Below are 72,089 nucleotides of genomic sequence, written 5' to 3'. Positions count from 1 at the left end.
TCTTAAGTTCGACATTGTTTTCTGGGGCTTTTTCTTGGAGGGATGCACTGGACTACTTATGTAAGAGCAAAGTTTTCCTAAGGCTAGTTAATGTTCAATAGTGACCTTGAACACAACCGGTCAAATGAGGATCATCCTCATTGTTAGGCTGTAAAATCAAACTAGTCAATTTCTCTTCCTGAATATAATATTCAACTCAAACTATGTACGTGAAGCTCAAACATGTGATCTTACTTGTGATCATGAACTAGAAAGTACGAAAGAAAGCAACCAATAAATGATCTCACATAGCTTTGTACAACACTTACCTTATGATTTTTATTTTGGTCAAGGCGAAGGGTGCTTGTATACTTGATAGATGCAATCATAAGTCACAATTGTATTTTATGGTGCATGCTTCTGAAGCTATGAGATTGAATAACTCCAAATATGTAGATGAATGTTTGTCAAATGGTTGTAAGGCTTATGCCTTAAACTCTAAGCTCCTATTGAAGAAGCTAAGGCACCAGATGGGGGGCATCCCATCTATGGCCTATTTATAGCTTTTTAGGGAGTCGTTGGTGAGATCGACTTTTTATGATTCTAATAAGTGTCATAATTCTAAAAAAAAAGATAGGTTGACATATATCTTTTCTAGAATGTTGACAAGTTCTAGTACCTAGTGAATTTAGATCTAAATATTGGATTGGAATACATATAAATTGTGATCAAATCTGAGAGAGAGATCTAGATCAATATCCAAATATGATCCTGGATTTGGAAAATCTAAACTAGGATCTGTATTAAGGAATATGGACTGAATGAAGCCATATTATAGATTTGGAGTTTGACTTTAACTTGATGTAAATCAAGTGGGATGTCCCAAGTGGTTTTAGTCTAGGCCAAGTTGTGCCGCTCCCCCAAACGACGCTACACTTCCTGGAATTAGCCGAAAGGCAATTCCCAGATTTAAATGTCATTAGTACTAACTGTACAAAAAAAAATGTCATTAGTACTCATCATACCAAAAAAGGTCAGGATTCATGACAATGAGATGTCATAAATTGGTTAGGTTTTTTAAAAAGGAACTCATCAAATTTATAGAAAGGTCATGCCAGACAAAGAATGAAAAGTACTGACCTCATTAATGAAAAGAAGTACTAATGACATACAATTGCAATTAGTCCTGACCTTTCAAGAAAGTTCTCATCACTCGCAGTTTTCAATGATGCATTAGGGAACTCGCAAAGCGAATCGACAAAGAGGTATGAGACTCGATCTTCTTACTGCGAATTCATAAGCAGTTTTGTTAGCCAAGCTTAGGCTAGGCGCAGGCTGGCTTTAGTCTAAGCCTGATCTCAAATTAGATCAAGCTAGAATGGGTTTGGGTCAATCTGGTCAAGTCTAGGACTGACTAGGTTTAGTTTGCAACTGGACTCAGTTCTAGAGCATGCTCAGGTCCTGCATGAGCCAGCTAGACTCAATTCAGGGTCCGTACAACTGCAATTCAAATTAATACAAGTTAAAACTTAGGTTTATGCAAACACAATGTACATGTCAATTTGGATGATTTTGCTCCTGGTGTATAAATTGAGCTCTACGAGCTTGCATTGGCAAGCTGACCATACCAAGATATGGGCTAGGCTCATCATAAGGGCGTTCCAAGTTTGGTGGGAAAATTTTCCATATTGTCCTTCAAAAAACACAATTTTCAAAATTTACCAAAGCATAATTGAACTTGAAAATCAAAATGTGAGGGGCAGAATTGGAAATGTTTGGGCTTTTCTTAGTAAATTGACTACAATAATAGTCTACTTGAGTGTCCCTGATCTTGCCCTATGCAAAGAAATTGAAAATTGGATCCTTGAATCACTTGAAAACAAGTGATAAAGTCACTAGTAATAGTGTCCACAGACATCCTCAGTGACCTGAAAAAATAAAAATTGTGTTGAATTTGATATAGAATTCTCTTAACTGAATGCAAGAATACTCAGATAATGTGCTGAAGAACACCAGCTTGGTTCGAGGTGACTAGCTCAAATTAGGGGGAAATGGTGACAAGAAATGCAGAAATGATAGAAATGGCTATCCATTTGGTAGAAATGATCACTCCAAGTTGACATTTGGATGCCAAAACTAGAGAGGAGACCTGAAATGCACTGTTGGCATTGATGAAGTAGTAGGAATTTGGAGAAAATGGACCATTTATGGTTGAAATCAGGCTGCGGTCTAAACTAATTGGCCCTAAAGGCTTGAAGGGATGGAATCAATCGAGACTAAACTGATGGTAGACAATCCTAGGGATTTATATAGTCTTTCTACGAGAATTGACTAAAATGGTAGGGGTCATGAGTAAAATTGTAAAAATGGAGCTAGTGTTTTAAGAAACTAAGGGTTTTCTAGGGTTTTGATGGTTCAAATACTTGATTGAGGCTAAAATAGGGTATTCTGGGCATGACCTAGGTTAGCAGGTACTACTAGGTGGGATCATGCCTTGCAGGTGTAAGATGGATAAGGGCAAATTGGTCATTTAAAAAAAATTGGAGCGTTCACACTAGACTAACCCCCCTGACTCTCTAGGCAAATTGCATATGGGTGAGATATGGTTTACTGTGCACTTTTGAAATGACTTGTGCAATGCATGTCTAGGTCTAAGCAATCTCTTAAAAGCAAATATATATGCTTGATGCATAATTTAAATAGAAATGAATTCAAATACTTGAATTTAAAGAGAAGGGTTGGAGAGGCACACCTAGCATAATGCCAACCCTAGAGACAAGAATGTAAACTAAGACATGCCTAAAGCAAATAAGATAAACTAATGCATACTAAAGAAAATAAAACACACTAGGTGCTAAAACAAATATAACCTAACCTAAGCAAACAAAAAGCAAAATTAAAACCTAAGCATGCTCATAAGAAAAAGTGAAAGAAAAAAAAAACTAAACTTCAAATAAGAACATAAAATAGAAAGAAGAAATTAAACTGAACTGCCATAGACCTAGGATGAGCATGTTCCCATGATTTCAACTGACTCAATTGAGCCTACTTTGGTTTCTTGGTTGAATGCTACTGCAGCTCGAAGCCAATACCTCACGCAGACTCCTAAGAGCCTTTCAAATTTAAATTTTTCTAAGCTTAAGTACTTGTCAAAAACTAAGTATTTGTAAAGCTCTCGATTTTGTGTAGAGAGAAGGGGGATGCCCCCCTTTTATAGCGCTTGGAAGGAGGTCGACCCCTTGAGATTATTGACCTAGCACTAAACTTCTTGGAAGGATCATGCACAATTTTAATCAAAATTAAGTTATACGAAAAACTATGTGTTCAAGGAGTGCTAATCAATTCATGAAAAATCGTGTTAGTTGACATGTGGCAAAGAGGATGAACGCTAAGTCGACATGATGGAAAAAAAATACACATCAAACCATATATTATCGTTGGTGTTCAGCAGAAAAATATTCATTCCGGCTCCATATGAACACTGATTTAGATTTTGTTTGGACCAAGTTGCTCAACATAGAATTCTGCATGGTTCATGTCTTTATGTATAGACTAACATCTAGCGTACAATGAGAAATTAGTAATGCATTACATGATTATAATGCACATGAATGCTCAAATGTGGAACATGGATCCAAATTTGATAATGGGATCTAGATAAGGAATTGGATTTGAAGAGTATTTAGATCTGGATATGGTATAAAATTTGGGATCATGATCTAATTTGGGGTTGATCTAGGTCTAGATATAATTGGATGTAGGTCAGACTGGGCTCAGATCAGGTGGGTTTAGTTATGGTTCAGCCAGGTTTAGCTTTGACATGGTTCATTTTTAAGTAGGCTCTGTCCTTGTGTGAGCAAACTAGGTTTAGCATTGAAGTATGAAAAGTATAACTTAGGTCTATGCGGCTCCTAACTTAGGTCTATAAATAAATATGCATGTATTGGTGAAAGACCAAAATACCCTTGGCATAGAAACTAAGCTTCGTAGGCTGGATGGGCAGGCTGATCACACAGGAAGGTGTGGGAGTCTGAAAAGGAGGTGACCTCTTGAATGTAAAATATCTTCATTTACCCTTCAAAAATTCAACTTTTCCAAAATCACAAGTATTAACACAAACCATTTAAGAGTGATGTCCAAGGATAAAATGAGAAAACATGATCTAAGGCATGTGAACTTAGAAATGCTTTGCTGATGAATGTTTGATCACAATAGTATGAGGACATTGGAGAACTGCATCCCGGTTGATTAGAATGCAACTCCAAAGATTGAGCTGCACTAAATTGAAGTGTGGAAATGGGCAACCCTAAGTGAATTTGTAGATTTGTAAATGAACTCAAATATGAACAGTTGAACTGAAACTGAAGTTAGGGATACTTAGGTTTAGTACTGAAAAATATAATCCTAGCTCGGAGCGAGCTGCCATGTTCAGGATTGAGAGAATTTTGGCTTTGACCTGCAGAAATGAATGAAAGAGTGACACTCTGATTTCAGGACAATTGCCTTATAAGTCAAATCTAGATCCTGAAACTGAAAGTAACTGAAGAAATACTATATGGACACTGAGGAGGCCCTATGTGGAGCTTGGTCAGGCCTAATAGGGTTTTGGTAATTCAGAAATGGTAGATGGCTGATCTCAGTGAGCTTATCAGCCTATTGTTGACTCTAACAACTTCCTCGGACTTATATAGAGAGAGTTATCCTAACTGCACCACTGTTAGGCAGTTTTTAGAATTCTCGAAGAAATTCCAGTTTTGGGGGTAAAAATGGAAGGTAGCGGTGGCAAAATGGTCATTTTTTGGATGACGGCAACTCAGGTGATCTGGGTTTGGCCTTCCGGTTAGTGAATGAAGTTTTTAGAGTTTTTTTTTTTTTTGATAAATGACCCTTACTGTTGAACCCGCTTTGAATCAGTTCAAAATCACCTCATGAAGGGCAAAATTGTTTGGCCAATGATGAATTTGTGGGTTCTATAGTATAAGTTGGCTCACACTTCACTTAGTCTCATTCAGGTCACGGACCTTAGATGAGAGGCTAGTTTTTCCAAACTAGACTGGCTAGATGGTTTTTACTTGGACTGGTGCTTGGATGAGCTTGGATGTTACTTAGGTTAGGCAAGTTAGGCAAGATCAGGCCAAGCAAGTTAAGGTTCATCTGGGCAGCAAACTAGTTTAGGGTTAAACACAATTTAAAGGTTAGACACAATTTAAATTGTTGCGGTTTCAAAATTAATTTATTAAAGCATGTAGTTTTAGAAAATTCCTTTTGAAAGTATGAGTGCAGTTAAGCTTAGCCATGTTCCATACCCAAGTTTTAAACTTCAAGTATAGCAGCAAGTATTGCTTAATTGGGTTCTAATTATGAATGCATAGTGTGTGCTAGGTGTGCTTAACCATGCCCCGAGATGATTAATCCTTTGCCAATTTTGGTTAATCACCACAGATTTTGGGCTTAATGGCTCTATCTAATCATGATTAAATTAGTGCAAGGGTATTTAAAAACATAAATGCATGATTTAATCTAAATTCTGTGTAGAGGAAGTAATCAAAAGTCTAACAAAAGGATATTTATGATAGAGGGGCATATCTAACCCCGATTGATCCTAGCGGCAATCCAATTAATTCTAAACCTAGTCAAAGCATCATTAAACATGATTAAGCATGAATGATCGTATACTAAGCATGAAAATAAAGAAATAAAGGGAAAGGATGCATACTTAACCCCCACAATTATAATACGCAGTTAAAAACAAGTATAGCCTAAATCGAAAATTAAAGCATGGCCTAAGCATGATACTAACCTAAGTTATCATGGCCTAAAATACGATCTCATTAGCCCATGTAGGGGCTGGCCAATGAGAAAAAGAGATGGCAGACTTTGCTCAATGAGAAATGGAGGTTCAGGTGAGGCCCAATGAGATTTTAACCTTTTATTTTCATTTTATGTAAAGAGTTTTAATAGGGTGACACACAATCTAGGGTAATGACACTATTTAAGGGGCTATGTGGTTCAGTAGAATTGTGCTACCTCTATAGCGCTGCAGAGGGACTTCCCAGGCTTTGATGCAGGCGATGACATCACCTAGCTTGGGGAGCAAGTAAGGTGAAAAATAAATAATAAAAAAGAAAATAGGCACCCACTTTGGTGGATCCCACCCAAAGTAAAAAAAAGGTTGGGTGCCTACCAAGGCCCACAATTTGGATTCGAATCTGGTCCACAACGATCCAATGTCCATCTCCAAGCCAACAAAAACTGGATCCAGGTCCTGTTAACCAAGCCTTTAAGGGGCAGCAGCCAAAATGGCAGTCATGTGACATGGATATTAAGCAAAGGAAAATGATATCTAGTGTGCATACACAAAAACTACTTAATATGTCCCAAGAAACACATACAATTCCATTATTTTTTTCAAAGAAGGTAGAAGATAGTACCATTAGTTGCAATGAGAAATTCGTTTCACATGCAACAAACCATATTGTGTCTTGTTTTTCTCAATGGAAAGAAAATTCTATCCTCTACTGCCACAATTATGTTATTTTTAACCAACCATGTATCCATGATAAGGAAAGTACTCATTTGATGGAGAATGACTCCACAAGGACAAAACAAGATCCACCCTAACAAAATCAGAAGTCGTCTTTACTTTTGTTCATAAGGAAGCATAAAATGGATTTGCCTACGTAGTTTCTCATTCATTTTTCATCGAATTGTGAAAAGGTAAATAAAACATAGGTTCTTTCTCCACGAAGGGCTGCAAATTACAATTCTCATCACTAGTCAAAGGACTTCGGTTATGATTCATTTAAAAATTTTCTGAAGCACGAATTTTTTATTCTATCTATTAGGATCATATATTAAAATGGTCTTATATAATAGATTTCCAAACTGCTTCAATAAGAAATATCTAGTTGAGGGCAGATAAATGAGTCAAATTTTAGTTCAAACCTGCAAATCTAACATCTACCTACCAACAACAGCCATTAGAGGAGCAATTCAGAAATTAACAAGCTACATGTAATGCTTTATAAGCTATTCAACAGAATTAACATGAATCTACTTTCTGCAGGCTTCAAGCTTACTATATGAAACATCACAGTATGTAAACTCTAGAAGATAAAAAAAATGTGAGATCACAAGAGTCCCTTGTTCAATCATTCATATATTTTGTTCAAGGAGATTTAGTGAATGTTATCACATAGAAGTCCACATGAACAACCTAACTAGATTATATAGAAATCAAACATAGTTTTCTGGTGACAGTCCATCAATATCTAACCTAGAAATCTGAAACCTATTTTCTCCAAATCAGAAACTGAAAAGACTTATAAAAAGAAAACTTCTATTCCTAAGATCAATTACTAACAAGCTCTAACCACATCAACAGGGGTAAAAATTAAATGGCAAAAGGATGTATATGCAATGATGGCTCGTAGAGACATGGAGAAAAATCTGAGCGTAACTTACATATTTCAAAAGTTACTCTTAGAGACATATATAAGTGAACCCCCAAAAAAAAAAGATCTTATACATGTTTTCTAGCAGCAATTTCTTATGGCATAATGTTTCATACACACTATGTACAAAATGAAGGTGATGCAATTTAAAAACCATGCACAATAAACATACTTGGAGTTAGATGTTGAACATAGAACCTTCAATAGTCTCTCTCTCTCTCTCTCTCTCTCTCTCTTCTATGTCATTTCCAAGTACAATGTCAACTTTCTAAATGATTGTGATCCTTATGTACATTCATATAACAACCACTCATGTAAATCCAACAAAGGTTACTACAAGGCTCCACCACTTTAGCAGTTCATGTGGCCATGTTCATGTGGCCATATCGCATCATGCCCCCTTCAGCTTGAGATTATTTGTGAAATAGATGTTCATGAGACTTGTCTTTATGTAATCGCTACAAATCAGCTTTACACCGACCCTGTACTTTAGAACAGTGACCCAAAGGAATGACTACACTAGCCCTGAGCTCACTCTCTTATTCATTTTGCAGTATTCCACTAGCGCCTCATAAAAAATGAGAATTATCATTCTCAAACCTTTTCTATTAAATCTTAAGTAGATGTTTGACAGACAAAAGATTGCCATTTTTCTGGCTTTAATCTCCTCAATTGCATTGAATTCTATAGTGCTCATGACTAGGTTCTGGCTTTAATCTCCTCAATTGCATTGAATTCTATAGTGCTCATGACTAGGTCCTTTCCACAAGTGTACTCTAGACAGCTGATAGCATAGTTTTAAAATTTGCCCTATTTCCTTAGCAAAAACTAAAGGATGAAAACAAAAAGTATCATATTGAAATGATGAACAAATCTCAAAACCTTAAGTCAGAAGCATTAGCATGAATCGTCATAATCCATGGGAACCATGCACAGTCTTGCAGCATAAAAAGTTGGTTCAATAAAATTGGTTGGCTCATAGTGAAAGGTTGGATTCTCATAAAAAATGAAAACTAGATTTTCATAAAAGTTGATCTCTCATAAAAGCTGAAAGTTGGATTTTCATAAGTTAGATTTTGTAAAAGATCGTTTGAAAGTCAGATTTCCATAAACATAGATTCTCATAAAACTAGATTTTCATAAATGTTGGATTCTCATAGAAAGTTGGAAGTTGGATTTTTATAAACACGAATTCTCATAAAAGCTAGATTTGCATAAAAGTAAAAGTTGGATTTTTGTAAACACAACTTCTCATAAAACTTGATTTTCATAAAAGTTGGATTTCATAAATATAAATTCTCATAAAAACTAGATTTTCATAAAAATGGAATTTCATGAAAGTTGAAAGTTGGATTTTTGTAAACACAAATTCTCATAAAAACTGGATTTTCATAAAAGTTTGTTTCTCATAAAATATTGAAACATGGATTCTCCTGAAACTGGTTTTTCCTAAAAGTTGGATTTTCATGGATTCTCGTAAAAATGATAGTTGGATTGTCATAAAGACATGAACTTTTTTCTTTCGAAAAATAAGGGTCTTGGACAAGGCTGAAATTTGAACTATCAGGAAAGTAACCAAAAGTGAGTCCTTGGGACCAGAGTATGTAGAGAGGAATGAACGAAGATAATGTTTGAATATTTAAAGTAAATCATTTAGTTGATTATGGCTCTTTGGGACCCATCACCTGTACAAAATGACTAGTATAAGATGTAGACTAGAGGCATGACAAACAACTTAAAGGACTGTATTGACTAGACAAATGCAATCTCCTTGATAGCATCTTCTTTTGAATCCAAAATGCATAGTCTTGCTACCTATGCTTAGGAGTCCTCACTGGTGTTCTACTATGTATATATGACATGTTAACTTTTTTTACTCTTATTTTATGTGTCATTGTAGATGCTTCTTTTATTTAATTACTTGATTGTTTGTTATTTACATCTTTTTTTATTATGCATGTACTTTTTAAACTTGTTTTACTCTACATCTGTCTAATAACAATGGAGAAGAAAAAGAGACACACAAATGGAGGAAACACTAATAAGATACAATGGAGCCAATTTATAGATGATACACTCATTAATGCATCATTACTTCAACAAATAATGTGCAATAGATTGAATGTAATTTTACTACAACTGTATATAATAATGTTGTGGCAGAATTGAATAATAAGTTAGGCAAAATGCTCACTAAAGATTACATAAAAAATTGAATGAAAACATTGAAGTTTATCTTCAATAGCCGCTATGACATCTTTAAAATTGTTTGAGTGGATTTAACATTCGTTCAAGGATAAATATGTGGATAGCTAAATCAGTTTGGAAGTCATTGATAGAGCCATAGAGGTAATTAATTTTATTTTTAACAATTTAATTATTTATTGGTTTGATAATTAATTTTTTATGTTAAATACGAATTTCTTTATCATTGTTATCTTCTTTGTATTTCTTTGTATTAGCAAATCCAATAAAAAAAAAAAAATTTCACAACACCTATTCTGAACTATAACAAATTAATAAACTTATTTGGTAATGATAGAGCAACTGGGGTAGGATCAATGACAACTAAAGAAAAGCACAACCGAATGACTTTAGTGGATGAGAGCACTAGTGATACTATATAGCTTATCGATGAACTGGTTTCTCAAAATCAAGTAGCATTAGAAGTGTTTGTCAATCTTGGAGACAAGTATGATGTCCAAGCTAAGCCCAATAGAGGTTCATTGCCAAAACATAAGAGGAGGAGAAACACAAATGAAAATTATTTAAAAGAGTTTGAGATAATCGGCGATGCTTTTGAAAGAGTTGCTAATGCAATTGAGAAAAATAATGTTTTACTCGAGCCAAGACCTTTAAATAAATACTCCAAAGACAACATATATCTAGCATTTGAAGTTATTGATATTGAAAAAAAGTTACAAACCGAAGCATATCTTCAACTTACAAAGATGAAAAAAACATTTTTTGCTTGTCCTTTTTCTAAGCAAATGAATGTCTTAATTAGAAGAATGCTTAGCAGAGCTAGAGTTATATAAGTCATGAATGTCATCTTTTATTTCATCTTTTATTTTTGTTGATCAGAATTTTTTGTCATTATACAAGTAGTATATATAGTGACATTTTGTTTGAATGCTCTAAGTTTTTATCAAATTTACTTCTATATATTAAAATGTAGAGTGAGTGTGGTTCATCTTCTATTTACAAGAATGTGAAAAAATTAAGTATCGAAAAGAACCCATGTCATGAATTTTAAACCTAGGAACCAACCCCATCAGGCCGACCCGGGTCGGTTTTTCCCGGGCCCAAGTCTAGACCCGATCGGGTTTGGCACCGGGTATCCAGGCCCCATCGGGCTAGGTACCGGGTATCTGGGCCCGTTACCCAGAGTCCCCTCTAGGGGTGGGTGGCCGGGACATCCAGAAACCAGACCACAGGAAGAGTTGGAAAGTAAAATGGGGAAAAGTTTTTCCCTTGTTCCAATTTAGGTAGTCTTTTTATTGCTTTGGGAAACGGCATTCTGTAGCATTGACTGTTGTGGACTACCATAGAAGCGGTCATTTGTGAGTTCATTGTAAATCAAGTGGCTGTTTGTAGTTTTCTTTTTAATGTCGGGTGGTACTTCATAAATCGCTCAAGCGTTGAGCGCTAATTTGTTCTTTGTATTTTTACCAATTTACGCTTTCATTGATTAATTTTGATAAATGAACGGAAAGTTTTTTTTTTTTTTTCTACAACTTTAACACCAATTCAGATGGAAAATCGATCATAACACATTTCCTACTTCTGCAAGATAAAAATCAACAGAGAACAGCTATGAAACCCAACGAAACTTGAAATAAACTTTCAGGAAAACTGCCAGATTTTAGATGTGTTTCTATGTTTCCTACTGTCATTGGTGCAACTAGAGAGTTGCCAGCTACTTTGACGCCTTTCTGATCAACTTTCTGCTACTTAATGCCTTGGCCACGACCTAAACAATTCAACTAATCCTTTGGAAACCAGAAAAATCCTTTGGAAACCAGAAAACCCCTTGAAACCAGCAGCAGATGCAAAGTACGTATATATAAAAGGGAAAAACAACGCTGGAATTCCTATCCCATCCTAGAAATTAAAGTCTTATCGATGAAGAGAAATTAGCAAAAAATCTACCAAAGGCTACCTAAAATTAAAAATTTAGTCGACAGACCTACACCACGTGAAGAACAGATTAAAAAAACGTTCAAATGTGCTAACAAAACAGAAAAACACAACCACTATTAAAAAAATAATAATAATAAATAAAACCAAGACAAGTTAATCAATCGGCTTCTAGAATACCTTAACTATACACAAGCACATAGTCGTGCAGTAACATGAATTAAACAGCAGAAACGAACCAGAAAACCTCACCATAAATCACATCTGAAATTCCATTTCTAACAGAAAATTAAACAAGGACTTATTTTTATGGAGAATGTGGCTAGGAAGTAGCCTGATCTTGAACAAGTTGCCGAGTTAATCAGATGCCAATCTAATCAGTCGTGGAAATTGATCACTTATTAACATGCTACAGTATCCTATAATGTGAATGCTATAAAAGCAAATCAAAGGAAATGGAAGAAACGAAAGCAATTGAACTCCAACTTTCTAACAATATGCAATAGAACGAGAAACCTTAAATCTTTATGCATGCGTCCATAAACTTCTAAGCATAAAACCAGACGAACGATGCACATACCGTTTACATGCAGAATTTTTTAACTTTACATATACACCAAGGAGAGAAAAAATATTACATGCACTCTACTCCACCATCTCATGCAGGAATCCACAAGAGATAAGTCCCGATTTGTCGCTATGAAGTTTAACCAGTCTTGGTGTCTTTGCCCGAGGTAATTATATAAAAAACTAGACTTTATGGTCTAATTAGTTTTAAGAATTTATTGCTGTCTTTATCCTTTACCCAAATTTTGAAAAGGAAGCAAATTTTAAGTGGACCATCAGAATGGGAGTTCGTGAACTGGGTGGAGCTTGATAAATGAGTCTTGGTTCATATCTCGGATCATTAGTCCATGTAGAAACGAGCCTAAGCTATTACGATGCATGTAACTAAACAATGCACAATCAAGATCTGGTCACTAACGCTGAGGATTGGGACGTGGACCTAAAGGTCAAAATTCATATCCAAATTCATGATCCACGTTCCAATGTTTGATCCAATTTGAGTTCAAGTTTAGATTTAGCCCCAATTCATGTTCACAATTGAAAGATTTATTTGATCCAACTAAGATACAGGTTACACTCTAACTTGGGATTTAATATCATGATCACATACCAGGGTCAAGGTCTAGGTATCACCTAGGGTTTAGATCCAAATTCAATGTTCAATGACATCATGACACGGCGTTATCCAGTTCTACAGCTAAGGTCCAATACTTCAATTCATAATCCACTGCAAGATTGATAATAAGATCCACTGTTCGGATTTGAGATCCAATATTATTAAATCCAGATCTGAAATTCAATTTTCAAGTTCCAAATTTGAGAATTACAGTTAAGCCTATAATCTAAATTCAATCATCTTAGATCCAACATCCGATCAATCTAATGTCTAAGGTTGAGACCCAATAACATCCAATCTTTGATCCAATGTTGAGATCCAATAACATCCAATCTTTGATCCAACATCCAAGATCCAATAAGATCCAATCTTTGATCCAAGATCCAAGGTTGAATCCAATAACATCCAATCGTTGATCCAAGATCTAAGATCCAAACATGGTTTAAATATTTTTGGCTAGGTTCATGGGTTTAGACCTAGCTACAAGTTTAGATTTGGGTTCAACGCCTGGTCTTAGTTAAACATCGAAAGAAAGTTTATATGGGTCGCCCAGTGACCTAGCTCTAAGTTTTGCAACCATGTAAAGGGTTCTTAGGCCAGTCTGGATTAGGCTTTAGAAGATGCAAGTGGGTTTAACCTAGGTTTAAATCCTGATCATGCATGCGTTTCAGGTTTTAGAAAAGATTTTTACTTTCGAAATCCATTTTATAACCTATGGCTAAGCAAGTAGGCTCGTGTAGAGACTAGGGTGAGATCGAGCGTTCACATGCTAGGGCTGATGCCTCAATGCATGGTACTGACCCTATTCAACCCAGCTTCTATACAAGCTGTTAATATTGTGCAATGCGTGCCTAATTCTAAGATATTATATACAAAATAAATCTATACGTTCAATGCAATATCGAAGTTAAATATAGAAAGCGAAATTCAAAACTGAAATAGAACGGGGAGCAGAGGAAGAATGAATGCCTGGCCTCTACGCTTACCCTAAAGACAGGAAACTAAAAGAAACTATCTAGGAAAGTAGGAAATATACTAAACCGCAGCATGCTTTAAGAAAAACTAAAACTAGCCTTGGTGCAGAATAAAGCTACCATAGAACAAGAAAGGAAACTAACTTAAGCATGCTAAAGGCAGAAAATAAAATATAAGGCATGCTGCTAAGGAAAATAGAAAACTAAACAGAAAATGAAGAAGAAATAAGAAAGGAAAAGAAAATTTACCCGACTCGCAGAACCGAGCCTCAACTTGACCACGACCTCTCCTGACTTTGTTGAGCCTGGTTGGAGATCTTGACTGAGTGCTACTACAACTCGAATTCAAGACCTAACAAGACATCGAAAACTATGCCATTCATGGAACACGATTACAAGCACGAAACATTATGACATATCACGTATAAATCAGACATTAAACAATATTTTGTTTATTTCATGCATGATTTTGAATGAAAATCAGTTCCAACAGAAGCACATTGTTCCTTGCAGAGTTCTAAAGAGCTCTGGAAAATTGATTTTTCCTGATTGATTCAGAACAGAATGCAAATAAGGGAGCTGTGTAATATATATGACATATGAGGGACATGTATTTTGCACCGATTTGAATGCGTCCAGGTTCAACGTATCGAGACCCTGGATGAACATCTGATTCTAAGATTTAGAGTAACACATGAATCTAGAGAAAGTTTTAATAATGGATCTTGGATACAATACCTGATTTGGATTTGACATCTGAGTTCAAAGAACTAGAAATGATATCAGAATTTAAGCAGATCCAGATCATAAAGCTGGAAACTGAAAACAGATTCTACATTAGAGATCTGGACTAGGCATGCCCTAACCAGGCTTACTCTAAGCTAGCTAGTATCAGACCCATCACAAGTTTGGGGTGACCAGGGCTAGATCTAGTTCTAGGTTCAGTCCAGACTAGGCTAGACGCAGATTAATTGAACTCATCAGGCTGGCTCAATTCATGTTCAGTTTATGCAGAAATAACGTATTCATGCAAAAAGGATAATTTTGCCCCTATCATAGAAACTAAGTTGTAAGGGTTGTATGGGCAAGCTGACTATACCATATCGTGGATCAAGTCAAGTTATCGGTGCAAGCCAAATTTCATATCAAAATTACCTCATTTACCCCTTAAAAAATGCAATTGTCTAAAATCACAAGTATCAAATTGACTCATTTTAGAATGATGATGAAGGGCAAGTTGAGAAAACATGATTTAGGGAAAGTCAACCCCAAACTAAACTTAGAATACTCTGGTGAAGTGTATTTGATTGTAAATCCAGTGAAACACTGACTCCTTGATTTATGATAAATGAGTTCGAAAGTTAAATTGCACAGTGAGTAACATGTCTGGAACTAGACAAATCTTATTGGATTTATAGAAATGCAATTGACCTCAATCCAAGAAGAAAGAACTCAAATGCACTTAAAGATACTTAGATCCAACATTAAAGAATATGATTCCGACTCATTATGTGTTAACTAGTCATAGTTGAGCTGAAGCTCTTATCCTACCAAATGGGAGAGAGTGTGACAGTGAAATCAGACATCTCGGTCTAGAACTAAATTCTGCATTTTAGACTTGAAAGTAACTCAGGTTTTACTCAAGTTGCACTGAGATGATCGTCAGTTGAGCTTGCTAGGTCGGATGGAGTTCTTGTGATCTATAATTCGCAGTTGATTTGATTCAATGAACTGCTTAGGTTTAGAGTAAGCTTGTTCGATCTAAGGTAAAGCTGATAGGCTTACTCTCATGGCTCCTAATAAAGGTGATGACTATCCCAATTTGGTTGTTTTCAGACAATTCTCATAGTTTCTAGCGATCATCAAAATTTCGGCAAGAAAATACAGAGGAGGGGGTTTCGCAGTGGCAACGGTCTTGTTAAGGGTGCCGGGTTTTTTTTTTTTTTTTGAGAAAATTTGTGCTCCCCCAGCCTTTTTTTTATAGGAAAATTAACTCTCGTTGTCCATTTTGTTCACTATTGCCTTCGTAGGAAGCTTGTTTTCACTGTTTTTGCTATATTTCGCTCATTGTGACTCCATTTTATCCTTAAGACCTATTTGGAGGCATGCATGCAGCATGGGAGTTTAAACTTTAAACTCTAAAAAATAGGGAAAATGCATTACAAAAAAGGTACAATAAAATAGTGCATCTGTTGCATCTACTACGCCCAAACTAATCATTGCTTCTATCAGAACTTTGGATACTAAAACTTTCATACTTTTTTCCTTCTAGCTTGAGACCTTGACTTTGTTAAGTTGTTTCAGTTTATTTCTTAAATGATAGTTGTTTAAGGTTAATTAGTATGTAATGATGCTTAAGTGTTTCAAAGGTATGAATGTTTGAGATGTGCTATGTTCTCAAAGAAAATTGCCTAAAAAATTTTGGGTTCGTTGCATGAGGAATGAAGATTTCTGTTTAATTTTGCCGTACTACAAATCAAGTAGATAACCCAGTTATGCTACTGTACAAACCTGTGAACTCTATGATGTTTCATTTCCAGGAAACAATCCATGATGTTGAGGGCACAGCACAATGTAGACCTACATAAACATTTGTAACCATTTCTATCCATCGGTGAAGTCGATTTTTACCAACGTCCAGGAGGTGGAGTCGGTGAAGATTTAACTTTTACTAACGTCCACTTTCAGCGGTTGATGAACATCAGTCTTCACCAACGCGTGCAGAATACATGTCGAATTCTCTTTTTATTGATAGCCGGGAAATGGAAGTCGGTGAAAATATATTTTTCACTGACATGTATTAAACCTTGCGTTAATGTAAGTATTTTCTAGCAACACATTACCGACGTCCGGTTTGTACATCAATATAAGTTTCCCTTTCATCCACGCGTTATTCCAGGACATGGCGATAATAGTTCTGCCGACATTCATCTGTGTCAGTGAAAGTTATCATAATACTTTCACCAACATTTTTAAGTAATGCCTTTACTGACGTTTCAGACGCACCAGTAAAGGCTTTGTCGACCTTTTATGTTCGATTGAGTTCTTCTTTTACTTTCTTCTTCTTCTTCTCTCTTTTCCTTTCTCCTCTCCTTCCCACCGGTTGTTACTGCAGTTTTCCGGTGATTTCAGGTGTTTTTCATCATATTTTGACGTCTGAACGACAAATGGATAGGTTCCTCCATCTTTATGTTAACTCTTCCATTTGTGAATGATTTTAGATTATGAGACTGTTTGTAAAAGTTTTCTTGACGGTCGCTAGCTGGTTTAGTACATGCAGTTACTTTATTTTATTGTTCGGCATAAAGAGATTTTTTGGCTTGGTTGTAAGCTGCACGAGGCCATTGAACAGATTACAAAAGGACATTTATCTATGCAATTGCTCAATGATGGACAAAATGAGCTGATGCTGTATGTTCCAAGAGATTGACAAGGGCATGTTCCTTGTGCAACGCGAGCAGTATTGGTTGTAGAATAGGAGAAAATGGAGCAGACTGACTTGTCTGTTCACGGAGAGAAACTAATCAGCAGTTTGGATTCAAACAAGTACTCGCAACTGCTGTCTGCCACTCTTCGGACTCTTTAATTAGCAATCATAGAGTTAGGCAGCTGATACTGTGTTCTTTAAAATTTTAATGACGATCTCAAAGGTAGTAAACTTTTGCAAAATAGGTAAGTTGAAGACCAAACCACCAGTCCGAACTTTGAACAATCAAAGTGGCTAGAAATAGTTTTGACCCTCTATCCACTTAAAATTCCAGCATAAATCCATGCATGAATGTGGCATTTAAGAGACTATAAAGGAGTGAGAAATTTGCTCCGGTAAAAATTGAACTCAAGCTTTGGAGATCCTCACCCTTCTCACTCAAATTCAGGCAAAAAACTTTTTTGTCACTCTAGTGCTGTAAAATTAGGTTTTTGGGCCGAATCTGTGTCAACGGTGAATTGATTTGAAGTGGCAAAAGTATTAAAAATTGTTTTCTGGTACAAAAATAATTAAAATTATCTAAGATATTTTTAAAAATAATGTGAAGGCTGAAAGTTGACAAATATGCACCTTGAATCAGCCACGGATTGAGCCAGTTTGCTACCAATTTAGCAGAATAACGGAAGTTTGAGAATTACAGAAGGGCGGGGTATCTAACTGGGTCGAGCAGATGAACGGAAGGACGGGAAGAAAGATTAGCATTTAGGGCAAGAAGGGCTGTTGGCCAATCCATCATTCTTGCCGGCAGATATCAACCAAGCGAGAGAGAGAGAGAGAGAGAGAGAGAGAGGCAAACACATAGAAAGTCACATTATAGTCACCACGTCCACCAGAGGTCAACCGATGGCTGCCGTAGTGTTCGCCGGAGAAAGAGAAGAGGAGCAGAGAGATAGGTCGTCGGTGCGTTAATGTGGTCACCCGAGGGGACCCCTCTGAGACGACAGTTTTTTTGAGTGAAAACTCAGATTGTGGAAAAAGGGTTTCGATTAAAAACCTTTTTCTTTGTCTGGGGCCGCCACCGAACAAAATTTATTTGACGATGCAATTTTCATTTCATCAAAAATGAGAATTTTAATTATAGAATTCCACAATTCTCGCATCATCAAACACCTTCTAAATGTTAAAATGGAACTAGCATGACAAGTAAAATAAAAAAAATATATATATATATAAATATATACATTTGAAAGGAAACAAAAAAAATGCCCAATGCATACAAAAGTGTTTTTGAAAGAGAAAAAAAATGTCTGATGCGCATAAAGCCAGTGTGGTCCTCACTGCTTATTTTTTGTTGCATTAATGGGTCCGGTGCAGCGCAAGCATTTAACAACAATAGAATTAACTACTTGAGGATTCACTGCACTCTTATTTGCCACTAAAATAACAAGGTTTAAGTTGTAATGGAATTGATAATTTGTGTGTGACAGGTATGGCGGACTAACCGCAAAAAATCAATGATTTTACTGGATGTCATAGAATTCCAAAATCTCATAGCCCGCCCGTTCGAGTAGAAGGACGGATATAAAATATTGAACTTGGAAAAGGTCACGAGTTCACTAATTGTGGCAGATATTCTTTTCATGTAACCTGGTAGGAAAGAACCCAATTGAAAAATAAATACACAGATTTTTATATCGAAAGATATGAAATCATTGTCACATATTTCATTCTCAGGTTTCTACCAATGAGGTTCTTATCAGGCACTAATTGAAATGTTTGTCTTTTTATAAGAAAATACACCACCTAAGTTTTGCGCCAACAACAAACAGCCACCAACTTTTCGAGGTGCACAAATAGCCCCTCAAGTTTCAATGTAAATTCTCAGGAAACCACCTCTCTAGAAAAAAATATTCAAATAAATCATAAAGATGACAAAAGAAAACCCCATATCATATGTATAAAAAAGCCTCCCCGTGTGTCATAGAAGGGAAGGCTCTCTTCACGCCTGTCAATAGCAGGCAAGTCGCCTTCTCGTTTGATATAAGGGGGCATAAGAAAATTTTTAACATGGATCTATTACATTTTCCAAAATTTTGACAGCGACCAACTGAAAATTTTTGAAAATTTTAGCTAGTAAAAGTTGTCTATGACTCCTCAGTGTGGGTCTTTCTATTTTTTATTGCTATTTTCTTAATAATTTATCTACATAGTTTTGGTTATCAATTTAATGTCTTTCCTAGAGAGGCGGTTTTCTGAGAATTTACACGAGCTTGAGCGACGACTTATGCATTTCTCAAAGTTTGGTGCGTGTTTGTTGTTGAACCAAAGATTATGCGGTTGTTTTATATTTTTTTCAAGCAATTATGAAAATCAGCTCCTTCCACTGATTTTCTTACAGAAACATCAATAAAAATTTAAAATAATTATTATAATGGAAAAGGAAACAAACCTCCCTTCGGCGACATCCAGTGGACATATCCAGAATAATAATAACATGGTAATTGGTACCACAACCACGGGGCTCAAGCACATATCCAGCCCTGAGCAAGAATGATTTGGGAGTCAATATGTTGAAAACTAGACATATTTTAGCATTTGATTCACCAGTGTCTTGTGGCTTTGTCCTTGATTCCGATCATCCGCACATCATCTCAGGGATAGAATGAAATATTTTGACAATGCATGATGCTTAGCACATCAACCAAGTAAATTACATATACAAGGTTAAATTTCACTACACAAATTTATAACGTTTTGGAAATACATAATTTTATCGCACCTCAACGATACTGTGATGGAGAGCATTCAATCTCCTCTCTCTCATCCTCGTGAATGTGGCAAAAGCGCATTCAAAGAATTTGGTTTACTTCATAACAAACCTCTTACAGCTTGAGCAAGGCAGAGAAACATTACTAGAAGAGCAGCGACCCTATGCAATAATTTTCACTTGATATACCTTGATACAACATACTCTGCAATTGCCATGCAAGATGTTAGACCAGGGGACTCGATCCCAAACAAATTCACCAACCCCGGCACGCCATGGCTCTCCTCTCCCTGCACTCATGCACAGAAATGCATGGAGAAAAACCCATAAATACATGAATCGGCTTCATAAGCTTTAAAAAATAACTAAATAGTACCAAAGGGAGTTACCGAAAACGGTAGCAGAAAGTGATAAGAGGAAGTGAAAATTGTGAACCAAAACTTTAATATGTATACTTAAGGAAGGTACCCTTTCAAGAAATGACTTTTAATTCGAGTTCAGAATGCAACCTCTACAAGACAAAGCATGGAATGGAATAAAAGAGACAAATATTAAAATTTATAAGTAATATAAAGCTTCATTAGTCAAAATAGAAATGTTAGTTAAAGAATCAAACATAAAGAGAATGGTTCAGATTTCTAACTCCAAAACCTCCATGATCCAAGTAGTAGGCTATTGGTGTTACATAGTAAAAAAAATAAAATGGCTAATGCTAAAACATCTGAAATGTGCAGATTGCTTTTCTTAAAATCTCCATCTTTGATACCCACATTGTTTTTTGGAAATTGTGACTTTAATTTAGTAAAATGTAAAATCAACTTTTAATCACAAGGGAAGTGATCTTCTCAATTTGAAATCTTGATCCCATAAATGGGAGGTGTGCCTCCTAAGATAGGAAGATCACTTGCTATTTAATTGGAACCAATATTTTTCTTTTCTTTTTTTCAAAAAGTTCCCTTCCTGGCATGCTTCAGAAGCATTTCCTTTGCACACTTCCTAGGCATTTTTAGTGTGTCCAGTGACCCTGGTTTCAAATATATAACTTCTTTTCATATCTTTTGTTGCAAACTCTTCCGTCAAGCATTATGTTTTGTAAAGAGGTGGAAAACATCACCAGCCAATAATACTAGCAAAACCACCAACGGTTCCTCATGAGCAAGTACCCAGTTTTAGATTTACAGCAAGAGATGCATTAGTTCACCACACATCTTTCTTGCCTAATAGTTGACACTGTTAAATGATTGACAAAATTTAGGTACCTTTAACAACCTAGCTTTTGAATCTGTCTTGCTCTTCATTAATTAAAAGACTCATTGAGGAGAAAAATGACCAAGAGATCAGGATTGCCTACATATAGTTCATGGAATATAAGCACTACAAATATGAGCACTTAAGTTCATTTATCTCAAGCATCTGATTTATAGATCAAATGGTCATAAAGAGTGTCAATTAATAAAATAGTCAGCTAAAACATGTAACAAGTAACAAGAATCTAATTTTTTTGAATATTACTTTACACATCGTCATTTGTGAATAAGAAGTGCCTACATTTGTGAGAGCAAGTTTGATTGCCTGGATAAAATCTCGTTCAGCATGGATGATCCAAGATTTTGGGTTGTTGAAGAAAACAACAGCCAAAGGAAAGCATAATCCTCAATCAAACAAAGGAGAGCATATTTCACTTTGTTTCCTCTATTGTCAATCTGGCTGCTTTTTTCACTCATTGAATGCACCAAAGTGGAACACAAGAATAAACCTGGTTCTCATCTCTCTCTCTCTCTCTCTCTCTCTCTCTCTTTCTCTGAATTTTCTTCTGTGGACGAACACAGCAACCTCTCTCACTCTCTCTCTCTCTCTCTCTCTCTTCCTGAAGTTCTGAAACACACCCTCTACCTCCCTCTAGCTCACCATAATCATTCCCTAGAACAAGCCATGACTGAGGAACTTGAGGTCTTCATTGGCAAGAGTGTGCTGTTTGAATTTGAATTGCTTAACAAAGTTGTGAGAGATTATTTAGAAGACTGCATGTTGTTACATGAGGATTACTTACATTGAGTTTATAAACAAGTTTTCTTGATCATTTTCATCAAGCAGTAAATTTTGCAGAAACACAATCGTGCAAATAGACCCAACGAGTTTAGTTAGAAAAGAATACTACTTGCTTATGTTGATTCTATACTTAGTCTTGTAACAAGTTAACAGTATCCTTATAGTACAACAACAACTCTGCAACAATACCTATACTAGACTATAATTCATGATGACAAAGCTTACACAATTGGGAGAAACATATATGGTCTAGGAATACAACTGTGATAAAGAAAGTATAATACTAGACAACCTAGCCCATCTTTGAAGTAAAGTGAAGAAGCGTGTAAATTTCATCCTCCTTGATGTAATTATATCCCTATCAGTATATTTATGTATATTTTGATATAAGAATATGTACAGAAATATGTACAATGGTAAAATAAGGACCTTGTTGTCTATGTGAGCATCATAACCAGTATGGTACTATGTCATGGAATGTAGCTATGTGGAAGCTGCCATGTGAAGAAGCTTGCATAAGTGTTTATGGAATGGGAAAGACCTGTATTATGGTCCACTACTATATATATATGGATGGATATATGTATTGGCATATGTACATTCACTATATAAGACTGAATTTATATTAAAAGTAGAGAGGTGGGAAATAGATTTTGTATTCCGATTTAAGGAAAATACAAATGCATACATCCCGTATGGGTTGGGAGTGTACATGGTAAGTACAAATCTTGTGCATCAGAATGTTGATAGAAGACTTATATACTAGTGACTTCTAATGTGTATTTTATGTTTGCACCTTAGTCTCTCTTGGGTTTGGTGGCCCAGTAATTGGTTTATTTTTGGGAATTGTGCCCAAACTTAGACTTCATGGGAATCACTAGAATATGTTTTGTAGTTCTAAATCCTAGGTTTAGATGCATAAAAGAAAAGAAACACCAACCATGTCTCAATTAACAACACATGTGAGTACGAGCTGAGTCAAGTGGATAGTATTGTCCCAAGAGATAGTGGTGTGGCATGAGCTCACTGCAGTTGTACACTCCTCCGCTTGAATTGGACTACCCACAAGGCACAAGGGCCCAAGATTCTGGTTGTGTTGGTTATGTTTTTGTTTGGAGCATAGCCACAAACATCGTGGTATTAACAAAAAAAATGAAGAAAACGAAAAAAAGGAAAATAACACGATATTTTGAAAAAATTTTAAAAATCAATTTATCATGATTTTGACGAGAATTTATCGTGTTTTTTTGCGTATTTTTCATTTATTTTATTTCATTTTCTGTTTTTATTTTTTCAACTTTTGTTTCATTGTTTTATTTCCTCGTGTTTTAGGTATTTAATGTGACCTCCTAGATGCAATATACTACTTACTAATGTATCAATTTTATCATTTTAACTAGAGGTTTTTTATGCATTCTTATTAATTTTTCATTTTTTTACCAAACATATAGGTTTTTTATTTTTTTAAAAAATTCTGAGATTTTCTTGAGATTTTCCCCCAAAAAAAAAACTAGAAAAACTTCACCAATAAAAATTAAAAACTCGAGAACAATATTTGTGGCTATGGTTTGGAGAATGAGGCATCTCTTGGTCCCTCAGCCCAGGTGCCTATAGGGGCTAGTCTACCACTTTGGAAGATGTCGGTGGTGTGACCCTACTGCTGCAGCGATGATCTATGATATCTCAGGAGGTTTCACTATAGGTTACCTTCGGTCTATGTGGATCACTTGGTGAAGGTTTGTTCTATTTTACCTGCATATTGTGCCCACAAAGTTTTCCATTGATGCTCGTCACTATAATCATGGTTAGTAGTCAATGGATTGTCAGTGCGACTTTGTAACTCATGAGGCTCTAAAATACTTCAATTGTGATGGTATGTTATACCTTAATAATGTGGCATGAAACATACGACTAATGGGTGGTAGTCATGAATGTATATGGATTTTGTTTTGACCTAGATTTATATGATTATATCTAGTTTGCTGAACCACATTCCACCTATAGTTGGATATTGGCATACTCACTGCAATCTGATTTTTTCCCTTCTATCTTCACAGATAGCTCTTGATTGATTGATGGGCTCTTGGACGGACTCCTTCAGCTTTGCAATGGATTGGCATTGGCGATCTAGGCATTGAGTCGACTCTTGGGTTTTCGTAAATGTCTTGTTGTTTGAGTCTATGTTTGACTTTGTCTGGCTCTACATAAGTCGTTTTTTTGAAACTATGGTTAATTTTGATCTGTCATGCATTGTCATTACTCAAGTTAAGAATTTATTCAAATGTTAAATGTTTATTCCTGTTATGTTGAAAAACGAATTGGGTCAAAACTCGGGTCGCGACATTTTCTATCTTCTTAGAAAGAGAAACATTTTCAGTTAACCAATATTTCATTTTTAGTATATGAGTTTATGATTTTGTGAATGTTCATTCTCCTAATTTCATGCCAGAAACTGTGATGCAGGCAAATGACTGTGTTATCCACTTAAAGTGGTTGTACTCCTTTGGTGACTGCTGAAAGCTAATTGAACCCACAATAACAAAAGAAGTTGGGAGAAACTTAGGCACCAAAAGACCACATTACAAGGAATACTGCTACTTGTGGTCAAGACAAAAGAAAGGAACAAGGTGTTGATTAATCTCTTGTATGTGGAATATACATGAGGCAGATGAATCGAGAACCATCGACTCCTATTGGTTCATCTTCTCAACAGCAGCAACAGATGGTTGCAATGCAAGATACTTACACACAGAGCAGCGCAAAAGCTCTGCAGAACATTGAATCAACCATTCATGAGTTCAGTAGCATCTTCACCCGACTAGCTATCATGGAGCTTTGTTAGTAACCAGTTATGCGATTCGGAATGGTTCCCATTTAAGGCTATAAATAGGTCGAGCATTGATTGGGGGGATCATCCAATAATTGAAGTTCATTACCTTTGGGAGGAAGAACCGTAATCGGGGATTAGGGTCTCCGTGGGTAAGTTTAGGGACTTTAGCAGTGTGTCTTTGCTCTTGTAACCAGCCTTGTTAGCTGGTGGCTAACAAGCTTGCTATCAGGTGAGCGTCCACACGAGAGAGGAAGACATAATTCAAGTGTAGTTCATGCAGCTCTCACATGTACTGTATTAACGTTTTTTTTTTTTTGGGAGTTCTTGTGACTAAAATTTATCCAGGAAGTTTTTCATCATTGTACAAACATTTGAAAAATTACCAGATTTATGTTCTGTGCCCATCAAACACAACCCAAAATTGGAATGGTCAGAAAAAAAATTCTCTTCCAACCAATTCCAGCAACTTTTTCTTGGATTTAAATTCCAAGGATTTTTTCTTTTGATATCAAACACCTCCCTTTAGTGTTGGAGCCTCAAAATTTTTCTCCATAAAAAATTGAAATACCTACTTGTCGTAACGAAGTTAACTTGTTGAAATCAGAAGTTGGAGACAAGACAATCAAGACCCTAACAAGACTTGTCAGGATAGTCAGAATTAATTGATTTGAACGGATCCAGGTCAGTCAACTAAATAAAATCAAAAGACAAATTATAAAGACACAACCATATATAAAAGGTATATCAACAGATACATAAAACACGTGTACGTAGATGTAGATACGAAGACACATCAAATAAACAGACACATCTATGGTTGTGTGTGTGCTTGAATGTGTGTATGTGTATATAAAAGGAAGAGAATTATCTCACTAACGAAGAGAAGAAAGAAAGTAACTAAATGTAGAACTGACCCAAAAACCAACTCGTAGTCACTTACTAATTAGCAGTCCGTGGCCTAAGGTCCTAGCGATCCATGGCTATGAAGGCTGGGTACAGAGCAGGGCTACAGTCGAGCAAACAAAAAAAAAAAAATTGAGAAATCTATGAATGACTCAACTTGCCAAGGAGAAAGCGACACGAAGTGAAACAACTAACTCTCATCTATCTCCCGAGAAAATAATTTTTGACTTGGTGGTAGACTATAAGTCATCTGATGCATGAATATATCCGATAATTAGATATGCGACTGAACTCTTCCGAAAGAATCAGATGTGGAAAAAATTTAATATATAATTAAGAAATCAAATCAGATTCAAATTTAGGAAATGACATCCAATCAGATTCAAATTCCAATATGAATGTAAAAAATTAGCTTCCCATCATATTCGGATTGTGAAATCAGATATAGTTTTTCTTTGTTCAAATGTGAATGAATCTGAATATATGAATATCCAAAAAAATGGATATGGTTAAAGAGTATATCCAATTCAAATTTCATCCATTGAAATCCGTATAAAATTGGTTACATGGGTCTAAGGTTCTGATATTGCTTAGTGTTGATAAAATGGTCGGAGTGCAATATCCATCCACGTGGCTGAAAAGTCTAGTGAAAGAGAGCCCTCAGGTGGGATGCTGCCTAAGCTTCAGGTCGAAGACAGAAAGCCTCGCTTGGTGCCGGGCTCTGACCGTCAGCACAAGCGAGCTCCTTCGTCCGGAACGAACGGACCCAACCAGGAGGCGCAAGCGCAAGCTTCCTGACGACGGGCAAACCCAAATGGATCGTTGTGATCCGACCCGACCCACAATTTAACGCCCTTTAGTTTCCCCCCTCCACTTTTAATTTAACGCGTTCTCTTACCCACCTTCCCCTTGACGTGAAAAACCCACCCTCCCCTTCGTAACGCCATCGACAAACTTATCGCGTTTTGTTAGTACTCAGTCAGCCGATATCATTTGGAATTTCAAAATTTCTTAGCCCCAAGTTTTGAAAAACCATCCAAATCACACGACTCTTCAAATCTAAAACCTCAAAAATTGAAGAAAACAAAAATCTCCGGAACCCAATTTAACCTTATCCCATATTCAAAACCTAATCAAACGAGAAAAAAAGAAAAAGAGGAAACACATTAAAAAGGGAGGAGAAAATGAAAAAACAGAACCAGGCGCTAGGTTTTTCTCCCGAAGCTGAACCACAGTCGCTGGAGGGGTAAGACGAAGAAGAAGAAAGATGCCCAGAGAGAAGGATCCGCTGTGGGAGTACGGAACAGAGGAGGAAGGAAAGATCAAATGCAGCTTCTGCGAGAAGGGCATCTCCGGCGGCATCACTCGATTCAAGTACCATCTCGCCCAGGTTGCCCAGAACAACGTCGAGGTCTGCGCCCGGGCGTCCCCCGCTGCCCGCGACGCCGCCCTCGCCGCGATCGCCGATCTCCAGAGCCGGCCCCGGAAGCCCCGGAAAAAGAAGTCCCGGACCCTCCGTCCGCAGAGTGGTGTCTCCGGATGCGGCTCCTCTGCCACCTGCACCGAGCCCCCTCTCGCCCTCGCCGCCCCGTCGCCCACCGGTGCTGGGGCCGTTGTGGTAGCCAACCACCAGCCCCGCAAACCCAAGGCCAAGGACAAGGAGCGGATCGACCTCCTTCTCGTGAAGTTCGTCGTCGTCAACAATCTCCCCTTCCGGTCGCTCCGGTCGCCAGACTTCCAGGAGGCTATCCTGGCTATCGCCAACTACGGCCCCGGATACGTCCCCCCAACCTACGAGACGTTCAGAACGAAGCTCCTGGAAGACCTTAAGGGCCAGGCCGCAGAGTACGTCGAGGAGGTCCGCCGGACGTGGGCATCCACGGGCTGTACGCTCATGTCCGGGGCCTGGAAGGACGCCCGCGGCCGCGCCCACGTCAACTTGCTCGCCTCCTCGCCGAGGGGCACCGTGTTCCTTAAATCCCAGTGCTTCGTCGGCATCCCGGAGGACGTTCCGATTGTTGCCGATTTCTTGTGCGGCGCCATTGATGAGATCGGACCGGAGAATGTCGTTCAAGTTGTGACCGTCAATGAGCCGGATTTCGTTGCGGCCGGCTCAGTCATTGAACAGAAGTATCCAAACATCTTCAGGAGCTCATGTGCTGCCTACTGCATCGAGTTGATGCTGGAGGAAGTCGGCAAGCTTCCATACATGCAGTCCATGATGCTCAATATCAAGAAGATAGTAAAATTTTTGTATAAGAGTCAGGATGTTCTTGGTTTGATGAAGGAACACACAAAAGGCAAAGAGTTGCAGAGGCCCATCGGATCGAAGTTCCTTACTCAAGTCTGTTGCTTGCAATCCATTATCAAGTCAGAAGAAGTTTTGAGGAAGATGGTGATCTCGCCAGAATGGCAGAGCTCGCCAAATTGCGCCTCTGATGAGGGAAAATTGATCACTGAGGTGTTGCAGGGAGACGAGTTCTGGCAAACCGGGAAGGAGATTGTTGGTTCGGTCGAGCCACTGGTTAAGGTGCTAAGAATGGTCGATGGTGATGGTTCGACAATGGGGTACGTGTATGAGGCTCTGCACAGGGCGAAAGAGGCGATCAAATCCTTCCACGAGAACAACGTTGAGAAGTACATGCCTCTCTGCGAAATCATAGATGCTTGCTGGCATAATGAGTTGCAGAGCCCGTTGATTGCTGCGGCCGCATATCTTAACCCGCATTTATTCTACGATAATTTGGTGACGATGAATGCTGAGATTCGAGTTGGGCTGGAAAAGGTGATTCAGAAGATGGCGCCGCAGTCAGACAGCGCCCAGGTAGCTCAAGAGCTTACTAGATATCACGCTCGAGATCGCAAAATCTTCAGCGGAATTGGAGGGGATCTACTGCGTACTGCACATCCGCGTATGCACCTCTACTCTTCTAAATGCAGATATTTTCTTTCAATTTGTACTGCCTAAGAACTGGGGATCATTTGGATCTCATGGTTTTTTTTTCTCCTGTTTCAGGTATTTGGTGGGAACTGTGTGGCTCGGAGATCCCAATTTTGCAGACATTGGCCATAAAAATTCTAAGCCAGCCTTGTAGTGCTTCTGCTTGCGAGCGAAACAAGAGTGCTCTCAAAACATCCCATGTTAAGAAAAGGAACAATTTGGAGCCTAAAGCATTGAACAACTTAGTACATATGCGGATGAACTTGCAATTGAAGAAGACTTCTGTGGAGAAGAGGAAGAAGGATATTGCGCCAATATTTCTCGACAACATTGAAGCATTCAAGGACAGTGAACCGATATCTGGAAGCAAGCGTGGGGGAGTTCCACTGTTTCAGGATGTTGATGATGAGAGCAGCAGCAGTGAGGGAGAGGATGAAGATGACAGTGGCCATGCTGACACTCATGGGATGGGTTATGAATTTTTAATGTCATAAGGTTTTGAAATCTTCTTTTCTCTTTTCTGTCTTTTCAAATGTTGTACTTATAAGAAAGGTCAACTTAAGACACAACATTTGCAGATAGGCTTATCTACAATACAATCTTATGGATAATGAAAACTCGAATTGCGAATATATTCAGGTGCAGGCTTTCAACTGATCACAGACTTCCAGTTGCAGTAAAGAGGTGTAGTGCTTCGTTCATTTTGCTAATGGTTGGGATTAAGTTCTTGTTACACAAATGCGTTTTCGGAGGGAACAAATTGGGAGCGTTTTTATTTCATATGCACAAACCTTTCCTGTTTTTCACAAGCCTCTGGTCTTAAAATTTAGTCCTGTGGAACAAACAATTTGGTTTGCCACGCCCTCTACGTTTGTTTCAAATGAGGTCAAAGGAAAATGTGAATCTGCTTGCTGAGTATGGAAAAATCCCCTTGGCCGAATGCGTCCTCGACCCCAGGTAATCCACCTATAGCTTTCACGCCAAGGAAATCCAAACATGGACTGCCTACGTGACGGTCAGAGCTCACCCCGTCCACGCCAGGCCTTTGGGTCACGACTTATGCTTCTAACCTTTCAAAGAGATCCTTTCATAAGCAACAGTCTAGATATAGCAGAATATGAACCATCAGGTACTGTGATTCAGATTCCTAAAAACCATCAGATTTGTTATGGAAAAATAGAGCTGCTCAAGTACTACAAGTTGCTTGATAAGTTGTCCTAATGACATCTAGGCTTCCGCAAGCTAGTTGACTCAATCACACGCATTTTCTCATCCACTTGTGAGGAAAAAGGATGTGACGGCCATTGAAATTGCACTTTCCCTCGTGAGTACTGTCACGTTGAGTCGATACTGCATAGAATGGATAAGATGCTAGTTAAAAGCAAGGAATGATGCGTGGGTAATTGCCGGCGTGAGTCAGATTGCTTCTTTAGCTACCAGAAGTGCAATTTGGTATTCATTGGTGGCTTGATGGATAAGATGAAAAGTAGTACGAGTAAGTAGCCAAATCTACAATGAAGCTTCTCTTCCTTATCACTATCTCTGACGTAGTTGCCACTCATTGTCCAAATGGATTGTGAAGAGTAGAATAACAAGAATGAACCCGGCATCCCTTGTACAAATTCTTGCTGCAATAGATAGTGCAAACTCGTCGCAGTAAACACGCCTTAAGGACATCAAGACAAGAATGCATCAAGGCCTATAAGTAGACTCATGCCAAAATTGGTTCATTTTTGCAAACGATTCATGCTCTCAAACTGCATAGCTAGTATCGTAGTGGTTATTTGCAGATTGTGTTCAAACTCCAGTGCAGTATTTTTATTTCATGTGTGACTGTGTGAGGATGCTGTTAAATCTACTGCAGATATCAGAAGTAGCGGTTGGTGTGGCACGTATTCTGTCCAAGTATGAGAGCAAATGACATCACCAAGGCCTTCTCATATCTGCAGTAGATTTATGTTCGACACAGTTATGTGAACGCTTTATCATGTGCTAAGATAGAAGAAATGATCCTATCACAACATTTACCTTAGTACTCTGTCCATAAATGATTGACCGACTTTCACAGAAAAACGACAATAAATGTGATCTAGCGAACAAGACTCAACAGGATTTGCTCCACAAAGAATTGGGATAAAAACTGCATTCTGGCCTTTAGGCACCTTGTTTTTAGTCTTAAATACTTAAAAACTTTCAAAATAAGTCTTCCATGCCCAACTAAGCTGTTCTGCTAAGCCTTTTCAGAATTAAAGAGGAAAAGACACAGGTTTGCCTACAATGTCATCATGTTAAATATCTAACATGGATCCATCACGCCTTGTGTACATCTCTAAGTAGCTATAGCAAGCAAGTCATGCTTTGAGCCATAAGCATCACTCATCGGCACAAGCTAAAGTCCTAGTTGGTCACCGTAAGTTGAGAAGGTACATCGACGGATTTAACTGCTGTTCCTGGGTTTCCATTTGAAGATTAAACTTGTCTTGGAAAAAAAATTACCAGAAAGGGCAAGAAACTACCTGTACAAGAAAATCCACGAATGGCTGCTTTGGTCCAGAAAGCTTTGGTCTGATACCAGCATAATCTGGCTCCAATGAGTCATCCTCTAAACTAGGGTAATATTTTCTTATTTCAGGATAGAACCTTTTTGCTCGGCACACATCTACAGAATAGTCAAACCTGTAGAAATATTAAATAAATAATGAGCAATAACTACCTAGATAGATGAATATGGATCAGAAGTGTAATAATATAAACTGAGAAGTGTAATAATATGAACTGAGAAGTGTTGATAAACAAGAATTCATTATGGCAAAGAAACAGCAGTTTTCACGTCCTTACTACAGTGACACATTGAAAGAAACTGAAAGGAGCTCTATAACAGATAAAGAAACGAACAATATAACAGTAAAAGGCAAATTCATTGGTGTGATTTGCAATCATTAAAAATAAGTGGCACATGCTCTCTCTCTCTCTCTCTCTCTCTCATCTGATCCTCCTTACAAATAAAATGTACCGTTCAGAGTCATCATTTGAAGACAACAGTCAAAGCACCTTTCAACCTTATACAATGTTATCTAATACTCCACCAGCTTAACTTTTCATTTAATAAACGTTGCTAGCAAGATTGAATTCCAAAGCTGGAGGGGGCAAGCATGTTTTCCAATGTCTTAAGTTATAATTTGCTTAACGCTATACTTTGCTAAAAATACGGTCTATATCCCAAGGACAGAAAAAATGTTCCCTAGTCCCTACTGTCTAGAACATGCAACCTTTTATAGACAATGCACCAATACAAATTTATCCTCTCCATGAAGCTTCACAATTTGAGGTTCTTGGCCATAAGTTATTGCCAATGAATATTTACGGAAACAATAATGCACTTTGTATTCATTTAAAGAATAAATGTATATAGTGAGTTCTCTATAAGCTGACTAAGTTGCATGTATAGTTTTTCTTTTTTCTCATGGTATGCATGCTTTGATTGATTTTCTAGAATCTACAGCACATTAAGTCGTTCAAATAAGTTTATTTCCAACATGCCTTAACATGAAGTGAACAAAAGAATGACTGTATTATAGAAAAACAGGCATTAATTTCTATGAGAAAATGGTTTTTAACTTTTTACAAATTTCTGGTTATGGTATGTCTAGAAAGAAATTGAGCTCAAAATCCACAAATATGTTGGAGAAGGATCAAGTGATAAGATCAACCAAAATGAGAAAATTTTTACTTGTTCAAGAAACTTGACGTCTCATCAACATTAAGCCATTCGACATCCGGCCCAAATTTCACTTGGCCACTTAAGTCCAATGTAACATGCACCCCAAGGCCACCATCCTCTGGAATTGGATAAATCAAATGTTTGAAAGGTGACTTCATAGATTTAGATAGTCTAAAGTAGCACCCACGAGCATAAGAAGAATCCAAGTTCGCGCCATGGGATAGTCCTTCAAACCTCTTTGCAACGGACAATGCACTTAAACCAGCAGAGTTGACAACAAAATCTGGGACCAACACAAGTTGGGGCTGCAAGTGGTGGTTCATGAAACCTTCAATATCCTTACTTTCAACCACATAAAGATGAAAGTTTTTGTTTCCAGCATGGCCACCAACAACAGCAGTATTATATGAAAATGTTGTACCATGATGCTCAGCCTCTCCCTGAATCCATATTGATGCGAAAATTAGAAAAGCTTGACAGAACTAGGATTATATTGAAACCGACCGTTTAACCAAAAGAGATAAATCTAAAAAAGTGACAATTTGTGAAGTTATTACATCCATCACAAGATGAATCAAAAAATAAACTTCTTATTGAAGGCAAGGGGACAGGTTCTGGTTAACTCCATACTTAGCTCTTTAGGAAGAGAAAAAAGTAAGTTGTTCCCCATCTTGATTTTAAAGTAGCAATTATGCTGATTCCACTTGATATTGAATTCGTTCACTTTCTTTCCACAAAGTATGCACTTCTTAGACTGTTAGTGCATTTCCTATTTCTGTTTTATGGTATTCCTTAAGCTAACATTGGTTTCCAATAACTTTTGTTAAGCAAAAACAATATCCTCCTGCAGACCTGTTGAAAATGATATTTTTTTTTACCATTCACACAAATAATGTGAAGCAACAAATCACACAATAACTTTCATTAGAAATTCAAGGTGTAAGGAACATACCACAAAAGAAAGCATCAGAGAGTGGCTGTCAACTATGCCAGAGCAAGGAGACCACAAAGCTTTCACACAATGTAGTTCAGATTCCATCAGTGTGGCCTCCGAACCCTCCATCATTCTTAACCCCGTAACACCATTTGCAACTCCACAATTCAAAAGAGCTGTCAATTTTGGGATCTCTGATGATCTTGTAGCTACAATTAGTTTTCCAATATTGGCATGTGGAATCCCATGATGTGAGCAATATTTGTATAGCATCTCCCTCCCTCTGACGCAAAAAGTTGCCTAGACAGATATGCCTTTAGTCAGATGCCAAAAACGGTAAAGTGATGAAAGAAAGGAAGAAAAAATGTAGATGTGCATTCATCCCCTTCATGAAAAAGCTAAAGTTAAATCTGATTTTCGGGTATCAACCAGAAGAAAGCAAGAAAATGATTTGGAATCTGTATCAGTTTACACTGTAACAGTGACATACCAACCATTAATGAGGAAATTTTTGGCTTGAGATTTTTGAACTCATACACAAAAAGGCCCATAAAAAACGAAATACATTGATTGAGGGATTTTGTATCAGTCTTGGACATCCTTCAACGTTATTAATATGGAATGCACAATCAACAAAAGTTTGTCTTTTTCTCAGCATCTATAAGGGCAGCATACAAAGTGAAAACTGTGGTTTGTAGAAACTTCTACCTACATTTGGAAGCCACATTTTGAACAGAGAAACTAGGCATTTTACCTAATAACGGGAAGCAAGGTTTTACAGGCATTAATTTTAAGAACTGAATTTTAAGAAAAAATTATGCAAATTGGATTTTGTGCAACAATTTTTCTTGTCATGCGGCGACCTTCTAGCCTGGTGTCAACAGGGTTGCCTCAAGCCCTCGGTCAGCCTATATTCATCTTCACAAATAGAAGTTTTGTTCTTGGATTAGACAAGAAGTTCTCCCCAAGCATTCCAGAAAATCATCATTCAAATTCTTCCCTCATCAACCATCAAAATGAGTAATGGGTGTGGCACTTTCTTGGCTTGGCTAAGGACTAATGCCTTTGAACTCATTCCGGCTATCCACATTCCAAGTGCAAACCATCTGGCCTTACTTAACAATAGTTGGTCCCACAAGCATGCCGAGCAATCCCTAGCCTAACTGAATGAATTTCCCCTATCATTTGCCTAGTTGAGGGCCTCAGGCAGACAAAGTCAGTCTACAGACTAACTATTATAGTGATCAGTTTTAGCTATTAAAAAAGAAACTTCAAATAACATTACATTTTGCATGATTCATAAATGTGTACAAATTTATAAGGAACTTATCCATATCTTAAATGATCCACATTCTTTTTTATCCTATCTCAGCCACTGCCCATTTCCTTCTTCCATTTCGTGCATAAGTTCCATTGGTTTCCCTCTTTGGCAGCCTTCTTATGAATAAAGCCAGCCTAAACTAGCACAAGCATGTCCTTCAGACTCATAGGAAAAACGGACCCTTACACATTTTAAAAGCCTATTGTTTACATATTTTAATTAGATATCTGGTCGTTTCTTTTTGCAATATTTAATTTCAAGAAACTGATTGGATAGACTGAATCAATCACTTGGAAGATAATAGGAAACAAAGTAATCCTGCAACATTTCTGTTTTAGAAAGATAAAATTGCTCAATGTCTTTCTGACAAAAACAAACCAACCATCCACTAGAACCCAGCATTGACCTCATGCCAAACTTGGAAAAATCAAGAATGAACATCATAAGATGGTACCACACACCAAAGACTTCAAACTGGTAAGTTGATTATGAGCTATTAAAAGATCCACATTGTTGATTGTTTATTTCCATGTACTTGGTTTAGGTCATATGTACAGCAAAATGTAGCAAGGAAAAAAAATTAACCAGCATGAACACAAACATAAATCTAAATCAACATCTAGTCCTAAAATCCAGACCAAAGATCAAAAACCTAATGTCATGCAATATTCTTAAGCCATGCTATTAAATTATTATTGGCCCTGAAACTGCAACTGAATTGACATTTGAAAAAATGAAAAAGCAGCCAGCTTGAAGCTGGTTTACTGCCCCTGGTTTCTCAGCATCAGAAGATTAACCATGGCATTTCATGAGCAATACAACAGCGATCACATAAATCAGCTATGTTCTCAAAAATCAAGTCAGCTTTAATAAACCATAGTCACAAATAACGTCTTGGAGTTTTAAACGACGAGGTTTTCATCGGGTATAATACGGCGAGCTTGAAAAAAAAAAGGAGAAAAATGGGAAAAATACGGTAAATTTTTAAAAATTTTAAAAAACTAAAAATGGGGAAAAATAAAATAAGTGAGAAACTTATAACACAAACATCATAAGATAAGTAGATTTGCAACAAATAAACAATAGAAAACGAAAAAGAACTGTTTGGCATTAAAAAAACTGAAAAAAAGTTTCGTTTTTAACGCTTTTTTTTTTAAAAAAAGTGTCTTTTTAAGTTTTAAATGGCCATTTAATTTATCGCGTTTTTTTTTCAGAAAAAACGCGTTTTTTGTGACTATGTAATAAACAATGAAGGAAAACCTTGGGGCATCCCCACTTGCATAACAATGTAAAAAGTCACTAAACCAACCATACCCTTGTAAGGATTTGCAGCAAGCAGGTGTAAAGCAGCCCAAGAACAAGAGTATTCAATACTCAAGATTAAAAACACACAAAGCCAACAATGGCTCTTCAGCTAGTGCATCAAAGCACACTAAAACTCATAAAGGTAATGAATATATTTCACTTAATCTGCTGAGAAAAGCATAGAACTGAATGAGGGAGTCTACTTATACACAAGAGAAGAGCAGGCCATTGGCTAAGCTCCAACAACTCCATTTAGAGCTAAAATGTTTAGGTTTCAACAACTTTCTCGTCTATTATTCAAGACCTGGCAACAATATCTAAACCAGACTTTGTGATAAAACATACCCTCATGTAGAATAACTAACTTCAATTCCTAAAAAATAGATTCTAAAAACTAAATCAGCAATTTTAAATGTATTCTTCGAAAAGGATTTAACTTAATTAGTTGTTTTCCTGCTGCTGATGATGATCAGCATGTCATCAATATAAAGTAGCAAAACTACAATACATGTATAGGTATCATTAAATATTGTAAGTGAAACATCTAAAACCACATTTTCTTATTATATCATTAAATCGGTCAAACTGAACTTTGGGGGGTTGCTTGAGGCCACATAGCAGTTTTCTTAATTTAAGGATTTTGTCATTTGGAATGCTCATAGTAGATTCCATACTCTTGACTACCTTTAGCTACTGATCTTGCTTTGTATCTTTCCAAAGTTTCCTCATTTTTTGTTTGAACAACATAACCCTTATATCTTTTTGTACTTGGGAATATCCAATAAAGGCACACGAAATAGCTTTAGAATATGGTTTATCTCCTTTACCATTTAAAAATGAAAATACAACATTTGCATCCAAAGATCCTAAGTTTATTGTAGCCAGGTTTATATCTAAATAGTTTTCAAGGAGTTGTCTTTGAAAAAGGATTTTTGAAGCCATTTTATTTATAAGATATGTTGATGTTTATGCTTTCTTTCCACTAAACCACTAAACTATTTTACTCAGTATTTCTGGAGTCAGGGCATTGATGAACAATCTCATAGTTCTCGAATGATAGTTGATCCAAATTAGTTCTTAATCATGCTCTAAAAAATCTTAAATGTTGCAAATGCATTAGATTTTAAATTTAAGATCCAACAGTATCTTGTGTGATCATCAACAAAAATAACAACATAGAAAACTCTTCCTTTAAATAAGATAGGAGCAGGATCCCAAATATCTGAATGAACCAATTGAAAAAGTGTCTTAAATAAGTCCTTTGGCCAAATGGTAAAGCTTTCATTTTCCCAATAATTCATTACATTCAAATCCATTTTTGTGAAATTCTCATTAAAAGGCAAAATAGACAAGTTGTTTACATTCTTGGATGCCAAGCATGTGATTCCTAACATCAATATCTTTTGGTTGCACAACACTACAAAAAAGGAATTTAGGTAGATTCATGTTATCCATGAAATAGAGATCTCTTTTCCAAAAGTATTTCTCAATAGTTTCCTAGACCAATGATTGTGCAACTAATATTTATTTGATGTAAATACAACGTTACCACCATTGTGCAGGATTGCAAGATGGAGAATAAATTCACATTTAGTTTTGGCACTAAACTAATTCTTGAAACATAAATTTTTTTTATTTGCTTCGAAAGATTTTTCCAGAATCTCTATTTTTTCAATTTGAAAGATGTTCCATCAGTGGAGAAAAAAAATGATACACCTCTGATTGACTGATAATCAGACAGCATAAAGTCATTTGGAATCATATGAAATGATGCATTAGAATCTAAAAGCCAAAAAGACATACTATGGGTGGAAGTAGTTGAAAACTTGAAATAGCTTATGTATGAGATGGGAGCCAAAATAGCTCCTCCGAGAAGAGTTTAAAACTTTAAAATGCCTCTACTGATGAATTGATCCACTAACTCTGCTTTCTTCATGCTGAGTTGATGAACCCATGGTCTTCTTATCATGCTTGAAGTCCTTAAATTAAGGTTGAGACCTCATATGACCAGGTTCATAACAAAAGTGAAATACCACCTTATATCGCCCTTTTTTTATGCTTGCATGGGTGTTTTAATGTGGTGGTCTACATGGTCTCTAGACTCTAAACCATTATTACCTTTTGTCTTGATATCTGCACCTCTTTTTTACCCACTCTAATTTGATGCTATAGTCAGTGTCCTTTTCTTTACCCGAACGGCCATATTCAGTTCTTCAAATATTTTTCTTTTACTTTTTTTTAACCGATTCAACAACTTTGAATTGGCCGATCCAAGCCCAATTCTGGTAATTCCGTCCAAAGTCATCTAATTTTACAAAGTCTCAAAAACAGCATCTACATGAAATCGAAAGGGATTTGATTTGAGTCAACCAATTCAGGCCGATTCATGCTGATTTTAGTAACATTGGCATTTACTTTATAGTTACAAGTTATTTTATTGGATATATCAATGTTGTAAAAAGCGTATCGTAAGGCGTATCGGTCGGGCTTTAAGATACGCCGTATCGTAACGTATCGTAACGTATCGTAACCGTATCGTAAATTTTTAAAAAATAATAATAATAAATCAGAAAAAATTAAAAAAAAAATCAGAAAAAATTAAAAATAATAAATTCTTCATAGAAAACATGGTTTAGTCTTTTAGATAATGATAGACTTATTATTTTGCTAAATGCTATAAACTTACACGTTCACGGTTCATCATTCATACTTCATAGACATCAAAATTCATAACAATATCATTCTTTTTCATCTATATCTTCATGGTTTAAAAAAAAAACCATTTCCTCTCAATGGGAATCAGCCACCCATGCACAAATCCATGCTTTAATAGATGATTTCACGGTGACAATCGATGATTTCACAATGGAAATCGATGATTTCACAATGGAAATCAATGATTTCCCTCTAAAACGGTACAATCTATAGATTAGAAATGAGGAAGGGGTGGGTTTTTATAAAAAAACTCGAAAAAATGGGTTTCAAGTCTCCTTTTTAGAAATCAGCCCGTATCGCACCGTATCGTACGATACGGGGGCCCGTATCGCACGTATCGTACGATACAAGTACGATACACCCCCATTTGCGATACAGGGGTGTATCGTATCGTATTTTGCAAACGATACGATACGTATCGTACGATACGGCCCCGTATCGTACGATACGTACAACACTGGGATATATTAAATGTTGCCATCATTTATAGTAAAAGTACACTATAATATAAACATTTATTACCTGAACCTGACCCAGATGACTCGTTGACCCATGAGTCATGACCCAGTCACCAGCCGATGCTAGTCTAATTCACAGGTTTGCAAACTATCATTTCATGACTGTGGCTTGAAAAGAACTCTGACAAGGGAGCTTTTTTATCTCTTCTTCTTCATTATGATTAATGCTTAACATTGATATGGAATGCGCACGAGCCTAAATAACATACGCTCTACAAAGGGAATGTGTTTTCTTATATGATTTGTTTAATATCATAGAAGGACGAAAAACAAATGAAGGTCTTTCTATTCATCTATAGAGACAAAGTGCGAGTGATGGCTATTACAACAATGGAGAGCATGTAGCTCAAACAGCATTCGATAAACATGGGAGCTTGTTTGGGCAAACCTACCAAACATGTCATTATAGTAAAAGTTTTATCTACATAGCTCGAAACCACATGTTTTATGAACAAACCAAGGATAAAGTTCTATCATCAAGGGCAATTGGATGATGTATCTACTTATTAAATAGCAAAGAAATGGAAAACTGCCAATAGATGTCTATGGAAATGTGAACTTTAAAAGTATTGATGAAAGGAAAACGGGTGTAGGTTAAGAATCAAACCGAAGTATGCATATCATACGTCTTCTGTTGTGATGCGCATTTTTTTTCTGTTTATAGTGGGGATCACATATTCAATCAATTGCAATCACCCAAAATGTCAAAGGCAAATAAGGAATGACCAAGTTTGGGTCAAGTTCAGTACTCAAGCTGGTGCAACAGAAACACCGGATATAACAACCTGACCACCAACTTGCAGTCTAACCTCAAGAATCCCAATTGAGAAACACTAACAGTCGCAAAAAGAAACACCAAGACCATGTTGGAGTCTAAGTCAAAACAAACCGCACAAGCAAGAGCGAGGACTTCCACTCTCATCGTCCATAAAGCATCATAAACCAATAATCCAAATAAGAAACAGCAACAATTCATTGGAGACCCACATTCATCATCCATGAAGCATCAGACGGAGAACCCAAGAGTAATAACTCAGCAACAGAAACATCAAAGACCAAAATTCATTCTAACTCACCAAACCACACAAGAAGGCCAAGAAATCACTACACTCATTCATAATCATCATAGATCCAAATGAGAGACAGCAAAAACCTCCAAAGTATCAAAAGCAATACAACTCAAAAGAACCCAACAAGAAACATCAAACACTCTTTCACACCCATCATTCAGGAAGCATCTGAGAGAGAGAGAGAGAGAAAGAGAGAGAGAGAGAGAGAAAGAGAGAGAGAGAGGGAGAAAGAGAGCTAACCTTCAGTGAATTAATAGGGTAGTAAATCCCCGCGTGAATCACCTCGCTATTGCGGGAACTAGAGCCAGTACCGAAAGTGGAGGCGGATTCAACCACCAGGACGTCTCTCCCTGCCATAGACAGAGCTCTAGCGACAGCCAACCCCACAACTCCGGCGCCGATAACCACACAATCTGTTCTTTCTCTCGGGATTCCGTCATTGCTTGCCGCAAACCGACGGCAAGACTTACCGATCTCGATCGACTTCTTCGCCACTGAATCCCGCAACTTGCAGAAAACCGACTTGAGCATATTCTTTCCTCTTGCTTCGGCCTTTGCCGACCCTCTCTCCGTTCTGGTACATCGAGCAAACTGTTCGAGATGGCGGCGAATCGGAATCCGACGGGTCGGAGGCGTTGTCGCCGATATGATTCATGGGAAGATCTCGGGCGCGCCAAAATCCCACGACAATTTTAAAAACTTTTTGGGTTTTCCTGAAGAAATATATGGCAACCATAGGCCCACGACGTGGTGACAAATGGGTCGGATTCGATTTTCACCCGATCTATATCCTGTACTTAACACTCCCGGATCCAACCCGGTTGTGAAGACGTGCAAACCGCAAAGAGAATAATAGCAAACCTATTGTGCGCTTTACATCACTTCGTGTAACGGAATAATTTAAAGAGTGAGGAGCACTGACATGTCCACATATAGCTCTCCACCGTGCCATTAGAAAAAATGTTGGCCATAAATAAGTGCATATTGCTTCGCAGAAATTTGGAACTTATGAATATTGTATTGGTGTGATGATTTATATGGCTGGTTTGGTACTAGAAATAGTATTTCATGAATATGCCTTAAAATAGGAATAAATTTGTGGAACACTTTTCAAAAGTTTGATGAATCTACCACAATTTTGAAACAGAATCATGAAACACTCATATAACATTTCTAATACCAAAATGGTCCCATAGAGTTTTTGAACGATGAAAGTAAACTTTAGCTTGTAGGGTTGTATTTATTTTTGAAGATTCATGAATACTTGTCAATGTTTGATTAATTTTGACCTCTTTCTTTTTAGATATTCATAAGACAGTAACAGTGATTTGCTGTGGTAAGTGACCATCACAGACAAGAAAAAGGTCTGCGTTTTCTGACATTATAAGAAAAACGTAACAGAAGATGTCAAATAAAGGTATAAAACTTCCCATGATGAAATCACTTGAAGGTCAGCAAATGCATATTAAACTTCGTTCTTCATTGAGGATGGGCGACAGACGTCAGTAAATGGTACAACCAAAGATGAACTAGGACGACTACACCTGAAGTAAGAAAGCTAAAAGAACGATACACCCGAAACTAAACTGGAGATGAACAAGGAAAAGCAAAATTTTTACGCTGTCACGGCACTTATAAAAAAAAAGAAAAAGGAAAACCAAAGAAAACTGGTCGCAAGACGAGAACAAATAAGCCAAGGATTCGTTTTGGGGACAACTAGAAAGAGCAGGATGAAATTGAAAATTTCTGAGAAAGAAGGGACCCACCGCTCGCTCGACGGTGGCCGGCGATGGAGAAACTCCACCTGAATCCTCTTGACATGGAAAAACAAAAATGTCGTTCTTTCTCAATCAGACGCCACTGAACACGATTTAACCACATTCTAAATCGAACCTCTGGCAAATCAACGGCTCTCCGGTTTCCTTTTCTGCTCCCTAACAAAAAATCCGTTAACTGGGCATGTTTCAAGCTGAAAATCCTTTAAAAATAGCATCGAATTTAGCTGGCCAACATGAAGAACATTAGAACGTCACTCCGCCGGCGAGTTTTGTGTTTTTCGGCCAACAATACTGACCCAATCCGGCGAAATAGCTGCCAAATTCGTCTCTCTAGAGACTTTATATCAATGACGTCATCAAAACCAGAGTTTTAATCGAATCGGAAAGCTCCGCGATTCGGCGCATCGGTGAATCATGTGAATCGGATCGATTAGAGATGTATTTTGTAATTTAAACATAAACTGGAAATTGAAAAACGTAAAATTAAGGGGGGTGGGGGGGAAAAAAGGCAAAACTGTGAGACGGCGTTTGGGTGGACCCCTTCAAAAAAATGGCTTTGTTCTTCTTTCATAAAAACCATTTTTTAATGAATTTTGGAAGAAAATATAGTCAGTGTTTGGTTAACACGACAAAAAGCACCCTTCACTTTTTAAAACTTGTTCAAAAAATGGGTTCTAGAGGCCGTGGCAGAAGTAGAAATTTTTTTTAACGAGGGAACCTGAATTAAAGTTTTTAAATTTTGACTACAATTCAATTATCATTTTTTTTAAATTTTTATATAAAATAAATAATTTTTTTTAAAAATTTATATGTACTTTTTTTTTTTAATTTTAAAGTGGGAGGAAGGCCCATACCTTAGCTCCACTCCAACTAAAGTGTCTTTAGAAACTAATCTTAAGCAAATAAATAGCGACGAGCGAATGCAAAAACCAGTATCCAATGGCAATTAGCAATGTCGACTACTGACCAAGCCTCAACAATATCCCACTGCCAAACAACGAAGACCACCGTAATCCAAAACCCACGGACCAGCAAAACTCTCCTAGTGAAAACGAATAGAGGTGCCCACAAAATGAACGGCTCCACCTATGACTGGTTGATCGATCTATCACCCGAGTGGGCAATTGGGATTCTCCATTTACTGGGCCTTGCATTACTAAATGCTAAAGTTTGTTGTCTCTTGTTTACCAAATATACATAAATGCTCATATTAGGTGTTATTTAGTTTTAGTTAATGAAAAAATAAAAACTGAAATCCCCTGAAACTTACTTACAATCATTTTTTTTTTATTTATAGAAAAATGCACTACAAAAATTAATTTATCACTTAGCACAACTAAGTTACCTACTAATCTTCAGCCAATCCGAGTCTGAGTCACATAGGAGTAAACTAAGAAGAAAACAATGAAACCTACCAAAAAGAAGGAAAGAAAGAATGACAACACAAGAGTGGATTGAGATGGAGGGAATGGCAGATGGCTGCTGGCTCTACATGAGTTTAGATAGCTCAGTAAAACTCCGATCGGGAGCAAGGGACATTGGTGACTAATTCTAGAAAGGCAAGGCCAGTAGGTCAGTGGCATGAATGTAATTTTTAGTGGAGACCTAGGGCAATATAGTAATTTCATTCCATTGTGTGGAAATGGAGAAGATGATGCACCCTCTTCCATTTGTCCGTCCATATATACGAGGTCGAACTATTCATCATCTATCATGATCCTGTGCCTTAGGTTTGAAAATGCTCAATTTTGGAAAATCTATGCAAACCATCAGAATTGGAGATTTCATAATAAATTACAAAACTTGAGAAAGCGATGGTTCATGCCCCTCTCCAGACAAGCTGAATCTTGGGCTCATATGATGCATGCAAACTAGATCACATGTAATCAAGATCCAGTCTCTGTAGGGTTTGGACTCATGGGGACGTGGATCTGAAGTTATAATTTGAATTTCGTGATTATCTTATGACTTGTAAAATTCAGAAATAATTATCCAAAATCCAATGTATAAGTCTGATATCCAAATTAAACATCCATCCATTAGGATCTCTTTCTAGATCTAGTACCCAGATTCATTATTCAAGATCAAGATCTAATATCATGTTTTAGACTCAAAATGAAGATCCGATAGTATCAAGGCTCGACTTCTAAATCCAACATGGAGACCCTAAAAATATCAAGACTTGGTCCTAGGCCTGAGATCTGTTATCTAGATAAGAGATCCAATCTGAATATAATGGGTTCATGTCTTCATGATTGATCCTATCTAGGGTCTCCGGATCGGCTAAGTCGTAGTCTTTAATATCTCACATGAGTCGGTCAAGGGACCTAGTTCTAAGACTTCTAAGGGTCAGGTTGAGGATTCTAAGACTGGTCTGAGTTTGGCCTTATAAGGCTGACTCAGGGTCCACCTAGGGTTGGATCTTGATCACAAGTGATATAGCCTTATGGGGAACACGCTTTAGAAAAGGCTTTGATTTTAGAAAACATGTTTGGAAAGCTATGTTTCCGAAAGTGTGTTCATGTAGAACTTAGACTGATGCACTATTTTCATGTCAGAATTAGTGTTACATGCCATGGTTTTGATCATGTCAAGCTGGGCTCTACATGAGTTGTGCTAGTACTTGTTTAAAATCATATGTAGATGCATGATCCTATATTATCACTTAATAAAAGGGAAACTCTATGCTCAAATGCACTAAAGCAACGGCATAAACTAGAAAAATTAAATACTGAAATGAAAGAAAGAGAATGGAAGGAGACATACATGACCTCCACGCCCCTAACCAAAATTAAATTCTATCTAGGAAAATAAGATAGAAAGAAGTGGAAAGAGGAAATTACCTGATCCACAAACCTAGATAGGCTGCTTCTGGTCCATGACTCCAATAGACCCGATTCAGCCTTCGCTACTTGGCCAGGCTTATCACTATTGTTGCTCCTGCCTAAGCCTTCAGGCAGAACCTTAAAGTCTTTGGAAGAAAATTTAACACCCCAAATTTTTTTTTAAAAAGGGCGTATTTCATTTTCACTCAAATCTCAATTATTTCATCTGGATTTAATTCTTGGGCCTTAAGCCCAATACTAAACCCAAAATAAATTCGCGACTAGTCACTCCAAAATGAACTTCTAAGCCCTTGTCCGATCCCAAACACAAAATTCAAATACAAACCCAATTTTAAACATAAGATTCAAATCTAAAATCCAACTCTTGGATCTGAATTAGATCCAAAACCCAAGTTTAGATCCAAATCAAGAATTTCAAACTCAAAATCTAAAACCGATATCAAAACGACAAAATTTGATGCTATCAAGTGTTGCACGTGGGCAATGGCACGTGCTTGCGCTCGCGTGTGCTCGTGCACAAGCAACTGTCTGCACATTTGCCACGCATGGCAATGGCACACTCAGCGTTGTGTGTGTCAAGCGATGTCGGCGCCTGATGGGCTGTCGCGCGACAGCGCTGCACGCACGACCAATCTCAGCCAAACCGGTGCAAGCTCCCTATTTTTGTGTTAAACCGCCCCTTGGGGGCAGTTTTGACCATCTTCTACCCATGCCCAAATGGGTGCTTGTAGGGCTAATAACAATCTCACTTAGTCAAAGCTTATTTTAAAAAAAAATTAAAATCATCCAAAAGTACTTGAAATTCGTATGAAAATCTTGTCAAATTAAAAAAAAAATCAACTTTTCAACTTTGGCTCTAAAACTCTCAATAAATACCCCTACAATCTTTTCTATTGGACATGAACTAACCCTTTGGAGAACTTTTATTGCTTTTTCATTTGAAGTTTTACAGGTTTTCCTTAGCTTTTTCTCTCTTCTTCTTCTTCTTCTTCTTCACCAATCTTCAGAGCAAGCTTCTCTAAGCTCAAACTTTTCACAAGGGAGCACGAAGAGAGCTCTTTCGGGGATATCCTCATCATCTTGGAGTTTCATCTTAGGCAACCCTAGGATTTAAAGGAAGAGACTCAATTTTAATATCATTCATATTCAAGGTATGTAGTCCTCTTGTTTTTATTTTTCCCATTTCCTCTTGCCACCTCTTCATGATCATGGCTGTGCAAGAAAGCTCAAATAATTTCTTATCTGAAATTAAGAGCTATATCTTCAGTGCACGGGAGTATGAGCAACACAAAATAAATTTCATTTCTTCATTTATTTTAAAAGATATGCTTGTTATATTGTTTTACTCATCATTTATACTTGAAATGATGTTCATGCATAATGTAGTAATTTTCCCTAATTAATGAGCAAATGCACTGCAAGATTGAGTGTTGGGGGTAGAGATTTTTTTATTTTTATGTTGATTTTGAGGTTGGGATTTGTCCAACCCAAGAAAGCATTCACGAATTTGTATATGTTAAAGTGCATTTTCATGTCATTCTCACACTTAGTTTCTTTCTTAATCATCCGATTAGAAACTCCAACGAGCGCTTTACTATGTTACTCTCTATTTCATGTGTACTTGATTTTTTTCCACATCCAATGGTGGAAGAAATATATTTTTCTATAATAGAAAATCATGATTTTATGTTAATATACAAAATATTTGGAATCATGTTTTCCAAAAGATTTTCAAAAGCAAATACCCTCTCTAATGAGACTTTGGAGACTTAGCCTAGGCTTTTGCATGAGTCCAAGTTCATGTCCGGCCTATATAAAAATTGAAGTAGAATATTTTCAAGTCATTTTTTTTATTTCAACTCTCATCAAAGCATACACACATGTACATGTTATATATGTGCACATGACTGTCTCTCTTTCTCTTTATGATTTAATATACCATTTTACAATGTAGGTATATATATCTTTCTTTCTAGAGTCTCATTTTCTCAGAAAATCTCATTTTCTCTAAAATCTCTCTTTCTCTCTTTTTCTAAAATCTTCTTCTCCCCTTCCATTCAATTTGATACTCGCTTTTCATAAGCTTATATATATATATATATATATATATATATATATATATATATATATATATATATACACACACACATATCTATCTCTCTTTTAAATCCCTTGCTTTTGTGATTTTCAAAATTTCTTTCTCTCTTTTTTTTCCTATTACTCTTATATTAAAGTCTTTCATCTTTTTCATTTTTTTAAATATTTTTCTCCCATAGTTTAATGTTTTAATTTCTCATTTGTCGACTTCACTAAGACCAAAACTCAAGTAATGAACCAATACTAGAATCATGTTTGATGGTCTACAACCCCATTCTATTTTTAAAAATTTTTCTTTCTTCGTAAAAATATTTATGACAATTATAAAATGAGAAACTTAGATGTATGTGGTGGTAGGAATGCTCTTAGATGAATGTCATAGTAGCAATGAATGATTTTCTTCCAACTATGTAGGACCAATGCATCTATACATTCACATTCACTTAACATCACAAATGATCACAAGCACATATCTAAAATAAGTTAAGAAATATGAGAGTGACCTCTAACTAAGTAGTGACCAAATTAAAGTATAATCTTAAACCTACTTAAAGTTTTAAGAGAACACTAAAGAGATTTCAAAAGTGATCTCTAAAAGTATCCAAGTGATATTTGTAAAGATTTTTCTATTCAAAATCTCTTAAATCAAAATGTTTTTCACTCTTAAATAATTCTTCAAAATTTTCTTAAAATCTTAAAACATCAAAACTTCAATATTTTCTCGAACAACACACAACATTTGAAACGAAAGATGTTTAAGTCAAAAGAAAATGCATCAAGAATAAACATAGCACTTGGATTGGTTACCCTAATAAGGGCGCCGAGAATAGCCAATCCTCGTACTGACAAACGAGTCTCATTCTTTCTCATTTAAAATAAAACCTCATTTTTTCTAAAGCACTTCAAAAACCCAAAAAATTTTTGGGGATGCGAACAAGTATTCATTTGGGTTTTCCCCAAATTTACTGTACTCAATAAGTAGCTTAAGAATTTGTCTAAAAGAGGGGGAACATGGAGGAGAAAATTCTTCCAAGGTTTTTGATACATGACTACATATCTTGGGAATTGTGCCCTCTCACAAAACCATAGGTTAAGCTATGAAAACTTTATATTAGATCATGTATTCTTTCAAACATGAAACAATTTCTTATTCATCCGGGAGTAAATTCAATATGGAATTTGATCTTGTCTAAAGCAAATTGATCTCCAGAGAATTCTGCATAGTTAATGAACAAGTGTTTCTATTGACATGTAGCATATAATATGAAATTGGAAGCAATATTTTTTATGCATACTTTATATTATACATGTGTCCAAGTTCAATGAATCTAGATCTTGGATATCGATATAGTTTTGAGATCCCTATCAAGATCTGGATCTAGATAAAGTTCTAGAAAAGAAAACTGGATATGATATTCTAATTTAGATTAGAAATCTGATATAGAAATCTAAATATGAGATCTGATACAGATTACAGACTCTAGAAATTGTTACAGAGATCTGGATTGGGTGTGCTTTGGCCTAACTCACTCTAGGTGAGTGAGTTCAGACTTAATCAATGCATGTGTGACATGGACTAGGTTCAGTTCTGAACTTGGCCTGGACCTAGGCTAGGTGTAGTTTTAGTTGGGCCAACTAAGCTGGCTCAACTTAGTTCATGCTCAAGACAATGTCACATTCGGTAACACATGAAGACAATGGTTGTTTGTACTATCATTGGCAGATTTTTTTTATGTTTATTTTTTTTATATTTGCATGTGAATTGTAATTACAAATATTTATTATTCTTTTATGTTTTCTTTTCAACTATGTTTCTATCATGAAGCAACTAGAGTGCAGGTCATACTTTCAGTAATAAACCTCCCTAATGTAGTAAAAAACTAACTTGCTTTTGGTGTACTCATTTGCATTGCATTAAAAAAGGACCAACTTTTTTATTCACCTTGTCTCATATTAAATGACATAAGACATGGCAACGAAAGAGGTTGTTTTAGACATGACAACAAAGGAGGTTGTTTTAGGACATGAATGAGAAAAGGGCAACCATTTTTTGTTATGTTTTTTATGTTATATTTTTTATCATTTCAAATGTTGATGACAATGTCCACAACAACTTGTGCATCAATTAATTGGACTATCTTACAAAGAAAGACAAAAGATTTCTTTCCACCCCTTATTTCTGGATGATCTAATAGTTTTGGAAGATTGATGATGTTTTCAGAGAACATATATTCCAGTGCTCACTCAAAGTTTGCTCCAACATGTTGAATTCCCTATCTTTCGTCTACTTGGTGTGTTCCTGTCTTTGGGCTAGACTATTGGATGATGTAGGTTTATCATTATTATTGGTGGTAGGTGAAAGTAATGCATGAACATGGGTTTTCTTTGGATCCACTGTTTGCTTAAAATCTACTAGATCATCAAAATAACCTTTTTTAAAACCTGCTTCACCATTCCACCATACTAGTCAATTTGGCCAAAGCTTCATAGGAGAATTGGGCGACATGCTTCTTCAATGGCTGCCTAAAATCATCGATGATCTTTAGGAGGACGTGCTCATCAGGAATAGGAGTCTTCATCTTGTTGTTGGTCTCTCTTCACCTTTGGATGAAGTCTCTATTTTTCTCTCCTAACTTTTATTATAAGGTACTCATGTAGTTCTAGGTCGTGCAGTTTCTTAAAAATGACATCAATATAAACATATTTATAACCCTACCAATTTCTTTGATTTCTACAAGATTAATGTTCTACCAAGTGGCAGCATCACCCTCATGAATTTTTGGGAAACAATGGAAGAGAGCCTGATTGTCGTGTTTATGTACTTAGAGCAATCAGTGAAAAGGTTACTAATTGTAAACGTACCCTAAAATTTTCACAATGACTAAAGTGACCATTTCACCCCTTTTGATTTTCTAAAGGTATCTCAAATGTATGGGCCATTAGCAAGAACCTGAGCTAAACATTTCATTTAGGAGTCTAACACCTAGACTAGGATCACTTAGGTTGTTTCCACCCTACAAAATGATCATTTAACTCAGAGAATTGCCTGAAGCTAGTTTAATTAGGAAGGTTCTCACCCTTACAAATCTTCAAGAGCCGTTAGACTCAACTTGGAAGCCTCTACTTAGCATAGAACCAACTCACTAACTCGAGCAATTCATTGAACCATGTCACCTGCCATTGACATATCACCAAGTCCCTATCTGTAACGCGCAGCGTTTGGGCGGAGCGGGTCGGGTCAGGGTCCAGCCCCGGACCCTAGCCCCACGCGAGAGGAGCCCGACGCTGTCCCTCCTCCCTTGCTTTCTCTTCTCCCTCGTTTTCCTCTTACTGTCTCTTCCTTACCCACGACCGGAGCTCAGGGAAGAAGGCGACGGTGACGGTGACGACGGCGACGACGGCGGCATTGAGGTGAACCCTGTCGTCCCCTGCCTCTTCCTCTCTTCTCTTTTCTTCTCCTTCCCGTTTTCTTTTCCCTCCTCCCTCTCCCACTGTCTCTCGTCTCCCCTCTCCACCGAACGACTCCCCTCACTCTCCACCGTCTCTCTCTTCTCTCCCGTCCTCTCCCCTCACTGCCTTCTTTTCCCCTTTTGACCGAACCCTCTCCCCTATCAGTCCCCCTCCGTTTTTTCCTCTTTCTCCCTCTATTCGACCTCCCTCTCTGTCCACGCTTCACGCTCTCTCCCCATTTTTTGCTCGTTTTCTAGTTTCTCCAATCAAGCACTTTCTCTCACTGATTTTCACTATGCTATCACTGTTGGATCCGTTTTCAGCTTGGGGATTTGTCCTCCCCCTCGTAACAGCAATTAGAGAAGGCCTTGGTAGTGGCGGCATTGGAGGATTTTAGCCGTTTGGGGACCACTTGGACGCGTGAGGTGGCTGCCGGGAGGATTACAGCAGTTTAGACCTTCAATCGGGGTGAGCAAGGCGAAATTGAACCTATTTTATGATATATTTCTCTTTGGAACGCGTATAATTATTGTTTGAGCATGCTAGAGCTTAGAATTGATTATTTGGAACACATGTTAGTGATTTCGTTTTTGGGGGAAAGCTTGCGATTATGTTGGGAAGCGAAGATTCATATATTGGATGATCATTTAAGCATGATAGATTAGTTTTCGAAGCATTAGGGGAAACATGGTAGAGTTTGTGAGGTTGTGGGGAAGATTTAGGACCGTTTTAGTGAGCTTGTAGCACGCGTTTTTGTGAACGGGTGCATCTTGGAGTTAAATAGGGATAACGTACATAAGTTGGATGTATCTTTGGGGTAGACGCCTTGATTTAAGAAAAAAGGAGTTTTGAGAAAGGCGCTAGTGATAGACGAATTGATGGCTTTGAGTTTTGGCATCTATTGGCACGACTAGAAGTGAGAAGTGACCCTTTTGAGAACTTGTGGGTCGACACTACCCGTCGACACCCTCTTGAGGCGATGACACGTGCCTCAATGACTTTGTTTTGTTTTTGTTTGAATTGTTGAGGTATGAAGTAGGAATCTTATCTTGTGTTTGTGTCTGTAGGTACACCGGGTACGTCCCGTCGACCTTGAGCTACCGGATTCGAAGCTCGAGGCATTTTGAAGATTCTTGTGAACGCGCCACAGGTATGGCGACATTTCAGGCAAATCCCTGCCTGGGCAAGTGAATGAATGTGTGTTCCTAGGATCATGGGATCCTAGGATTTGTGATGTGAATTGATTGAGTGTTCCGTGGATGAATGTGGGTATGCATGTACATAAATTGATATATAATATGAATTGTTTTGAAAGGGTTATAGTAATTGTTTTGATAATGTTACACATTTGCATGTGCATGCTAGAATTGATAACAGTTTAGGACAGATGAGGCGGGGTATCAAGTCGAGTGTCTCCTCGACCCCAATTGTGCATTAGAAAGCATCCTAGAATGATAACTGCATAGGACAACTACGAGCCCACCACAGATTGAGACTACTTTATGTGGTTTGGCTAAGTTTTCAAAGATGTGATTGTTATGATGATGAATTTGAATGTTATGTTTATTGAATACCCATTGCCGCGGGCAATGATGCAAATGTTTGCACAGTGGGTAGTTGTACCCATATTGTTATGACGGCTAGCCAAAACTGTTGTGGTTACGTGTAACCCTCGTGTGTAGACAATTGGAGGTGTGGGTTCACTCGTGAAGTGAACCAACCTCAGGAGCTAGCCAGTTAAATGTGTTTGTGCAAGTATAAGTATAAGAATGAAAGAATAAGAGATGAGAGCCCAGTGGGATGTGACTATGTGTATGGGAGTTGTCCCGCTTTCGCCACTGGTCTCGCCTGTTCGGAGCACAGGCGGTGCAAGGCCCCAGGATACTGTTGTGTGATGTGCTTGGAGCGTAGGCTCCCGCCTTCCCAACCTGGGTGTCCTAGGGAAGGCTAAGTATCTCTCCTTGGAATTCACACATCCATGGATGAGTGCTCTACCGCTGCAGTGGATAGATGGATCCATACTGTTCTGGGCCACCACGGGGGTTGTCTCTCGGCTGTGGGCCGCCCGCGGTGTGCACGTGCCTGTGTTTGCACCTACAGGAACTGTAAATTCACTGATAGTAATGAAACTGAAATGTATGTGATTGAAATGTATAGGATTGTTGTACATGTGACTGTTGTGCTTATGAATGCAAGTGACATGTTGATAATGCCTTGCATGTGATTGAAATTATGTTATTGTAGCCATTGAGTGGCCTCTGCATGTCGTGTCCTGACACGACATAATGATAGATCGTTCTGATGTTTGCTTGTATATTTGAGCCTTACTTGAGAGGGTTTGGCATTTTCCTGGCTTGTTGCCATACTGCGAAGGCTGAGCCTTCAGTTGTTTTCCTTTTTAGGTTTTGGCGGACCCAGGGCAACAGGTTGAGCAGATGGCTTCACTCACGTCCTACTGGGGTGGTTTTAGGATTGTCGTTTGTAGTGCCGGCACGTCATGTTTTGGTTTTATGTTTTGGTTTTATTGATGTCTTCTTTTTGTTAGGCATCAATGTTAGTGATTTTGGGGCATTTTGGTTATGCACATAGATGTGAATTTGTATGAAACAAAATGGTTATATCAATGAAAGTTCGCCCCATTGTTTTGAATTGCTTGGCTCATCGTCTTTTTGAATTATTGGGTAGTCACACCTCGATGCCTTATGTTTAGAATATATATATATATATCTATATATATATATATATATATATATATATATATATATATATATATATATATAGTTTGAGGGTTAAAAAGGTCGGGGTGTGACAATTTTGGTATGAGAGCCATGGCAAACCCCACTATGAATGTGAGTTAAAGCCTATTTGTGAAGCTTTGTTGCCCAGGTACGCATTCATTTGATTAGATTGTTATTGTGGTTATGCTTTTTCACGTATAAGTACGTAATGTGATCTATGTTTTGAACTTCGTGCTAATGCACGTTGTGATTTGATTTGTGAGATTAGTCATAGACTGGATTTGAGATTAAGGCTCTTGTTTGTACAGATGGAATATCATCGTAAGGGTAAGAAGCGAGCTGGGCCATCCACAGAGGCACAGAGAGAGCCTAGTCCGGCCCATTCTGATGCGCATACCCCACACGATGACAGTACGTCAGGGCACCAGTATGCCCAACTGGGTGGGGGTGCTCAAATCCCACTGAGGCAGACTCCACCTGTGGATCAACAGTCTATTTTGCTGACCACGTTGCAAACACTGACCTCCCTTGTGCAGTCCATGGTCAGTAACCAGAGGAGTAATGCGTCTCCTTCAGGAGACACCACTGCGCCACTTAAGGAGAATGCGTCAGCGGTGTCGTTTCAACAATTCATGGCGATGCAGCCGCCTATCTTTTCAGGAGGGTGCAGTCACGATAAGGCAAAGCAGTGGATTGAGGAAGTTGAACGCATCTTTGTGCTTCTGAAGATGCCTGAGGAAGACAAAGTGAACTATGGCACTTACCTGCTGAAAGGTGATGCCATGGACTGGTGGAAATCAACTCTTGAGATCTGGTATGCAGGCCAACCGTCAATTTTTTCGAAGCAGTTTAGAGATTCCTTCCTCAACAACTACTACCCAGTGCATGCTAGAGACAAGAACATGCAAGAGTTTCTTGATCTACAGCAAAATCAAATGAGCTTGGAGGAATATATTACAAGATATCGACACTTGGAGGCGTATTGCCCACACTTCTACACTACAGACGGAGCCAGAGCAGGCAAGTTTGTGCGCGGTCTGCGGGAGGGATTGCGAACCAAAGTTTTGACGAGCAGACCTCGTGACTTGGACGAGGCGGTCACTATGGCAAGATGTATAGAAGAAGACTGGGCGAGGACACAGAAGGATCACCAGAAGAAAGCAAGCCAATATTCACAAGGTGGACGAACCCAGGTGAAGCGCCACCACTTTGCAGGCAGGACAAGGCCTTATGAGAGGCGGGATGACCGAACTTTCAGACGGAACCAGCCAACCCGTAGCGAGACTACCCAGGGGTCAGTGGCCACTCCGACTTCTCAGAGGTGCCCTACTTGTTCACGTGTGCACCCTAGAAAGCCGTGGTATCGAGAGATCGGAGCTTGCTTACACTGTGGAAGGATGGGGCACTTTATCAAGGATTGTCCCTTAAAGAAAGAAAGAGAGTTGAAGAAGCCAGAGGCCGGTCCTTCTAGCGCACGACAGACGACTGGACGTGTCTATGCTACTACCATGGAGGAGCTTCAGGCACACGACCTTATTGAAGGTACTTTACTTGTTGGTTCTCATATTGCTAGAGTGTTGTTTGATGCTGGGGCGACCCATTCATTTATATCTAGTCGATTTGCTACTTCACTAGAAGTGTCTGCTAGGAAGATGCCGTATGTTCTGAAAGTTGTTAGCCCTATGCATGCTCAAGGGTCGTGTAGTGAGTATCTATCTGATGTGGACGTGGAGATCCATCAACATCACTTACCTGCACAATTGGTGATCATGAGTTTTAACGAATTTGATGTGATTTTGGGCATGGATTGGTTATATGCACATTATGATAATATAGATTGCAGGAAGAAGCAGATACAATTGTTGACTGATGAAATGCAACCTGTGGAGTTCCATGCTCGTAAGGCCAGTCGAACTGATAAGATAATGGTGTCTACATTGAAAGCTAAACGATTGATAGAAAATGGAAGTGTTGCTTTCTTGGTCAATGTGTTGACCAATGAGATGGAACCGGTGAGGTTACCGGATGTGGCAGTTGTGAGTGAGTACCCTGATGTGTTTCCTGAGGAACTGTCAAGTTTGCCTCCAACACGAGAAGTGGAGTTCAAGATAGAGTTGTCACCAGGGACAGCTCATATTTCTAAGGCACCCTATCGTATGGCACCAGCAGAGTTAGAAGAATTGAAGAAGCAACTGCAGGAGCTCTTAGACAAGGGCTTCATCCGACCTAGTATGTCACCGTGGGGAGCACCAGTGTTGTTTGTGAAGAAGAAAGATGGGACAATGCGTTTGTGTATTGACTACCGCATGTTGAATCAAGTCACCATCAAGAATAAGTATATGCTTCCTAGAATCGAAGACTTGTTTGATAAGCTTAAGGATGCAAAGGTTTTCTCCAAGGTCGATCTGAGGACAGGTTATCATCAACTCTTGATACGAGAGGAGGATGTTGCTAAGGCTGCTTTTCGAACCAGATATGGGCACTATGAATTCAGGGTCATGCCTTTTGGGTTGACCAATGCTCCCGCAGCGTTCATGGACCTCATGAATCGAGTTTTTCAAGAGTTCTTGGATCGATTTGTTATTGTTTTTGTTGATGATATTTTGGTGTACTCAGAGAGTGTGACAGAGCATAGAGATCACTTGAGAAGTGTATTGGGTCTTTTGCGCAAGCATAAGTTATATGCCAAGTATTCAAAATGTGATTTTTGGCTAGAGAAGGTAAACTTTCTGGGTCATGTAATCTCTAAGGATGGAGTATCCATCGATCCGGCTAAGGTGTCAGCTGTGCAGGACTGGAGGACGCCATGCAGTGTAACCGAGGTTAGAAGCTTTTTGGGATTGGCAGGATATTATCGCAGGTTTATACAAGACTTTTCGAAAATAGCTACACCAATGACTAAGCTATTGAGAAAAGGAGTGAAGTTTATTTGGAATGAAGAGTGCGAGAGGAGTTTTCAAACTCTGAAGGACAAGCTTACTGCTGCTCCTATTCTGACGCTTCCATCAGGTCATTCGGGTTTTGTACTGTACACAGATGCATCAGGAATCAGTTATGGTTGTGTACTGATGCAAAATGGCCGTGTGGTGGCTTATGCATCAAGGCAGTTGAAGACACACGAACAACACTATCTCACTCACGATTTGGAGTTGGGAGCAGTTGTGTTTGCACTAAAGATTTGGAGGCATTATCTCTATGGGGCAACATTTGAAGTGTTTAGAGATCACAAGTCTTTGAAATATATATTCTCCCAAAGGGATCTTAATTTGAGGCAAAGAAGATGGATTGAATACCTAAAAGATTATGATTTCACGATATCATATCATCCAGGCAAGGCGAATGTGGTGGCTGATGCTTTGAGCAGGCAAGCTAAGGCAACGATGTACAGTATGTTAGCATGTTCATGGAATTTGTTACAAGATGTGATAGCATGGCAACCTTACCTTTGTGGCGAGAACAAAGCAACGATGAGTGCCGTGATACAACACCCTTTGATGGAAGAGCTTGTATTGAAGCAAAAGGAAGATCCTGATTTTGCTAAGAACGTGGAAGAGTGTAAGAAGGTAGATGCTTTCTGGCATCAAGATGAAGAGGGTTCATTGTGGTTTCGACATCGATTGTGGGTCCCAAGAGATGAAGGGGTGAAGCGACGGTTGCTTGATGAAGCTCATAAATCTAAGTTTTCTATACATCCTGGCAGTACAAAGATGTTTCAGGATATGAAGAGAAATTTTTGGTGGCCTGGAATGAAGCGTGAAATTGCAGAATATGTGGCAAAGTGCTTGGTTTGCCAACAAGTAAAAGCAGAGCATCAACGGCCCGGAGGCTTGTTGCAGAGAATCGATATCCCGGTGTGGAAATGGGAAGACATTACAATGGATTTTGTAGTTGGATTGCCTCACACGAAGACAGCATGATGCCATATGGGTGATTGTAGATCGACTGACGAAATCCGCTCATTTTCTGTCTATTAGAATTAATCAGTCTTTGGAAAGTCTCGCAGAGTTATATATTGGCGAGATAGTGAGATTGCATGGTGTGCCAAGGTCTATCATTTCGGATCGAGATCCACGTTTTACCTCTAGATTTTGGGGGCATTTGCAGAAGGCTTTGGGTACCAAGCTTAAGCTAAGCACAGCGTTCCACCCCCAAACTGATGGGCAATCGGAGAGGACCATTCAGACCTTAGAGGACATGTTGCGTGCTTGTGTCTTAGAGTGGAAAGGAGAATAGGACAAACATGTGAAACTGGCAGAATTTGCATATAATAACAGTTACCACTCTAGTATTGGGATGACACCTTTTGAGGCTTTGTATGGAAGGCCGTGCAGATCGCCAGCTTGTTGGATCGAATTGGGTGATGGTAAAATCGAAAACTCTTTAGTTTTGCAACACTACACCGACCAAGTGCAATTGATAAGGAAAAAGTTGTTGACTGCTCAGAGTAGACAGAAAAGTTATGCCGACATTCGTCGTAGAGAATTGACTTTTGAGGTTGGTGATCATGTGTTTTTGAAGATTTCCCCTACTAGAGGTGTTTTTCGTTTTGGTGTGAAGGGAAAGTTGAGCCCGAGGTTCGTAGGACCTTTTGAGATATTAGAGAAGATTGGAGAGATGGCCTATAGATTGGCACTACCACCAGACTAGAGTCATGTTCATGACGTTTTTCATGTTTCCATGCTTCGAAAGTACGTACCAGATCCGACACATGTGATTGATTTTCAAGGTATTCAGGTGCAAGATGATCTGACAATGGAAGAAAAACCTATTAGAATTGTGGATCGAAGAGAGCAAGTGCTTCGCACGAAGAGAATTCCTTTAGTGAAGCTGGAATGGCAGTACCATGGATTGAAGGAGAGCACATGGGAACCTGAGGAGGACATGCGGAAGAGATATCCACACTTGTTCTTGCATTGAGGTATGATCTAATTTCGAGGACGAAATTTTTTTGTTAGGAGGGTAGGATGTAACGCGCAGCGTTTGGGCGGAGCGGGTCGGGTCAGGGTCCAGACCCGGACCCTAGCCCCACGCGAGAGGAGCCCGACGCTGTCCCTCCTCCCTCACTTTCTCTTCTCCCTCGCTTTCCTCTTACCATCTCTTCCTTACCCACGACCGGAGCTCAGGGAAGAAGGCGACGGCGACGACGGCGGCGGCGACGGCGACGACGACGGCGGTGGCGGCGGCGACGGCGACGACGGCGGCGGCGACGGCGACGACGACGGTGGCGGCGGCGGCGACGGCGACGACGGCGGCATTGAGGTGAACCCTGTCGTCCCCTGCCTCTTCCTCTCTTCTCTTTTCTTCTCCTTCCCGTTTTCTTTTCCCTCCTCCCTCTCCCACTGTCTCTCGTCTCCCCTCTCCATTGAACGACTCCCCTCACTCTCCACCGTCTCTCTCTTCTCTCCCGTCTTCTCCCCTCACTGCCTTCTTTTCCCCTTTTGACCGAACCCTCTCCCCTATCAGTCTCCCTCTATTTTTCCCTCTTTCTCCCTCTATTCGACCTCCCTCTCTGTCCACGCTTCACGCTCTCTCCCCATTTTCTGCTCGTTTTCTATTTTCTCCAATCAAGCACTTTCTCTCACTGATTTTTACTATGCTATCACTGTTGGATCCGTTTTTAGCTTGGGATTTGTCCTCCCCCTCGTAACAGCAATTAGAGAAGGCCTTGGTAGTGGCGGCATTGGAGGATTTTAGCCGTTTGGGGACCACTTGGACGCGTGATTACAGCAGTTTAGACCTACAACTGAACCAAGCCTCACCTTGCTCAATTGAACCCTGACTTAGACTGAGCCCATAACCCATGTCCAGCACCAGGTTTGAACTTGCCTGACCTAGGTTGAGCCTTGTTTTGGCACGACCTTCATTCCAGATCTGAAACAAATCAAGTTTAAATTGCAAATCTATTGTTCGAACCTGATATGTGATTCAAGATGGTGCAAATCCAAATCTCACTACTTTAGATCCTTATTTGGATCTTCAAATCCAAATTCTATGTCTAGACCTTAGTGTAGATCTCTTCTTCAGATTCATGTAAAGATTTTTATAAAAAATTCAAATCGAGTTAGAGATGACATGCATCACCCCCTCCTGCCATTTATGAGGAGGCTTCTCTTCTAGAAACATGACATGTGCAGGCTCTCTTCTTTTAGAACTTTGACAAGTGGTACAAGATCCTCTTCTAGAGCTTTGACAGTTGTAAAAATTTTATCTTTTAGAAGCCTTGCACTGGATCAATGACATGGTAAAATATCAACCATTGGAGAAAGACACATGCCATCCATCTAAATCATCAATGCACATGTGGTGCATCCTGAGTTTATGATAAATAGAAAGGTTGAAGGAGGGGACGTTCCTATTGAGGATCTCTCTCAGCGTCCCTTACAATTCATGCCTCCTTTGTTTCTCTCTTTCTTGTTCTCTCTCAATTAGCTCGTCCCTTCTTCCTTGGAGTCTGCACTAGCCCTTGGGAGGCCCCTCCAAGCCCACACCCAGCTGGAGAGAAGGAGAGTAAGAATAAGAAAAGAGCGGCTTCAAAGAAGTAAGGAGGCATCATCAGGTGGGTCACATCCCTTTCTCTCTATATCTCCCATGTCCCTCTTATGTTTTCTATCTCTTTCTTGTCTTTCTTTCTTATGTGTGTGGTCATCTTGCCGAAGCTCTCCATAGAGGCTTCATGCATGGCATCTCTATTTGCTTTATTTGTGTGCATGCATGTGTCCCACATAGGTCTATGGCTAGAATAGAAGCTGTTTTATGAATACAACTCCCTTTCAAAACACCTCGATCTATTATCTTCTCTGCTTTTTAAAATTTTGCTTCACGCATATTCTTTGCTATTTCCTTCATGCTCCAAGCATCATGCAAATGTCATTCTTGTTTCTACAAGTCATCATTCATAATTTTTGTTAGTTTTTTATGTGCATAGTTTAAACATGTCGAAAATCATGTTTTGCATGCTATCATGGTGTTAGAACTCATGTCTCAATATGTATTTTCGTTTTAGATACTTGAGTTTTTAAGTTCATATGAAAATCTGTTTATTGAAGCATCTAGATTTCTGCTTGATTTTGGGAGCTTATTTCTCTCAATCCGAGAATCGTATTGATGATCCATAGTGTATAGTGTCTTTCCACCAATTTTCGTGGAATTTGGAGTAGGTTTGGACCCAACATTTGGTTGATTTCTGGAACCTATTTTCTGCAATTTTCAGACAATAGAAAATCGATTTTGAACTTCATAAGGCTGTCCATGTAACTCTGGTTCTCGTGCATATAAGCTAGTAATTATCCATACATCTCTATTATTTCGTACCAATTTTGTAGCCCAATCAGAGTCTGTTTGGTAGTTCACTGAATCGACTTAGTAGATACAAGTTCCTGTTGCTTTTTTTCTATAGATTTCTATCAAAATTGAATTTTCTACCAATTCATCGCATCATAACTTTGTATGTGTTTACTATTTGGTCGAGTTTTCAACTGGAATTTATTGTATGTCATGCTGAGGGTCTTTCCACCAAGTTTCATGGCTGACAGAATTTGTTTTAATGTTTCAATCACGTCTCAAAGTTGGGTGTTTGACCCTCTGTGATGAGAAGGGTAGGTTATAGGAATCACGTAGAATAACTTTGTCAAGAATATATTACCTTGTTGGTGTTAGCATTTGTTACCATATGTATTTCTTGTAGCCGCTAATCTGCTGTTGAGGATTGTATGCCTATAGATCCGAACCACGTAAATCTGGTCTATTCTCCTTCTCTACTATTCTAAATCTCATCATGGTAATGGAGCGGTGAAAGGCTTCAAAGCTTCAAGTTCCTTTTGTTTTATTTACTTATCAATGGCATCATATGACAATGAAGGAACCAGTGATTCTCAGGGGCATAACCCGACAAGTGGGTTTTCTAGGCGGCAACATATTGTCATGGAGATAGGTACCACCATTCTCAAAATTGCAAATGTTGTACTAAATGGCTTAAATTACGTGTCATGGTCCAAATCTGCTACTCTTTTTTGAGTGGGAAATCTAAACTAGGGTTCGTTAATGGAAAAAATAAAAATAAAAACCAGTTATTGATGACCCTAACTATGTCAAGTGGGATTCTAGGAATTATATGGTAATGTCTTGGTTACTGAATTTTATGGATATGCTAAATTTGCTGAAAATTTTTATTATTTCGAAAGTGCTGAAGAAATATGGAATGCTACCAAAGGCTTATATAGTGAAAAATACAGTATGGTTCATGTATCAATTCTCTTATGAAATTTATGATTTGAAGAAAGCTTGTATGTCCTTGAGTGACTACATTGCTACACTCAAAGGCAAGTGGAATGAGATGGACTGTCATTGTCCGCTTTCAACAGATCTTGCTCATATTAAGAGGCAGCGAGATCACAAAAGAACATTCAAACTCTTGGCTGGTTTTAGTGAGGATTATGAACAAGCCATAAGCCAAATATTGATGACATCTGATTTGCTCTCTTTGGATATGGTGGTTAAGACCCTCTTACGAGAAGAAAAAAGTGGAAGATTAAGAAAATTGGTGACATTATTGATACTAAAACTAATGATGAAAATATTGAAAAGGTTGGTTTAATGCCTCGGTCAGCAAGAAACATGAAAAAAAATAAAGGCTCAACCGTTCAAAAATAGAAGCAAACAACCAGTGTGCAAAGTACTGCAAAAAAGAGGCACATGCACGAGAAAATTTCTGGAATTTACATGGGAGGCCAAACAAAAAGGGTGATCTTCTAAAGTGGCAGCATAAACCGCAGGCCCAGTTTCTCAATTTGACGTCAAAGAAGGTGATGTTACTCTTGCTGCCACTACAGAGATGATTAGAAATCTTAACGGCCAGAAAAATACCAACATGGCAACTACTGCATCAGCATTCACCTCAACCAAGAATCAGCTAGGTATGAATTCATACACCTCTCTTACTAGAAAATATTATTGGATCGTGGAATCAGGTGCATCTAAACATGTCATTTTTTCATGATAACATGAACGGTATAGAAAGTGAAGCTGAAAATAGAAGTGTTACTATAGCCCATGGTACCTCCATTAAGATTGTCGGAGTTGGAAAAACAAGTATTTTTGAAAAAAATTTGTAGACTCTTTATAAGCCTAACCTAACATCTAATCTTCTCTATTTCTTTAAGATTACAAATTATCTAAATTGTAATGTTATCTTTTTTCTTATCAATGTAATCTTTCAAGACAGGTTGATGAAGATAACGATTGGTGAAGAAAAAGAAGAGAATATGTACGTGATCAGTTAAAATAATAATTGACTACTAGCTTGGAATTTGATTCTCACTTATGGCATTGCAGACTTGGCCACCGTCTAGTAAAATTTTGTTGTTAATATTTCCTCATAAACCATCTGATTTACATGTGTAAGAAATTTGTCAATATGCTAAAATGACTCATCCTTCTTTTGGTTTGTCTAAAACTATTGCTAGTAAATTGTTTGCATGCTGATGTTTGGGGTCTTGCCCCATTAGCCTCTTACAATGGTTTTATATATTATTTATCATTTATTGATGATTTCTCTAGAGTGAACTAGTTATATCTTCTTAATTCTATGGATCAAGTTTTTTGGAAAAATTGTGATTTATTATAATATGGTGAGAACTCAATACAATATTTGTATGAAAACTCTAAGAACTGACAATGGGAGTGAGTTTAAAAACAACCTTTTTGAAAATTTTGAGAAAATGACTGGCATGATGCATCAATATTCTTGTGTAAAAACTCTGCAACAAAACAAAGTAGTTGAGAGGAAAAAAGGTCATATTCTTGAAATTTCTTGTTCCTTACTTTTTCAGTCTTGTGTGCATAAACAGCTTTGGAGCAAAGCAATTATGACTGATTGTTACCTGATTAACCAAACTCCTAGTTGCGGACTAAAAAAAAAAATCACTTCTTCACATCCTTACAGGACGCAAGATCAGCGTCAATCACTTGACATTGTTCGGTAGCACCATGTATGTTATGATTGACAAAATCGAATGAGACAAAGTTAGTCTCAAAGGTTGCAAGTGTGTGTTTGTGGGTAATTCAGTAAACAAAAAAAGACTATCAATGCTACAACCCTTATGACCAGTTTATGTATATCTCTATAGACTTCAAATCACAGGAAAGTTGATAGGGGGAGACTACTTTGCCAAAGATGAGCATATATATGATGATTTAGTTGTCATTTCTACCAACCAAGGATATCATAATGCACCAAAAGAAGCTATATCATAATGCACCAAAAGAAGCTCAAGTACAGACTTGTCCAAAAATATGGGAGTTGATGAAGTTGAAAGTGGCATGACTGAGGTCGCCGAGCCTAGAATATCACAAAGAACCATTCAACCACCTAGAGGCTTGAAAGATTATGTTACATATAAGATGGTTATGAATCCTATTGAAAACCATGTGACGTTTAAATTTTTTTTGAAAAACACTATGCTTTTTTGCCACTATAGAAAGAGAGTTAGAACCAAATTCATATGAGGAGGCCAAAGACAATCTTATCTTGATCAAAGCTATGCAGGAAGAGAAACAAAAATCAAACATGGAAAAATACTCAATTACCTGAAAAAATATGTGTGGTTGGCTTCAGATGAGTTTCTAAAATCAAATACAACAGTGATGGAACAATGAAAATATACAAGGCTAGGTTAGTTGCAAAAGGATATACTCAAACATAAAGATTAGATTATGAGGAAACATTTACCCCAACAGCCAAAATGAATATTGTTTAAATATTGCTCTCGATCACATGAAATTATGATTGCCACTATTTCAAGTAGATGTTAAAAATGTTTTTTTTTTTATGAAAACTTAGAAGAAGAAGTCTATATGAAGCTACCTCCAGGCTGGTCTTAAGAAAGTTGTACATCAGTGTGCAAGCTACGGAAATCTATATATGGGCTTAAACAATCTCCTCGAGCACGACACTTCAAGTTAAGCAAAGCTCTTGAACAATATGGATTCTACTAAGTCGACAATTCGTTGTTTATCGATAAGAAAGACAATGTTATTACTTTGGTGTTTATCTATGTAGGTGACATAATTATCACAAGAAGCAACAATCTCAAGATCAAGGATGCCAAAAAATTATTTCAGAAAGCCTTCCATATAAAGGATTTTGAAAAATTAAAATATTTTTTGGGGATAGAGATTGCTTATTCAAGAAAAGGATTATTTATGTCACAAAAAAAATATGCCACTGATCAGCTCAAAAAAACAGGAAAACTTGGATGTCGTCCTATAGATACACTGGTGGTCGTCAAGTACAAAGAATAAATTAAGCACATTTACTTCACCAAAGTATACAATTCACCTTTAACTAGAATTTTAATTCGATGGATTTAAATTAAGCATATTATTTGTAAACAACATCCATATTTTCAATACGAATTTGTCAAAAACACAAGCATTTCCGAAACTAAGATTTCTGAAAACCTTAATGATCTTAATGATTAGGACATCATAAAACTTTAGAAAATCAATTTTGAACCATTAAACAAATCAAAATCCTCGATTTAGACCTAAAATTCTATTCAAAATCCCTGGAAAACCAAGACCAAATTCCAAATCATTAGGTTTTTAACAAACCTCAAACTAATTAAAACATGAGCCAATAAAAAACCTTATAAATCTGAAACCTCTACCCTCAAACCTAAATTAAAATACACCAAAGTCCCAAGTTACAAACCGTAATAACTTAACAAAATCACCATCTCAAACCACAACAACAAAAATGTCAACATCTTAAAGCATAGACCTTTAAACTCATAATAAAGTCTTAATCTAGTTTTTGTGTGATCTACAACAAACCTTTGAAAATTTAAACCATAAGTCTCTCTAAAGAAATCTAACCGAAAGCAAGACTTTAACCCATCGTCAACAACCATGAAACTTGAAAACCGTAACATGTGAAACCTTAAATCCCAAAATTAAAAATATTTCAAACCTTATTCAATTAAAAACCTTAATTGCCAGAAACCAAAGTTAGAATCTAGCTTTCAACTTGAAATAAATCTTTCAAAATTCAATTCAAAGTCAAGCATCAATAAATCAAAACCTTACAATAAGCCTAAACTGACCTAGAGCTAGTTCTTAACCGTTAACCCTTGCAAACCCAATCCTAATCATCAAAATTTTGAGATGCATGCATAATATAGTTTAGAGCAAATTGTTGCATGGCTCATAATGAAATTAGCATAATCTAATGACATAACATTTTCAAATCACAGGTTCGAAAGCCCAAATTAGATTTTCATTAAAACATTACTTTAAAAACTTAGTGCATATTTACTTTGTTCTTGCATTAGGATCAGGATGGCACTTAGATACTTAAATAGTAGAATAGTGAAAGTATATGTTTTGTCTTGATTAGCCCCATAAAGGTGTTAGGAATGGTCAAGCCTCATATCAATGGGTAAGACTGTTCACAAACCGAGTTCGAGCTGAGCTGAGGCGACTCGATCTTGGCTCAAGTGGCATAAGCCACAGTTCAAGCACAGGTCGAGTAGAGCAGGAGTTGGCTAACTCGAGCTCGGCTCAGCTCTAGCTTAGAGAGCTCAAACTCAACGTGGGTAATAAAGTAAGATATTGATGTTTGAACAGTGAACGTGTGAGTTGCCAGCCTCAAAGAACATATTTTTTCTCCATGAGCTTTAATCGAATAGAACCTACCTAGCTCAAGCTTAACTCATTAAATTAAACTAGTTCATTTTTTGACTCGAACTCCACTCATTTATTAAAGATTTTGAGTTTTATCGGGAAATTCAAGTTCAGCCCCAATTGGCTTGACTTGTCAAACAGCCCTACCGATAGGTCAGGCCCATCTCCCTGGAGATCCCATGCAAGTCAAACACAGGTGAGTCAAATACTTGATGATTGAGTCAAACAAGGAGGAAATTGGTCATGCCGTTAATTTCAAGAGATTTGTGTTTTAACTTGGTGGATGAAAAGTTCACAAATTCTTTACAATCTATAGTTTGATGGTGCATGATATGAGGTGGATCTATATTAGATTTGGCCTTTGAATCTCAAATCCAAAGTAATCAAATGTCTGACCTGGCCCCTATAACTAAGGATGCTGAGGGGAATCAAAGTGTTAAGTGCTCCAAACGTGTACATAATATCCCAACGTCAGGTCTATTATGATTTTAATTTACATATAATTTAGTTCCTTCATGTTAAGTAACTGAAAAAGGGTACCCAAGCTGTCGTTTTTGGAATGTCTACTGATCAGTTGCCATGGGCCTAAGAGGGTTCAAAACCATATATTACAAATCAAACTAATGCTCAAGAAACTAAGCTTGAACAGGGTAGGCATGGTAAAAAGAGTTAGGTGCCTGTAGAGTTCAATCATTTCGAACTGTTGCTTGCAATTCACCAAGAAAATTTTTGATAGTTGAGAACGAAATTCATCAAAGGTCAAAGGTTATATTTTGAATGTAAGAAAAATGTAGAAAGTATTCTTACTGTTCACACTTCTAAATGTCAAGTTTCTGTATTAAAGTTGAGTATTTAGCAACCAGTTTCCATAGCAAGCAGGAAAAAGGGGGGGAAATTAACAAATAACACTTGGTTATTTAGAGCTAGGTAATGAAAATAATGCCTTACCTTAATACCTTAATTTTTTCATGGTTAATCAGAAGAATCGATAAAAATAACTTTTGTCGAATTAAAAACCAAATCAATAAAATTGCCATATTTTTTCTACTAGAATTGTCATGAAGAATGTACGTCCTAATTTTGTTAATCGAATTGTGGTTCTCGTAAATAACTTTCTAGCATTAATAAAGAAGTTGGATGACTAGTTTAGACATTAGGTATGTACTAATGTTGATGTATGTAGCCAATTACGTACACACTAACTTAACTGAATGTAGCTATTTATGTACTCATGTTGGTGTATATATTTAAGAGGACTAATGAGGCAAATCATATTTTTCCATTGAAGGTGCGAAGCTTAGGCATGATCAACATTTGTTAACGATTTTGTCAACAATTATAAGAAAAGGTTCTCCTGGTCACATACACAATTGGAATCTGTAGTGACATATTGAACTTGAGAGATTACAAAAACCATTCTGAATATTTGAAGGATTTGCAATTGTGTAGCCATGAAGTCTTCAAGTCTGGTCGCATATCTAACATGAGTTTTTTCGTTATGAAAATCCTTCTGTTCCTGTTAACATGTTCTTTCCACGCACAGCACTAAACAAGATCATTTTGACGCCCATTCTTTATGCCGTTTTTTCTGTAGAAGATGACATCCAACCCGCCCTTGCTTTTACAGTAGAATCATTCAAACAGTTGCAATATTTTTCATTTGCTTCTTATATCACGCGCGCCGCCTAACTAGACCGCCTATTTTCTAGTATATTATTATCATAACGTTGGGCTTTCGTAGATATATAATTGTCGGGAAATCAGCACTGTTCGTTCTTCACCTTTTAGCTACAAACGAGTTTTTCGACGACTTTCCTGTGGAATTTTTTTCCCTGTCATCGAGTCGGTGGGCGTTTTGTCTTTCAGGAAGATCGAGAGAGAGAGAGAGAGAGCATTATCATATTGAAGAGCATAAGAGAGACACATTATTCAAACATCTCGGCGTACTGTAAATTTTGTCTCTTATCCTGGGCGATCAAGCAAGTGGCGCACGTTACAGCACGGACGAGTGCCATGTGACGATTGAGCAAAAGAAACAAATGATACCATGATCTATGTTAAATTAAATCACGTCTCTCTCTCTTCCTTGTCCGGACTCTCCTCTTCCTCCGCGTCATCCTCACGCAAGCGCTTGCGAAATCATAGATGTACGTATTAGGAGCATGCAGCTCTTTTCAATTAAACCCTTATCTTCCTTCAGCAGCATGAATGAGGGAGGCTTTTTAGCCAATTATTTTTGCAAAAGACAACTTGAAAAGCACTTTCGCTTGTGAAATTATCCTAAAATTGAAACAAATTCATAAAACATAAAAATTAGTGCTGTATAGCTCTGCCTTTTCCTTTTTCTTGCATCTTTGGCATGAGATTGTATATACTTAGAGAAAATGTTAACTTGGTAAGTGTGCCCACAACATAAAGTGGTGAGATAATGAATATACACTCCCATGTCAGCAAGATGATTATCTCAATTCCCACCACTCAAGTGAGAGCTGAAGCCCTGCTCTTTCCTTTTTACTCTCTCAAGATCCAAAACTGGGTCAGTAAAACATGGCTGTCTAAAAGTTAATGGACCTTTCTTTTTTTTCATTTTTTCCTTATAATGAATAACCTTATAACAACTTCTTGTACTTAGATGTAGGATAATTTTTTATATTCAAGATTAAAATTTATAACCTTTAGGAACTATTTTTTTCTCTTAGAAATCCAAGATTGTTATGCGTTTGTGAAGAACAGTACACGTAACTAGGTTTGTAAAGCATATCTTTATCTCGTGCAATATTATAGATAGAGATGGAGAGCAAATTTGAAATACTCTAAAAAGAATCGAACCATGTACGTCGTAAAACTGGTTTGTACATGTGCGTGTTTGAGAGGTTCTGCTCTACATTTTAACCTACGTTACGTTATGGAGAAGCATTTCATGTGGGAAGGAACACGTGTATTGCTGTAGAGGGGACCACCAATCAATGAATGGGACACGGGAAGGCTTCGGGTTCAGGCCGCTTCTGGCACGCTGTCAGGTTGGTCCACAACAGATTATTATTGTATAACATGACGACAAGAGAGCGGTGGCGGATTCTAATAATCGAAAAGGAAGGCTTGGAGGGTGCGAGTGGGAGGGACTTACCCTCCACCCTTCTCCTCTTTCTACCCTTCAATGTGGGCAGAGTTCAGAACTGCATGGGTGCTTAGCACGAGTTAGCCACAAAAAACTTAATGCCCTAAGGAATTGAACTGCTGATGGAACTCTCACAGCCTGACCTGACCAGCTGGATACATACATTCCTCATCTCCATTTGGTTCTACTAATTAGTTCTCTTAATCAAAGACACTCATGGCCAATACGCACCATGCTGGCATGGCAAAACAATTTGATTTCACGGCCCATTCTCAAGTGTCACGCAGTCATTCTTATAAATTTTGCATTTATTTATTTAACAAGATTTCTTTTCAAACTTTCTTCGTCTATTCACAACCAATCCACCTAAACCAGCAAGGTCGCTTCTTCCATTAACAAGACCGATTTCAATAATGCAGCACCCATATGGTTGAATAGCCTAGTTATAAGCTGAAATCTCGGCGACCCAAATCTCTATTCATTATTTAAAGAGTCCAGTCCAACCGTTTGGCTTCACTTGTTTCCAATTCTTTTACAAGGGACACAAATTTGACATGTTTATATCCAGTTACTCAAATACGACACTAGCAATATACGGTCCGATCCGAGTATGACATTGATGGCCATTTACAATAATATTTCTACTTGCACACAGACAACCACACACGCAAAGTGACGTGATGGATTGGCTGTTAGAGAAGCAGCACCTAATTGGAAAGTAAGGCCAATGGACTAAATAGACACATAGTTTCAAGGGATAAATTAATAAGATCTGTCAGCTTTGGTTCGACCAAGTTGAAATATTTGACATATAATACCGATTAAGATTGGAATTAATTTGTCCCAGGGAGGATGTAATATGGCACCTAATTAATTAATTAATCATGCTTGGTGTTGTAAGTATGTTTTGTTACTAAAGAAAGTTTTTATGTGTGTTTAAAGTTTTATTTGAGATTTAGCTTATAAGCCGAACGGGAAAGTCTCTTTTCCAAAAGCATCTATTTCTGCATATACCTACATAATCCGTTATTATGAATCCATGCTTTATACTGTAAGTTCTGGCCCTAGCCAGGATCTATGCATAGGAACCGTGCGTTATGAAAGATAACCTGTTATAGCATGATCTATTTATGATATTGTTCTTGTGTTTCTGAGTTCTTGATTCTTTGGATGAGCCACCGTGTAAATCCTTAAAGACCAATAGGCTATTGTGAAAAAGAAGTACCCGTCGATGCAGAAGACCGCTTAGAAAAAAAAATATACGAATAGTGAGGTCTGAATGGGATGACATGATCTTGCACATGGTTCTATGAAAGAGGAATTTAAAAAGTTTTCAAAAAGAGGGCAACCAAACCACAAGCCTACCATGTTCTAGCTTATTTTTTTATAATAGATGTGTTATGTTTGTAAAACTCTGTTCTTATGAAAGGAAATTTTTCAATTTAAACCAAAGACTTGTAAATAGAGTATGGAGTTGTATGGATGATACATAGAACTGTAGGATAAAAAGAGATGAGTACCTAATAGGCTATAGAAATTTTTAGAGTATATTAGTTATGAAGATATTTCTTTATGTTTATTGGAAATATTAATTATTTACTATTATACCATTATATGAATATGTTAGAATATTTGAATTTAGAACTGTACCAAAAGTCTAAAAGTACTATAAAAAATAACCAGTTTAGTCATACTTGTTATTTCAAAATGGAAAACATTTACTTCATAACGAAGATAATAATCATATGTCTCAACAATTAAATAGTATAATCGACCTGCATATTACCTTAGCACAAAACCTAGAATCTTAATATTGACGTTTTACAAAAGCAAACCCTAAAAAAATTAAAATACCCACAAAATTCAAACCAAAACTATATTGAAATAATTAAAATAATAAATGAGATCAAACAAACAATTATACACTAAGCATGGATTACATCTTGAGAACTTTAGCTTAATTAGAATATAAACATGAACATGAATGAAAAGATAGATCAGAAAGTAGTGAACACACATGCATATTCTGTAATGGTTATCCAAGCATAGGACTTAGATTCTAATGCAAAATTTGTACGGTTGAAGCCTGTAAAGTTTGTTTGGAAGAAAAACAATATCAGTTTATTTTGGAAAATAAACTAGGATGTAAGGATAACACTATAGAAAGAAGAATCGTTGTAGCAAAAAAAAAAATAAGATGGAGAATGTAGAAAAGGCAATAGCTGCAATAGAAGTAAGGATGGAATCCTTATAAAAGAAGGTAGCAAGACTTAACCCAATGAACTGTGAAATACTGAATACCAACAACAAAAGTAAAGGCATAATTCTAGAAAAAGGTGAAAGAGCACTAACTACAATAAATCTCTCTAATGTAAAGGCTGACCATAAAGAACATAGTACAAGAAAAACCACTATAAGATTTTCTTGTGTATTTAAAATGTATAAATATAAATTAGAAATAGATGCCCTAGTAGACACTGAATGTAGTGTTACAATGTTAGACAAAGCATTGGTGTCATCTGAATATCACAGGAATTTAAAACCTGCCTATTAACTCTAGGAAGAACAAATGGACAGATCCTTACATAAATATGACAATGATATACGTAAATATAGAATAGCTTTTAGGATTTTAGAAGAAGAACTGCCTACCAACAGGGCCTAAGATATTCATCAGACATATGCAAATATACGATAGTACGAAATACATTATAGGATTAAACTTTATATTAGAAAATATGACTAGATATGTTATTACTAGGACAATCCTTTTCTTAATAATAAAATTCATTGGGTACTGGAATAGAAACCAGAAGAAAATAAAGACTGTAAATGTAAAATTCTAGGAGCCTGTAAAGAAAAAGTGGAACTAACACACTTAGAAAAAGAAAAATATAACCAAGAAGATTTAGAAATAATCCTGAATATAGTCCTATATATATGCAAAAAATCTATAATAGATTAGAAACATGCTGTACAGAAATAAATGATTTGATTAAAATATTAGAAAAAAAATAAATTATAGCTGAAATACCTACAAAACATTGGGATCGTAATAAAATAGAATGCTTATTATAAATTAAAGATCCAAGATTTACTATTTCCAACAAAAAGATAAATGCTACAAATGAAAATATCAAAGATTTTAGG

At 37.5% G+C, this 72,089-nt stretch overlaps 2 protein-coding genes across 6 annotated transcripts; one reads left to right on the top strand and one right to left on the bottom strand.

Moving 5' to 3' along the window:
- Positions 1-20,005: 20,005 nt before the first annotated feature.
- On the bottom strand, positions 20,006-40,908 carry LOC116260468 (L-2-hydroxyglutarate dehydrogenase, mitochondrial). 5 transcript variants are annotated; one of them, XM_050079589.1, is made up of 6 exons: positions 40,472-40,908; positions 33,321-33,602; positions 32,378-32,808; positions 31,164-31,323; positions 30,085-30,275; positions 29,756-29,997 (listed from the first exon to the last, which is right to left on the bottom strand). In XM_050079589.1, the coding sequence occupies exons 1-6, from the start codon at positions 40,760-40,762 to the stop codon at positions 29,982-29,984; spliced, it is 1,371 nt and encodes a 456-aa protein (XP_049935546.1). In that variant the 5' UTR covers positions 40,763-40,908; the 3' UTR covers positions 29,756-29,981. The 5 variants fall into 5 exon arrangements, with proteins under 5 accessions (XP_031494696.1, XP_049935546.1, XP_031494697.1 ...); XM_031638836.2 differs by lacking the exons at positions 29,756-29,997; positions 30,085-30,275 and adding an exon at positions 20,006-20,214; XM_031638837.2 differs by lacking the exon at positions 30,085-30,275.
- Positions 26,875-29,279, top strand: LOC116260467 (uncharacterized). Its single transcript, XM_031638835.2, has 2 exons — positions 26,875-28,618; positions 28,723-29,279. Exons 1-2 carry the CDS (start codon positions 26,974-26,976, stop codon positions 29,139-29,141), a joined length of 2,064 nt encoding a protein of 687 aa, XP_031494695.1. The 5' UTR covers positions 26,875-26,973; the 3' UTR covers positions 29,142-29,279.
- Positions 40,909-72,089: the final 31,181 nt, after the last annotated feature.

This window comes from Nymphaea colorata, chromosome 9 (assembly GCF_008831285.2).
Source record: "Nymphaea colorata isolate Beijing-Zhang1983 chromosome 9, ASM883128v2, whole genome shotgun sequence".
NCBI lineage: Eukaryota > Viridiplantae > Streptophyta > Magnoliopsida > Nymphaeales > Nymphaeaceae > Nymphaea > Nymphaea colorata.
Note: the sequence above shows the minus strand (reverse complement) of the source record. Positions and strands in the feature narration are given on the sequence as shown.

What these genes read in the sequence shown, in the direction of transcription:
- LOC116260467 (XM_031638835.2), top strand. Translation starts at nt 26,974, where the DNA reads ATGCCCAGAGAGAAGGATCCGCTGTGGGAGTACGGAACAGAGGAGGAA. An exon ending in ACTGCGTACTGCACATCCGC is followed by an intron (nt 28,619 to 28,722) that starts GTATGCACCTCT and finishes CTCCTGTTTCAG; the next exon opens with GTATTTGGTGGGAACTGTGT.
- LOC116260468 (XM_050079589.1), bottom strand. Translation starts at nt 40,762, where the DNA reads ATGCTCAAGTCGGTTTTCTGCAAGTTGCGGGATTCAGTGGCGAAGAAG. An exon ending in ACGTCAAGTTTCTTGAACAA is followed by an intron (nt 31,324 to 32,377) that starts GTAAAAATTTTC and finishes ATATTTCTACAG; the next exon opens with GTTTGACTATTCTGTAGATG. An exon ending in TCGTGGATTTTCTTGTACAG is followed by an intron (nt 30,276 to 31,163) that starts GTAGTTTCTTGC and finishes TATCTATTGCAG; the next exon opens with CAAGAATTTGTACAAGGGAT.